At 42.1% G+C, this 72,089-nt stretch overlaps 1 protein-coding gene across 2 annotated transcripts; it reads right to left on the bottom strand.

Annotated features, from left to right (window-relative positions):
• Positions 1-33,830: 33,830 nt before the first annotated feature.
• On the bottom strand, positions 33,831-60,460 carry LOC148040970 (PTI1-like tyrosine-protein kinase At3g15890). Of its 2 annotated transcripts, XM_087675262.1 has the most exons (4): positions 60,238-60,460; positions 50,975-51,134; positions 35,595-35,857; positions 33,836-34,950 (listed from the first exon to the last, which is right to left on the bottom strand). In XM_087675262.1, the coding sequence occupies exons 1-4, from the start codon at positions 60,279-60,281 to the stop codon at positions 34,284-34,286; spliced, it is 1,134 nt and encodes a 377-aa protein (XP_087531388.1). In that variant the 5' UTR covers positions 60,282-60,460; the 3' UTR covers positions 33,836-34,283. The 2 variants fall into 2 exon arrangements, with proteins under 2 accessions (XP_087531391.1, XP_087531388.1); XM_087675265.1 differs by lacking the exon at positions 60,238-60,460 and having other exon boundaries at positions 33,831-34,950; positions 35,595-35,870; positions 50,975-51,117.
• Positions 60,461-72,089: the final 11,629 nt, after the last annotated feature.

Below are 72,089 nucleotides of genomic sequence, written 5' to 3'. Positions count from 1 at the left end.
AGCCTCTCATAGCTCCTAGCGAATGTGGTGAAGGTGTTATCTAATACCTTGATGCATGTCACTACGTCATCTCCCGAGGTCTCAGCAAGATCCTTGGCCTGAAAGGAAAGATCGTCTTTCATACGAAGGCCTAAGACCTGTTGGTAGTGTTGGTGCAATTGGGCTGGACAGTGGTGACTCCATTGATGGCATCACAGATGGGACTTTGCACTCAGAAACACTTTGAGATGTTGCAGGGGGCTCCAGTGGCATAAGAGGTGTGATGCATTCTATCTGAGCTGGCATGGGGTGCTCAATTCCTCTGACTTGGATAATTCCGGGGCATCTAGCTTTGGACGATAAATGTGTTGGGATTCATTAATCACAACCGGTGCTGCTCCAGCTTGCTTTGCAACCTGGGCTCCGTATGTGCAAGCCTCTCTAGTTGGAGTGAGGTTGCTTAGAGTTGAGCCTCTTGAATGTCCACTCTTAGGCACCCATATCCAGGGGTTGCCCTGATAGTATCCTTGTGCTCGCAAGAGATCTTTGGGGATCCATCGCGGCATGGTCGTGCGCTTACGTCGATAGCGTCTGAGCTGCCTCTTAGACTGTGACTAATAGTTTTTGCATTTAGAAGCATGTTTCTGCGGTTTACAAGGAGGTGGCCCTTGTCGTTTTGGCACCCATATGAGCGTGGACTCCTTGGCCTTGTGAATGGACTTGGTGGGCTTGGTTCTAGCAGTTTGAGCATGGGGTGAGATATCGCAGCCCTTCTCCCTAGGCTTGGTCATAGGCATGGTCGTAGAGGTCTCTATCGGTGGCTTTGCAATTGTAGAAGGATCAAGATAACCCTTGCTAAAAGTAGTCACTATGTGCACATTGCCTATAGCAAGATGGATGTGATCTAGGTTATAGTCCACATCGCAGTTCGTCTGCTTTTTAAAAGTGCAACCTAGTAGTGACTTATTATCAGCCCCTTTAGTGTTTGGCAACACATAAAAGAAGACTGGTATACTTTCAGACTCGATAGAGACAGCCACTTTGCATTTTCCTAAGAGTGAGTAAGTGTTGCCCCCAAATGGGCTGAGTTTAGCATTTGTGGGCTGTAATTTAGGTTGACCAATGTGTGTCCAATGATCATGTGTCAAGATATTATAGTCGGCACCTTCGTCGATCAAGGCATCAAAAGAATGCGTTCGTTCTGCAGTGACCATGATTCGTCGGTAGGCGGGTGCCACTACTTCTTCATCTTGATCTGTCAGTTTGGTAATAGTGGCCATGTAGACGTTGACAGGGGCTTCAAGCATAGGTGGCACGTGCAATGGATGGAAAGGAGGATAGTACTTTTTCATGCAATTGCCATTGAAAAAGCCTATTCCTTCACCTTCGAGCATCTCCAATTCAACATTGCTTGTTCTACTAATTGTACGTACTCGGAAAGGTCCTAGTCCTTGAAATTTCATTTTCTGTTTGTGACCCTTCACAGAGTATAGTAGAACAAGGTCCCCCTGATCAAAGTTGCACTGTTTGACATGCTTGTCAAACCACATCTTTCTTCATGCCTTCTCACAAATCAGAGTGTGGGTGGCTAAGAGTTGAGTCTCCGTGAGACGCTCTAACTCCACTAAGCGGTTGGTCCAAGCCTCTCTTCCCTCCCAATGCTCCTGGGCTGCTATCCTTGAGCTAGGGACAAAGACCTCTAAGGGTAGAATGGCCTCCATTCCATAAGTCAACCTAAAGGGCGTCTGTCCTACAGCCGTCTTATAAGATGTATGATAGGCCCATAAGGCCTATTATCCTAGTCACTTCGTGATGTGGATACCATTTTTGTAACCACGTTGACTAGGATTTTATTCGTGGATTCTGCTTGGCCATTTGCTTGAGGGTAGTAGGGTGAGGACCTTCTATGAATGATTAGGAAGGTCAAGAGCATGTGGGATATTACTTCATTAATGAAGTGCATACCCTGATCACTTACTAGTTCAATTGGACAACCAAAACGTGAAAGGACCTGCTCCCACAAGAACTTCACAGTGGTTCTAGCATCGTTCTTCCTAGTGGCTCTTGCCTCTGCCCACTTCGTCAGGTAATCATTTGCCACAATGATGTAGCATACCTGGGAGTACTATGCCGCATGACTGATAGGTCCAATGAAGTCAATGCCCCATTTTTCGAAGGGTTGTCGTGCTATTACGGGGGTCAACTCCATCTTATCCTTGCGCACAAGCACCTTAGTCCTCTGGTACTCATCGCAGTGTTTTACAAATTTAGCAGCATCACATAATAGGGTGGGCCACCATAGTTGGGATTGTAGCATCTTACGGGCTGTTGTACACTAAACTGTCCTCCAGCTATTCCACCATGCGCTTCTCTCAATACATCGTGCATCTCCTGCTCACACACACATCTATGCAACAAACTGTCTTATCCTCGCCTATAGAGTCAGTTGGTATGGCTAGATCTTTAAGATAAGTCTCCTTAGCCTGGCTTTCTCAATAAGTCTCTTAGGTAGACTGTTCTCTAGCACTTGAACTGCATCATCGGCCCAATATGGCATCAGATCGGCTCTAAACAAGTCTCTTTCGCTAGACAGCGGCCAAAGAGATGAGCGTCCGGTAGGTCGTCAAGTATGCCTTGTCCAGCAGCTTCTCCTGTGGGTATGTGGGACATGTGATCAGTCATGTAGTGTTGCTTTCCCTTACGTACAACTGCAGAGAAATTGAATTCCAACAAGAGAAGTAACCATCTAGCTATGTGACATGTAGCGTACGGCTTGTTCACAAGATAAAGCAAGGCTTGATGGTCAACGAAAAAGATGAAGGGGGTGGCCAACAGATAATGCCTAAATTTCTTTACAGCAAACACCATGGCTAACCCTTCCCTTTCTGTAGTGGAATAGTTCATCTCTGTTTCAGTGATCTTCCTGCTGGCAAAACTCACGGGGTAATCTAGGTTATGCTTACCAGGCTGCATAGAACAGCTCTAATAGCAAACTTAGAGGCATCTATGTGTACATGAAAGGTTATGCTCCAATCTGGGGCTCGTAAGATTGGTGCAGTGGTGAGAGCCTTCTTCAACTCTTCATATGCACGCTTGCATTCCTCAGTCCACTCGAATACGATCAACAGCTTGTACAATGGTCTAGAAATCAGTGCGTAATTCAGTACAAAGCATCGATAGTATCCCGTATGGCCTAAGAAACACTGAACACCCTTGTAGTTAATGGGTGGTGGTAGGTCGATAATGACCCTGACTTTTGAGAAGTCAATGGCAATGCCGTTCCTTGACACTACGTGCCCTAGGATACATCTATGCTTCACCTACAGAACTGGCACTTTAAGGGGTTCAATGAGAGGTTGTATAACTGACACCGTTCAAAGATAGCTCTCAACTTTTCTAAGTGTTCAGCCCAACTAGACTGTATGCATAAGTCGTCTACGAATACCTCTAGCTCGCGTCTAAGCATATCCTTGAAGATGGTGCACATTAATCGTTGAAAGGTCGCAGGCACATTCATTAGCCCAAAGGGCATAACGATGTAGGTGAGTACACCCCACTCCGTGGCGAAAGCAATCTTGTGCCTGTTGTCAGGGTGCACTTGCACTTGATTATAGCTAGAGAAGCCATCCAGGAAGCTATAGGCTTCTTTGCCTGCTACCCTCTCCAGCATCTGCTCGGTATACGGTAAGGTGTAGTTGTCCCTGTTCGTAGCGGCATTAACTTTCTTGTAATTCACGCACACTCGAATTTTACCATTCTTTTTCATAACGATCACTATAGGTGATAGCCAATCCATGTGCTCAATCTCATATATAAATCTCGCCTTCAGGAGCTTATCGATTTTCTCCTTCATTGCATAGGCATGTTTGGGATTCATACGGTAAGGTCGTTGCTTTGTTGGCACTGCATCTGGAACCATTGGGATATTATGGGTCACAACCCTAGGATCAACTCCTTTAAGTTCCTCCAAGGACCAGGCAAACATGTCGACATATTCTCGTAGGAGAGCAACAAGTTTAGCCTCCTCATCCTTGGTCAGGTCATCAACAATGAACACAGGTCGAGGCTTCTCGCCTTCCCCTGCCAAGTTGACTTCCTTGACCTTGGCGGGTCTCTCAATTGGCTCATTGGTTTGCCCTTGTCTCTTTGCTCCTAGCAAAATCACCACTCTATCACCCCTCTTAAACTTTGTGAAGCGTTTGGGGAGATCCTGTGGCTTCTTTTGCCTCTCTACTTCTGAGTCCTTAGTTTGCTTCCTGGCCTCCTCCTTTAGCCGTCTGTGCCTTAGGTGGACTGGCAAGTCCCCTTTGGTGTGTCTGACCTTAGAGGGTTGGGTTATTTCGGGATCACTCTCTGTCAAGATTGTGGGAGAGAAGGAAGGAGTCTCACTTGTAGCTTTCTTGCTTGCACAATGGGGGAAGACACACAAGGGTGGAGGCTGAAAACAGTTTTCCTCTTCTTAGTTGTGTAAGCCAAAAGAACTCTAGTACAAAGAAAATAGAAGAACCCTATGTATGGGTCTCAAACCAAACTCAACTAACTAAGGTGGCATACTAACTGAGCCACGAACTAGAGTAGATAAGGATAGCTATCATGTAGCTATTATTCATGGGCGGTCTACCAACCGCGTCTGCAACTGACACGTCGGTGACATAAATACACAACGGTCACCCTGGCGTATCACGAGTGGAGCTCGATATCTCAATACTCCCCCTCGAGCTCAATCCCAATTCCTGCACACCAAGCAGGTCTCTGAACTTGCGCAGCTTCTCTGCACCCAATGCCTTCGTGAATATGTCAGCTACCTAATCCTCTGTGCTGACATAAACTAGATCAATAAGACCTAGTAAAACCCTCTCTCGCACATAGTGATAATGCATCTCAATGTGCTTTGTTCTAGCATGATAGACTGGGTTATTTGCCAAGTGTATACTACTCATGTTGTCACAATAAATGACAACTGGCCCATCTGTAGACTGATGCATATCATAAAGTAGCTTATGCAACCAAGCTACCTCACATGCAGCCATTGCTGCACCCCTGTACTCAGCCTCTGTGCTCGACAAGGCAACTGTAGGTTGTTTCTTGCTGCTCCAAGTGATTGCAGCACTCCCAAAAGAGAACACATATCCACTGGTAGATCGTCTATCAGAAATACTACCAGCCCAATCAGCATCAGTGTATCCATGCAGCTGTATCTGAATCCCAGTCTCATAAAATAGTCCATACTGCAATGTGGACTTCACATACCTGAGTATGCATCTAGCCGCATCCAAATGTGGTTTCCTTGGAGCCTGCATAAACTGACTTACCAATCCAACAGCATAGCTCAAATCTGGCCTGGTAATAGTCATATAAATCAAACTTCCTACTATGCGTCTGTACATAGTAGGGTCTTCCAGAAGCTCATCTGCATCTGCGCTCAGCTTCACATTCTGCTCCAAAGGAACTGAAATAGGCTTACAGCCTGTCATCCCATATTTGGACAGCATGTCCAATCCGTACTGCCTCTGCAAGAGCTGTATCCCACTTGGTGATCTAATCACCTCAATGCCCAAGAAATAACGTAGCTCTCCCAAATCCTTCATCTCAAACTTCTGCTTCAATAGCATTTTCACATGAAGGATATCTTCATCACTGTCACCTGTCATAATCAAATCATCAACATAAATGACAAGTAGCATAATACCTTTCTCTGTTTTTCTCACATAAAGTGAGAAATCTGCCTTGGAAATCTGAAAGCCAATAGTGACAAGATACTGTCCTATCTTGTCAGACCATGCTCTAGGTGCTTGCTTCAAGCCATACAAGGCTTTCTTCAACCTGCAAACAAACTCAGGATGAACATCATGCACATAACCTGGTGGCTGCTCCATATAGACCTCTTCTTGCAAGTCACCATGCAAGAAGGCATTCTTTACATCCATTTGATGTAAAGACCATTCCTTTGATGTAGCCATAGCAATGACTGCTCTTACGGTTGCCATCCTTGCAACCGGACTGAATGTTTCTTCATAGTCAATGCCATATGTTTGTGCATACCCCTTGACTACTAATCTTGCCTTGTATCTGTTCACAGAACCATCTGCATTGTGCTTCACCTTATAAACCCACTTACAGCCAATTGCATTTTTACCTTTAGGCAAAGGTACCAATTCCCATGTAGCATTTGCTTCCAAGGCATCCATTTCTTCATCCATGGCTTTCTCCCATTTTTCTTTTCCCATGGCTTGCTCAAAAGAAGTGGGTTCTGGTTCCTGTATCACCTTGACCATATATGCATAGTGAATGGCTGTAAATCCATCATATTTCAGCCTATCCACAGGATACCTAACTCTGGTAGACCTGCGCAAAGTGGGTTCACTCCCAGGTGCTCTCAAAACATCCCTGGTCTTCCTTACTCCAGGTGTAACAATAGAAGGAATACCCAACTCATCATCAATGCTCAGTTCTGAGCCACTGGATTCACCATCCACATAAGAGTGACCTGCATTCACATCAAACATGGGCTGATCAACCTTCTCTTTTCCTTTTCGTGATACCTGCTTACCACTATCTGCATTACTTTGAGAAGATTCTCCTGATCTCAATCTGCCTGTCCATGGCGAAGAATGCGAACCACTGCTAGAGGACGCTCCAGGTCCACTAATATTTTGTGACTGCTGCTGTGAATTCTGTGCAGCATTACCATTTTGTGCATCTACATCATCAATCACATTTACTGGTTTATACCAGCTACTCATCTCATCAAAAATAACATCTCTGCTCACTGTAAACTTACGAGTAGAAGGGTTATAGCATCTATACCCTTTTTGCTGCAGAGAGTAACCAATAAAGATGCACTTCTCAGCTTTTGGATCCAACTTGGATCTCAACTCATCTGGCACATGTACATAGGCAATGCAACCAAAAATTTTCAAATGAGAAATATCTGGTTTCCTACCAGTATACCTCTCCTCTGGAGTCATTCCATGTATTGCTGCAGTGGGAGTCCTGTTCATTATGTAGACTGCTGTAGCAACTGCTTCAGCCCAATAAAAATCTGGTAGGTCTTTTTCATTAAGCATGGCACGAGATACCTCTCCAATATGCCTGTTTTTTCTTTCTGCAATTCCATTTTGCTGTGGGGTATGACTGCATGAATATTGCTGCTTTATGCCATGCTCCTGTAGGAACCTTGCAAACTCATTTGAGAGGTACTCTCCCCCTCCATCTGACCTTAGGCATTTTACTTGCAGGCCTGTTTCTTTTTCAACCATAGCTTTAAGAGTTTTGAAATGCCCAAAAACTTCACTTTTCTTTTTCATAAAATACACCCAAACTTTTCTGCTATAGTCATCAATAAAACTGACAAAATAATGACAGCCTCCAAGAGATGCAGCTTTAGTAGTCCACACATCAGAGTGGATTAATTCCAATGGCTTCTTGCTCTCTTGAACATGTCTAGGAAATGGTTTCCTTGCCTGTTTTCCAAACTGACAGGCTTCACATACCTTATGCATTTCTGCAACCTTGAATTTAGGCAATCCTGCAACAATATTTTGGGCCTGCATTGATTTAAGTCGCTGTACATTAACATGACCAATGTGTTTATGCCAGATATCAATATCTGCAACTACACCGGTCCCATGTGCAAACATTGCTGCACTCAATTCAGACATGTCTGCATCCAATGTAAACATTCTGCCCTTCTTCTTTCCTTTTGCTATCAAGCGACCTTTATTTTTCATATCCTCAACAAAGCATCCATGAGGATTAAATCTGACCTGCAAGCCCTGCTCAACCATTTGACCAACAGAAACCAGATTCTTGGTGATATTCGGGACATGAAATACATCGGACAGGTATTTCTTTTTCCCATCCTGCATAGACAAAGGAATTTTTCCAATCTGCACAATAGGATGTGCAGTATCATCACCAGTCTCCACAAATCCTGGTTTTTCCATTTTCCTTGCATCCTCCATCCATTCTGCATGACCTGTCATGTGGTTTGATGCACCTGAGTCAACATACCATACATCATTGCTTTCTTCTGCACTTGTCACAGAATTGTTCATGTGCTACACCATGAACAAATGCTCATTTCTGTCATCACCCTGTCTACTAGAAGATGCATAATTCCCTTGTTGCAGTTTTCCATTCATGATGTCATTCTGCTTTTTATAGCAGTCTTTAGCCATATGACCCATTTTACCACAGTAGTAGCATTCAACATTACTGTTTGCATTTTGACCTCTTTGCCATCCACCACGACCTCTCTGGCTCCCCCTGCCTCTAGAGTTACCACGTCCTCCTCCATAGGACTGGTTTTCTTGAGTTTGCTGCATATTCTGATTTCTACCACGGCCTCCAAATCGGCCTCCTCTACCTCTGCCTCTACCTCTTCCAGCATTTGAGTAGAAGACAGCTTCTTTTGAAGTTCCTCCTGAAGAAGATGCACCACCATTTCTCTGTTCCTCAGAAATTAGAAGAGCAATCAACTCCTCAAAATCAGGAAATCTTTCACGAACTGAAATGGATGTCCGAAACTGTGCATAATCCTTTCCTAGACCATTCAAGGTCACAGAAACTAAATCATCATCTTCCACTGGTGACCCAATGGAAGCAAGTGCATCTGCAATCTTCTTCACCTTCATATGGTAGTCATTGATGCTCATATTTTCTCTTTGCACATTGTGCAACTCTTGCTTGAGCTGCATTTTCCTGGCTTGCGTATTTGTGCTATACATTTTTGACAAAGTATCCCATGCCTCCTTTGGCGTACTTGCATCCTGAATATGCACAATCATAGAGTCTGAAATGCTGATAGACAGCCAATACATAACTTTCCTGGCTCTCTCATGCCATGCTTTAAATGCCTGCATTTGCTGTTGATTGGGAACATCAGGAAGAACTGGTTCTTCTTCATTTCCTGCAACAAATTCCCAATATCCTTTTCCCATAAGGAAATTCGTCATTCTAAACTTCCATGCTTGGAAGTTGTTCTTGTCAAGCTTTTCAGTGACAATCTGTGAAAGAGAATCAGATGCCATTCTAGAAGACTGCAAAAAATTCTGTCACTGCAAAAACCACAGCTTCACCCTCACAAGGGAAAATCTGCAAAACTGGCGAAAGTGGTATTTGACCACACAGTCACTTCCTAGTGACGATTTTGCATCAACAGGCAACAAGGATGATTCTGTAACTCCCAATGTCTCTGCGCACAAGCATACAATGCAATTTTTACAGTAACTATTCACCGACCTGTAGAACAGTGGCTGCACAGCATAAAACTGGGCCTTTTCCTGAGTGCGTGCAAAAAACTTCCGCCTCCAAAACAGGCCCCGAAATGGCCTCAAATCAAAAAAATAAGGTCGCCAAGGGCTAAAGCCCTTTCCCGCAGCATATACTACCCTCTTGCTTCACCGCGAAGGGCGTCTCAACCTGAGACAATGCACTCCTGCACTTTCCGGCTGTGCTATCTGCAGAGATCTGCTCCCAAAACAGAAAATGAAAGCAACACTGCTCCTCTTACCAGAACACCGCGAGCTTGGCTTGCTTTCTTGAGCTCCTTACCACGAACAAGGCTCTGATACCATGTCAAGATTGTGGGAGAGAAGGAAGGAGTCTCACTTGTAGCTTTCTTGCTTGCACAATGGGGGAAGACACACAAGGGTGGAGGCTGAAAACAGTTTTCCTCTTCTTAGTTGTGTAAGCCAAAAGAACTCTAGTACAAAGAAAATAGAAGAACCCTATGTATGGGTCTCAAACCAAACTCAACTAACTAAGGTGGCATACTAACTGAGCCACGAACTAGAGTAGATAAGGATAGCTATCATGTAGCTATTATTCATGGGCAGTCTACCAACCGCGTCTGCAACTGACACGTCGGTGACATAAATACACAACGGTCACCCTGGCGTATCACGAGTGGAGCTCGATATCTCAACACTCTCCATACTGACTTCTGACTCTGAGTGAAACTCACATCCCTCGCTTGAGGGAGGAGTTTTGCCAGGGGTTCGTAATTCAGTAGGTGTATGTGTCTTAAGCATTGGAACTACCAATGGTTGTGCCACTCCTGCCTGCTCGTAATCCATGGCTCCTATGTGCTCCAACTAGGATCTATCGCACTCCATCCGCATGACTCCTCTTTCATTCCAGCCTACCCTTTCCCTTCTAGGCCTAGAGTCTACCTTGATCTGTTCGATCGTTCTCCCTTCAATGTCATATTCTATCGTGTCTAACTCTTCTTCACTCTCGTCTCCAATGGAGCAGCAGTCGTCGTACTCCTCATCATCAGTGTCTTGCCCCTCTAACTGCTCATCATCCCCCAGGCTTTCCTCTCCAATCTCCTTTTCGTCAGTGACTAAAGCCCAATTGTATAATAGGTTCAGATCTTGAATTTTGGTCCATTTCCCCTCAGGCTTAGCCAAAAGATCACTTAGGGGTTTTAGATTGGCAGCCATGTTGCCCTTCAGTTTATCGGTCAGGTACTCTATGATTTCCTGAAGCTCGAGCTTGTTGGTGGGGATATGGAATGAGATCGGTTTCCCTGGGTTACGTGAGCTTCCTGCCATCATGTAGAGTGTCACGATGGGCTCCCTTGCTGGCATGCTTGGGGATTTAGTAGCTTGCCTATATAGCTCTTCCTCATCTAAGAACAATAGGTCAATGGTTGTCAAGACGTGCATCCAATCCCGCTCGTCCTCAGGGCAAGGGATGTACTTGGTCAATAACCCATAGGGTTTGCTTGCCTACGCATCACCTTTTAGCATGGTTGATATAGCATCAAGGTCGGCTGGGGTAGTCTTCCAAGTATCCATCTCAACCCTTACTGCTTCTGTTCTATTCCCTAAGAAGATGAGATTGTTACCCCAATCTTCAATAACTCGAGCGTTCCTCATCCAGGGTTGGCCTAGCAGTATGTCATAGTTCACTCCCTTCATGACAATGAAATTCATGGAAAATTGCACCCCTGTGACCTTCACTAGCCAGTTCTTTAGGACCCTGAATGGTCTGACCTTCATTCCATTGGCCAATGTGACATTGAACCTAGCCGTTTCCACGAGTGGGTTTCCCCAGGCCTGTAGAACTGTGTGGCTCAAGACACTGACACTGGTGCCTCTGTCTACGATTCCTTTTCGTGTTACATCCCCCTAAGATAGGTAAGACTGCATGCATCTCAATGCCTTCCCAGAAAGCATTGACATGCAGTGAACTTGGAACTGAGTGTAGCGTTAGGCTTGGAATATGCGTGACTACATCCTGCTCTTGGAAGTCAGTGGCAATGTGCTCCTCTTTTCCCTCCATCCAGTGCTTTAGTTCTTGCCATAAGGAAGGGTGCTACCGAAGCAGATCTCCTAGGCTCAAGGTTACTGGTGTGGTTACTAAAGTGGTGAGGAGGTTGCTGGGTGGTTGCCTTCCTCCTTGGTCAACACTCTTTGGCCATATGTCTTGGTTAGCTTGCTGACATGCTTATTCCTGGTCTTGCCTCTGTGGCATCTCATGTGGTGTGGGTGTGTTCCCTGATTGAGGTCGTGAAGGTGAAACGGGTGTACTCACACTAGATAGATCTTCAATTTGGTCTTCCAATATGGGCTCTACGTCCTTAAGGTGTTCCTGGGCATCCTTGACCCACTCCTTGACTTTGGCTATAGCCTCAAGTTGCCGTTTGGGGTGGGGGTATTCCCCTACCTTGGCACTCCCTAGTTCTGTTGTCTTAGGAGCTGAGGTCTCTGCCTCTGCATCAATGACCCTCTTTCCTGTCACTAGCGTTGTAGCTTCCTCAGTCTTAAGGGTAATCTTTGTGTCTGTTCTCTTTCTCCTTCTCCTCCGGCTTTTCTTTCCCAACGAGGCTGCATCCAGGTTACTTGGCCCAGGCAATGAGATGCCTGCCTGTTTTGTCTGTGCTCGCGTCATGACATGTAGTGGGATGGGTGTATCCTCACTTTCAAAGGTCTCCACACCAAACAGCCCCAAGGGTATTGAGGGCACGTTGGCAAAACTAGTTGATGGCTTCCATCTAGGACAGTCAGGAACTAGGTGTGTGATTCCACACTCGGTGCATCGAAGGTCGGCTTTGTCCTTGTTTGCATGTTCCCTTTCTGGGCAGCATGATGAAATATGGCCTTGATGACCGCAAGTCCAGCATGAGATTGGATCTTGGCTTGGTCCTCCAAAGCCTCTGCCTCTTCCTCTACCTAGCACCATCACTAGTATTGGTCGATAGTCCATCAAGACTGGATTGCCTTCCTCATCATAGGATATGTATGGGTTCACATAGGTCTCCTTTTCACTAAGTTCTTCCACATGGTGAACAGGAGCATCACTCGGTGGATGGGTTACATAGGACGCTGGTGGTCTGGGTATGCCTGTTGGGTTCATCTCTAGCCGGTCTTGCGTCATTTGGTGCCGGAAGTGCCAATTAGGCTCCCTTGCCAAAGAGGTTAGGTGGCCCATTGCCTAAGTATGGAGGGTTGTATTGCTGCACATATGGGAATCTCCTTGGCAGTCTGAAATGTAATGCGTCATGATCGAACCTACCGCAATTCGAGCATGGCCTAGATCTAGGATCTTGGCACTCGGCTGGGAGGTGGTTACCACCACAGTGTATACACTGCACATGCGACCGCATAGGTTTTCTCATTTGGTCTTGCAATCGTGCAAGCTCCATTCTCACCTCAGCCAGCTCCTGGCCTTGGTCAACACTCTTTCCCTTATCCTGTATGCTAGAGTTCTCTCTCTCTCCTGAAACTGTTGACCACTCTAGAGCTCTTTGACTTGTATTGTCCCGACTGGAGTTCCTCATGCTTCGCTCCCTAAGCTGATCGTTCACCCTTATTGCCTCTTCAAAGACTCTAGCTAACACGTCTCAGTGTAGAGTGGAGTTACTAGCCAAAGCCTTGTAGAGCTCCTTGCTTCTTGTTAGGTCGCTCATTTGCAGGGATCCTCTTGAAGAGGCTACGCACATGAGTGACATAGTCACTTACGCCTTCCTTTTTCCTCTGACTGACATTCATCAACCGGACGATGAGATTGTTAGAGTACCCTGCCTCAGAGAATCTCTTGATAAAGAGGTCCTTAAGAAGGGCAAAGTTTGTGTGCTCAGCTGCATCTAGACTAGTGTACCAAATTCTCCCCTTATCACCTAAGCACAGACCGAAAGCTTGAGAGCCTTGTGCAAGGTCCGTGAGACCATTTACTTCGCAAACTTGTTCAAATTGCTCCACAAAGCTATATGGGTCATTGCTAGGTTTTGCTACAATAGGGATTCTAGATTGCCCCTTGCGTGACCCCTAATCCCAAGAGTAATGCAGTGGCTAACGTTGTTGCACTTTGCTCAGCGGACGTATTGTCCATGAGCCGCTTGGCTACGAGTTCACTCAACAATAAGTCAGCCTCTACTGCTCGTTCTCTCTCTGCATTTGGTCCTACTTTGGCTGCACCAGCCAAGGCTAGCACACGTCGAGCCTCGTACATGTCTACATCTTGTTGGAGTTTCCTAGCCTTCTGCTCGTGGTTATAAGCAATAATGCTCTCTAGCGCCTTTCTAATCGCCTTTCTAATCGCCTTTCTTTCCTCTTCTAGGCTTTCTACCACTTCCTCTACTGTTCTGCCCTGAACTACCGTCCTAGTCAATAAGTCGTACTCATTGACTAACTCCTGCATTAATACTGGGAATTCTCCCAAGTCCAGTCGGTCCTCTCCTTGTCCGCCTCGTGATCCTGACATTGCTCCCACTTCCAGCTCCACAAGGTTGTCGATCAATTTGAGTAGCTCCGGCAGTGTCTGATCCTCTATGTTGTCGACTTCTGGATCTTCCTGTCCTCCTAAGGTCCTACTAATGGGGCCCTCAGGCACCCAACTATGTTTTGGGACCTTCTCCTAATAGTGGGTTCCTTGATGTTATTATATCTCCTGATGAGCGCTTTCACAATTAATGGTGCGCCTTTACTCTTTTCTTTTCTCGAGGCGACATTGAGGCCTTCTGGAGAGGTCGTCATTCAAATTTTTCAGGGTCTCACTTCCATCCGGGGTGCTTTTTCCTTCCTTTGTCCTGTGCCCTTTTGGTTATCTCCTTTTTCCATTTTCTCGCTCCTCTGCTCCATTTTCCCGCTCCTCTGTGCTGTGGTAAACAGGGATGCTCACTGGAGGTTTGAATGATCATACTGATGTATTTAGAGATTGTCAAATGCTTCCTTTTGGTTTTTGGAATGCTTTTGAGCTTGGATTAGGCTCCGACTTGGTTGTCCTTCACTGGAATTTGGCTCCAGTTGATATTAGGCTTCTTGCATTTATGCTTTGGTGTTAGATATGAATGCCACTTGGTTTGCCCATGCTTGACAATTACTTGGAGCTTTGTTGTTAGATGTATTTGAGAATTTTGGACCTACTGGGCATTACATTTGGCTGCCAGTTACATGCTCTTTGAATGCTTTTAGGCTTATGCTTTACGGTTCTAAGATAGCTTGGGATTTATGCTCTGGATGTACCCTATTGGGATTTGGTATGTCTGATGCTATGTATTAGAGCATTGCTTGCTCTCTTTGCATCTGACTTTACTTCCAGTGGGAGCCTCTTGGTATATTCGAATGTACACAGAGTCTTACTTACACTTGAGCTTGAGCTTGTGGGATAGTTACATGCATTTGCTCTCTTAAGAGCTTTATGTCTGCAATTACTCTGTAGTTGGCTAATTTGATACACCTATTGGGGCAAGCACCTATCTCTGTCACTTTTTTGTCACTTCCATATGCATCTTGGATGGTTATGTATTAGCTTCTTGCTCTATCAATTGTGCTTGTGCTTGGTCTCTTCTCTTACCTCGAGACCCATTACATGCATGACTTCTAGACCTATGAGATTTCTCTTACCTGTCAGGTTATTGCTTTGATAGTTCTTGGTACCTTCTTGCCCCTTGACACTCACTGCTACCTGGCAGTTGCAATGACATATGTATCAATGATTGCTTCATTTTGGGACAGTTTTACATATTGCTATCATTTATTACAGCAAGCCGAAATCTGCAGATTTTGAGCACTTCTATGAGGGTAATGCTTACTATTTGATGTTATCTTGGTCGTATTTGGTGGGCAGGTGCTTCTCTTGGTGATATCCACTCTTTCAAGCCAATTTTAGCAGTGGTTTTAGTGCATTTTTTGCTAATTACAGCAACCTACAATTTTTTCTTTTTGCTTTGATTTGGGACAGTATGGCTGGTCATCTGAAAGACACAACTCTCTTTAACATTGCCAAGTTGGATGGTACCAACTATGGGTATTGGGAGTCCCGGATATGGCAAGTTTTGGTGCAGAAATTGTAGATTAAACCCTTGTGTTCCAAGGGTGTTAAACTGGAGGATATGGATGATGATGTTTGGATGGAAGTTGATGAGCTATGCCAGTCTACCATTATCTTATCACTGGTCCATCATAATGTTGTTGAAGATGAGAATCAAAGTGCATGGCATTTATGGGAGAAGATTCAGGAGCTATGCACAGCAGAGTCTTACGTCACAGATGTATTGGCTGAAGCAGTTAATGGACCTTCACATGAAGGAGGGGACCTCCCTATCATCTCATTTCAGTCAGTTTCATGCTATCATGAAGAGTCTATTATCACAAGGTATTGAGTTCAAAGACAACTTGCACCCATTGTTTCTGCTTAGCACCTTTCCTGAATCATGGGATGTCTTCCGTACTGCCATATGCACGAACAAGCTTGATGGGCTAAAAATCAAAGATGTTGAGAGTGCTTTATTGACTGAGGAAATCAACAGAAGAAATAATGATGCTTCCTGCTCTTCACATGCATTGACCATTAGAGGTGGCAGACATGGCAGGCATGATAATGATCATAAGGGCAGGGACTCTCAGAAGTCCAGGTCCAAGTCACGTGGTCGTAGTAAGTTCCATGGACGAAAGTCTAATCTTACTCGTCATTATTGTGGAAAAGCAGGACATATTAGACCATAGTGCCATAAAATGTGCGATGATAAGCGCAAGAAAAAGGGAAAAGAGAAAGTGCAGGAAAAGTATTCTGAGTGCAGCATTGTACCTGCAAAGTCTAGTGTGAAGATAGAAGAGGTTAATGTCACATAGGCCACTAATTCAAATGACGATTATATACTTGTAGCTTCTTCATGCGATGCCTTACAGACTTCTGAGATACATTCTATGTATGCACAGTGCTGGCTCTTGGATTCGGGTGCGTCATTTCATGTGACACTCTGTCAAGATTGGTTTCATACCTATCGTACCATCTCTGGTTCTTTGCGTCTTGGTGATGACAGGTCTCTTGACATTGTGGGCATTGGAGATGTTAGGCTACAGTTTTCTTCTGGCAATTCTTTTGTTTTGCATGATGTATGCCATGTACCTGCGTTGACTTGCAGCCTTATGTCAGCTGGACAGCTTAATGATGCAACGTATTTTGTGTCTTTTGGAGACTCTGTATGGAAGATTACTCGTGGCAGGCTTGTGCTTGCAAGAGGTGCCAATTCTGGCAGCCTCTATCCCTTACTTGTATCTGGAGCTAGTATCTTCCGTCTTTTGACTCTTCGCATTTTGATTCTTGTGATCATTGTTTGTATGGCCTGCAGACTAGAAATACGCATAAAAAGTTTGGTAAGAAATGCATGGGTGAGCCCTTTGCTCTTGTGCACTCAGATGTATGTGGACCCATGCCCTATTAGTCACTCGGTGGGGCAAAGTACTTTGTTACTTTCATAGATGATTACTCAAGTAAGGTCTGGGCTTATCCCATAAAGAGAAAGTCTGATGTTTTAGACACATTTCAGCATTGACTTGCATTGGCAGAGAACCAGTCTGGGAAAAGGCTAAACTGCCTAAGGTCAGATAATGGGGGTGAGTATGTATCACGTGCTTTTGAGTAGTTTTGTGATAAGCGGGGTATTAAGCGTCAATTGACCACCCCTTACATCCCTCCCCAGAATGGTATGGCTAAACGCATGAATAGAACCATTCACGACAGGGTTCGTAGCATGCTTAGCCAGGCTAGCTTACTGCAGCACTTTTGGGCTAAGGCAGTTATTACTACAATGCATCTCATTAACAGGTCACCTAGCAGTATCATTGACTTTCAGGTTGAAGAGGAGGTATGGACATGCAAGTCCCCCCTCTTATGATCATTTGCGTGTCTTTGGATGTGAGGCATTTTGCCATGTGCCCAAGGGACAAATGCAATAAGCTTGATCCTATAAGTGTCAAATGCATTTTCATTGGCTATGGAGATGCAGGAGAGATGGGTTACCGTCTATGAGATCCGCAGGCGTGGAAAGTGATCCACAGCCATGATGTCATCTTTCATGAGGACAAAATGCATATGCAACCTGAGAAAGTGGTTGAGGTACGCAGAGTTATCTTTTAGGAGGAGCCACATGCTCTCGTTGAGCCTGTCGCTCCACGACCAGCTAGATAGCGTGCAGCATCACCTGATGCTCATGGCCCAAATGTTAGACATGTTGATGTTAGACTGGATGTCAATCAGGCAATAGAGCCTGGGTTGAGGCATTCTACTAGAGATAGACGACCTCTTGACCGGTTTGTGCCCTCTATGGATTATGTACTAGTTACCGATGCAGGAGAGCCTCTCACTTATGATGAGGCTATGCATAGGGGTGATTATCACTCTTGGGAGATGGCTATGTAGTCTGAGCTTGACTCATTGCATAAGAATTAGACTTGGAATTTGGTTTCCTTGCCTCAGGGAAAGAAGGCTTTGCCATGCAAGTGGGTGTACAAGCTGAAAAGTACCCCTGCACACCCCAAGCCAGCATACAAGGCTCGATTGGTTGCTAAAGGTTTTAAGCAAGAGCATGGTGTTGACTTTGATGAAGTCTTTTCTCCTGTGGTCAAGAAGACTACCCTACGCTTAGTCTTGGCCTTGGTTGCACAGCTTGACCTGGACTTGTACCAAATGGATGTCAATACGATTTTTTTACATGGGGACTTGCATGATGAGATTTACATGGAGCAGCCTAAGGGCTTTGCAGACCCTGGCAGGGAATACCTAGTGTGCAAGCTAAAGAAGAGTCTATATGGCTTGAAGCAGGTACCTAGGGAATGGTACCATAAGTTTCATGCATTCATGTAGTCATAGGGCTACAGCCGCAGTGCTATGGATCCGTGCTTGTACAAGAAGAAAGCCCATGATGGTTCTTTACTGATTTTGGTACTCTATGTGGATGACATGCTTTTAGCAGGGACAGCTCATGAGGAGCTAGATGCTCTTAAGGCTCAACTCAAGAAGAGCTTTGAGATGAAAGATCTGGGACATGCCTCTCATATACTTGGTATGCGCATTACGCACGATAGATCTCAGGGACTCCTCTATCTGTTATAGAGGGAGTACATTCATAAAGTCCTTGAGTGCTTTCGCATGCAGGATGTTAAGCCTATTGGTTGTCCATTACCTTCTCATGTGAAGGTTTCACAGGCCGATTGTCTGCAGACAGATGAGCAGAGGGCCGAGATGGCCAAGATTCCCTATGCATCAGCCGTGGGCAATCTTATGTATGCCATGATAGCCACCCATCCAGATATAGCTTTTGCAGTTGGGGTTGTGGCACGTTATATGGCTACACCTGGTAAGAAACATTGGGATGCCGTGAAGGGTATCATGAGGTATCTGAAGGGCACAGCAGATATGTGCCTTTGCTATGGACACCAGGATACATGAGTCATGGGGTACACTAACTCTAATTATGCAAGACACGTAGATAGTAGGAAGTCCACTTCTGGCTATGTGTTCACTTATGCTTGGAGGGGCTATCTATTGGATGTCTAGGGCGTTGAAGTGTACGGCTCTTTCTACTACAGAGACGGAGTATATTGCAGTCACAGAGGCTTGCAAGGAGGCTATCTGGTTAGGCTGTTTGATTGCACACCTTGGTATGATAGATCCTATGTCTACACTGCATTTGAATTTTATGAGTACCATTCAGTTGGCCAAGAATCCGGTCTTTCATGCGAAGATGAAACATATTGAGGTGAGGTATCACTTCATTCACAAGGTCGTTGAGGACATGTCTATTGACCTTGTCAAGATTTCAACTGAGCAGAATCCTACAAACTTGCTCACGAAGAGCCTCACTACTGAGCGCTTTGCCTTCCTCAAGAGATTGATGAGCATTGGATGAGATGGCGTCTTTTTCCTCATCCTATTGTACATGTGTACATGTTGTACTGTCTTTTGTTTTTTCTCTCTCTCACCAGGCCAGATTCACATTTACGTGGGAGGTTGTTGGGGGTAAAGGTGCCTCCGCCTAGTCACCCGTGTATTACTACACTGACAGTACCCGCCATTGCACATTGTAGGTGGCGGGCGCCCTTCATAGTCACTTATTTTTTATTCTTTTAATGACAGTTTGAATAAAGGAAGGCCCGGCCACACATTGTGGTTGTTGGAGTTCCCACTTTTGACTCTCTCTCTCTCTCTCTCTCTCTCTCTCTCTCTCTCTCTCTCTCTCTCTCTCTCTCTCTCTCTCTCTCTCTCTCTCTCTCTCTCTCTCTCTCTCTCTCTCTCTCTCTCTCTCTCTCTCTCTTTCTCTCTCTCTCTCTCTCTCTCTCTCTCTCTCTCTCTCTGCTCTTGCTCTCCATCCGCCATAGCTCTCACCGCCAAGCCTCTTCCTCCTAGGTTCCACTTCCCTTTCAATTCGTACTCCTCAGTGTGTCTGAGAACGGTAAGTCGATGGTAGCAAGAATATGCACCCAGTCTTGCTCGTCCTCAGGGCATGAGATATACTTAGTAAGGGCCCCATAGGATCCCCTAGTCTGTCCGTCGCACTTCAGCATGGTGGAGATGGCATCTATCTCTCTCTCTCTCTCTCTCTCTCTCTCTCTCTCTCTCTCTCTCTCTCTCTCTCTCTCTCTCTCTCTCTCTCTCTCTCTCTCTCTCTCTCTCTCTCTCTCTCTCTCTCTCTCTCTCTCTCTCTCTCTCTCTCTCTCTCTCTCTCTCTCTCTCTCTGCTCTTGCTCTCCATCCGCCATAGCTCTCACCGCCAAGCCTCTTCCTTCTAGGTTCCACTTCCCTTTCAATTCGTACTCCTCAGTGTGTCTGAGAATGGTAAGTCGATGGTAGCAAGAATATGCATCCAGTCTTGCTCGTCCTCAGGGCATGAGATATACTTAGTAAGGGCCCCATAGGATCCCCTAGTTTGTCCGTCGCACTTCAGCATGGTAGAAATGGCATCTAGGTCGATTGGCATAGTCTTCCAAGTGTCCATCTCTACTCTTACAGCCTCTATTGAATTTCCTAAGAAGATAAGACCGTTTCCCCAGTCTTCTACGACTCTTGCGTTGCGTATCCAAGGTCGACGCCTAGCAAGATGTCGTAGTCCACTCCCTTCATGACTATAAAGTCAACTAAGAATTGGATTCATTCAATATTCACTGGCCAATTTTTCAACACTCCACACAGTTTCACCTTCATTCCATTAGCTAGTGTGACGTTGAACCTAGCAGTCTCAACTGGTGGATTACCCCAAGTTTGGAGTACCGCATGGCTTAGCACACTCACTCCTGCCCCTGTGTCTACAATTCCCTTTCTTGTGACATCTCCCAGAGCTAGGACTGGCAGGACTACATGCATTTTCATGCCTTCCCAAAAAGCATTAATGTGCAAGAATTTAGGCATGGAGTGCATCGTCAGACTCGGTATTTGAGTTTCTGCATCGTGCTCAGGCAAGTCTATGGTAATTGGCTCATTTGGCTCTTCGACCCACTATTTTAGCTCTAGCCATGTGGATGATGCCTAAGCAGGTCACCCAAGCTTAGAGTTACAGGGGTGGTCACTTGTGTATTGAGGAGGCTGCTAGTCACTTTCCTCTCTCCTAAGTCTACGGTTCTCGGCCAATGGCCTTGACTATTTTGCTGGCCCGAAGTATCTAGGCTTTGTCTAGGCCGCCCAACTTGTGGTGACATCTCCTCCCGTGATTTTGGTTGTGGGAGAGAGATTGGCATGCTTATGCTTGAGAGATCATCGATTTCATCTTCTAGTATGGGTTTAGCATCCTTTAGGTGCTCTTGGGCCTCCTTCACCCACTCTTTCACCTTCTTGATGGCTTTGAGTTGGCGCTTCAGGTTGGGGCGTACTACCCAACCTTAGTGATAAGCTTTCAGTCGTCACCATTTTGGCCTGCAAATTTGTCCAGCCTTACTCTTTTTAGTCATCTGTGGGGCTGACATTTCTTCCTCTGCATCAATGACTTTCCCTCCAACCGGCAGTGTTGTGGCACTTTTGGTTTTGAGGGTAACCTTAGTGTCTAGTCTTTTCTTCCTTCGTCTCCGACTCTTCTTTCCAACTGAGGTTGCGTCAAGGTTGTTGGGCCCTGGCAATGATATGCCAGCCTGCTTCGTATATGCGTGGTTCATGACATGCAATGGGATAAGTGTGGCCTCCCCATCAAGTGTCTCAACACCGAACAACCCCAATGGAACCAATGGCTCGTTTGTCGAACTAGAGGATGGCCTCCGTTAAGGGCAATTGACAAAGAGGTGAGTGATTCCACACTCGGCGCATCTTAGGTCAGACATATCTCTATTTGTTTGCTCCCTCTCGGGGCAACGTGAAGAAATGTGTCCTGGGTGACTGCAAGTCCAACACACAATTGTCTCTTGGGTTTGTGCCCCTAGGTCTCTGCCTCTCCCCCTACCTAATGCCATCACAGATATTGGTTGGTAGTCCATAAGGACTACGTTTCCTTCCTCATTATATGACACGGATGGGTTTACATAAGGCTCGTTGCTGTTAGGCTCATCCACATAGTGGACTAGAGTATCACTCGGTGGGTGGGTCATGTAGGGTCCAGGTGGTCTAGGGATACCTATAGGATTTATTTTAATCCTAGGGACGGGCGGCTTAGCATCATTAGGTGTCAGGAGAGTCAGTGGGGCTCCCCTTCCAAGGAAGTTTGGTGGCATGTTCTCAAGGTAGGATTGACTATAAGGTTGCGAGTACGGGAGTCTCCAAGGTAGTCTACAATGCATGGCATCATGGTCGAACCTTCCACAATTAGTGCAAGGTTGTGACCTAGGGTGCTGGCACTCAATTGGCAAGTGGTTCCTGCCACAATGCACGCATTGGACATGTGGGCGCGTTGGTCATCTCATCATCTCCTATAGTTTGGTTATGTCCATCCTAATCTCTGCTAGCTCTTGTCCGAAGTCAGTGCCTTTCCCTTTGTCCTGCATGCTTGGGCCTGCCCTCTCACTTGGCATTGAGGCCCTCTCGGAACTCCTGGTACTGGACTCTTCCTGATTTGAGCACTTGGAGCTTCTTTCCTTGAGCTGGTCATCCACTCTAATAGCTTCCTCAAAGACCCCTACCAGTGCGTCTCGCTGCAAACTCAAGTTCCTATCCAAGGCTTTGTAGAGCTCTTCACTTTGTATTCCGCTAATGAATACCATGGATACCGCTCTTTCGGTTGGTCTCTTGCCCATTGGGATTCTCTTAAAGAGGCTCCTCATCTGGGTCATGTAATCTCGAATATCCTCTTTCTCTCTCTGCTTGGCGCTCATGAGTCGCACTAGCAGGTTGTCAGAGTACCCAGGTTCGGAAAATCTCTTGATGAAGAGAATTTTCAAGCCATTGAAATTGGCATGCTCTGCAGCATCCAAACTCGTGTACCAAGTCCGGTCCTTGTCACCTAAGCACAGTCTAAAAGATTGGGAGCATTGAGCAAGATCAGTAAGGCCATTGGCCTCGCAGACCTACTCAAACTGTTCCACAAAGCTGTACGAATCGTCATTTTCTTGGTATTTTTTGAGCTACTTCGCTACCATAGGGATTTTCCATTGGCTCTTAGAGCCTTGGTTAACAACTAACACTGCTAACAGTGATGTTGCTAATGCTGTAGTGCTTTGCTCTGATGTAGTGTTATCTAGCAGTTGCTTCATCAAAAGCTCACTCAATGTGAGGTCTCCCTCTAGCACTCTCTCGCTATCCAATCAATTTTTTCCTACTAGGGTTAGCACTCTCTAGATCTCTTGCATTTCCAAACTCTAGCGCAAGCACCTAGTTTGCTGGTCTTGGTTGTACGCAACTGGGCCTTGCAAAGCCCTACGAGCCAGCTTCTTCTCTTCCTCAAGGTCTGCTATGGCATCCTCTATAGGTCTACTGCAATGTTCTAGTTGGGTTTGAACATCGTATTTATGCACTAACTGTTGGATAGCCTCTGAAAAAATTCCTAGGTCTAGCTCTTTGTTACTTCTGTGGCCTGTTGAGCTGCCCTCTTCCATCTCCAAAGCTTCCTGCTCTACCAAGTTGTCGATCAAGTCAATAAGGCTGGGTAGATTCACTTCCCCAATAGTGCCTATTATTGTTGTGTCTGGCTTTTTGGTTGTGTTCTTCACTTGGGCCTACTTTTGGGGATTCAATCACCCCTCTATGCCTTTGGGTCTTCTCTTACTGGTGGGTTCCTTCAAAGTTTTATGTTTGTGTGAGTTCCTTGTTAATTGCAACCAATTCTTAACTTATCCTCATTGTGTGAGTGTGTGTGTGTGTGTGTGTATTCTTTTCCATGCATTGTGCACAACCAGGCTTTTTGCTCTCCTCAAGTATGTTTCAAGTACTAGAAGTCAGGGTGAGTGAAAAAACAAAGCGTGTATAGCTCCAATGTCTTTGTCTACAAGTTGGTTTGATGGGGTTGTGTGTTCGGTTTCTAGCTGTTCTCGCGGGCTTCTCAGGTTTTTTTGCTGCGCTATCCCGTTTAGGGTCAAGTCGGGGTCTTGCAATCAGCCCACAACACCAAACATGATTCCAGCCTATTCGGCCACGATTTCTAGGTTTGTAACTACCTGTGAGGCGTTCGGTGGGTTCTTCTAGAATGGATCATGCTTCTCGTTAGCCGGGGTTTTTCAATTTTATGATTTTTTTTCTTCCTCAGACTGTGTCTGATTTACAAGTGTTCGATTCTAAGAATCGAACAGGGTCAAGTCTGATTGTCATAATCAGACAAGGTGTGTTCGATCGAAGAGCTCAAGTTGGTCTAATTGGGATACATCTGATTCTAGGAATTGGATGGGGATGCTTGGTCTGATTGAAAGTATGTCCGATCAGACGGGATACTAGATCCGAGTCTATGGTCCAATTGTGGCAATCGAATGGTTGAGCGTCCGATCGGACGAGGTAGTGTGTCCAATTCTCGAAATCGGACGAAGGTGGTGTGTCCGATTGTCACAATCGGACGAGTAGAGCATCCAATCGGACGAGGTTGTGTCCGATTTGGAGTTGGTCCAATTTTCAAAATCAGGCGAGTATGTCCGATCGGACCGGAGAGGTTTGTCCAAGTCCAATTCTGGGAATCGGACCGATCACTAGGTCCGATTCTAGGAATCGAACACTGTGGAAAACGTCCGATTTCGTCGGCCGAAAATGTGCCGATCGTGTTTTGCCCAAAAATCCTCACTTAAATGTTGCTAGCACCTACAAGGACTTCCAAGAATCAAGGAGAGGTGTAGGCCAAGGGCATTCTATACCTAAATCTCACATCGAAAGCTCCAACGCACTCCAATCGATTTGACATAGTCTTGTGACCTGCAAGCTCTCTCTCTCTCTCTCTCTCTCTCTCTCTCTCTCTCTCTCTCTCTCTCTCTCTCTCTCTCTCTCTCTCTCTCTCTCTAAGCCAGGACTGCAAATGAGGTCTTCCCTAGTCACTCAGGAACTTAAACCCTTGTTGGCTAGCACCTCAGCCTTCCCAATCACTCCATCTGCAACTCTGAGAAATCTGAGCCCTGTTTTTTTTCCATTTTTCCTTGTTATTGCCCTGTTCATGACTGTTTTACAGCAGTGAACTTTAAGCTTCCCACTCTGATTTCTCCTTCCTATCCTACTTTAAATGCGACAAATATCAAAAGCAAAGTACTGAATTGATTTCTCCTACTCAACTGATCATCAAAAATCAAAAATACTTACTTGTAGCACGGATTAAAACCCAAAACCTCATATCTATCTCAACCTATGGTTCAGGGATGAAACCCTTACTGCGATGCTCGATTCGAAGCGCACAAGCGCTCAAGCTTGAATCCGTTGGTCCCGACAATGGAACCAAAATGTAGAGGTGACCGCCAAGACCCATAGACCATTTATTGTTCAAGCGTTTCAAGCGAGCACTAATGGCCACCTCTCACATAGCCGAGTGCTATCCCTCTCTACGAGTGTAGTGAGCTTACCTTGATGCCCAATTGAGTTTCTTCCTCTCTCAAGCACTCCAATAGCTCCATGATTCGTGATGTAAGCTCAAGCATCCTCAAGCCTCTTCCTCCAAGCTCCATCCTCCATAGCCACGTGCAAGACGAGAGAAGAGAAGAGAAGAAGAGAAGAGAGGAGAAGGAGGAGGGCTTCTCCTTCAAGATCCCTCATCCTCACACACTCATTCCCTCACTCACTCACACTCCCTCCCTTACGCACTTACAAGCAAGCAAGAGAAGAGAGGAAGGGAAGAAGAAGAGTCCACTTTGCCACACACCAAAGAATGAGCTCTCATTCACTTTTTGAACTTTTATATACAAAACCCTAAATCCTTTTTGGGCGGTCATCCCCTTATCCCCTTTTTCTTACATGGTCGACCCTTTTTCCCATTGTCCTCCATTCTTTCTAGCTTAGTCCTATCGCCCATTCATCGTTACAAATTGCACAGGAGGGAGCCTCGCGCTCTTTTACAGAGGTTTTGGTTGTGCCTTTATATTTAAAGGTATGTCTTCTTGCTTTTGGCTTCTTGTGGCTTCCATGGTTGTGTCTTGTACTCTTGGTGGGCCCACTCTCTTGTAGGGAGCATTTTCTTTTTTTTCGCCTTGTGCTTTTCCTCTTGATGCCTTGTTTTCTGCTTCCTTCACTTTGCAGTAAACAAATACCTTAAGCACCCAACTCCTAGTTCCACTAGCAAGGACACCATGCACTACACACAGTGAGATAGACACACCCCCAAGTAGTTCCCTTTCTTTTCCTTTTCACGTACATTTTAATATAACCCATGACCAACCACTGACCTCAAAGGCCCTCGTCACCCACTCAATCTCTTCTCGACCTCCACAACCTCACATCCATTTTGGTATGCTTTTTCTCCATGGCCAATCTCCCCAAAGCCCCATCATCGACCCACATGGCAAACCTTCAAACACCTGAACCCTCACCAACAAGTACCATGGGACTAACACTCGGCTAGGAGGGGAGTAATCTTAACCTCGATGCAAAGAAAGCAAAATAAAATCAAAAGACGTAGGGCAAAGCAAAAAAAAGTGACCCAATGAAAAAATATGATAAAAAAGGCCAAAAGTGTAGAAGCAACTTTAAAAGTCCTATGCGAGTGTAAAAAGGGAAAGGTGCATTTTAAATATAAAAGCGCACCCTAAATTTTTGTAAAAGAATGCCAGGCTCCCTCCTATGCAATTTGTAAATGTAGATGAGTATGGGTAAAGAAACAATGTAAATAGGAAAGGAATAGAAAAAGAGGACCTAGGCTAAAATGGCCGATCATGTAAAAAAGGGATGGGCGCCCAAGGAGGAGGTAGGGCATGTATCAAAGGCAAATAAGTGAATGAAAAAGTTCATTTTTATGTGTGGCCAAAACTAGCTCTCTTCTTCTTGTTCTTGCTTGTGCTTATGCTCGAGAGAGGGAGTGTGAGGGAGTGAGGGAGTGAGTGTGTGAGGATGAGGGACCATGGTGGAGAAGCTCTCAATCTTCTCCTCTCTTCTTCTTCTCTTTTCTTCTCTTATCTTGTCTTGTCTTGTGCACGGCAATGGATCTTGGAGCTTGGAGCTTGAGGATCAAGTTTGCTTGAGCTTGCACCTTGGATCGTGGAACTACCGAAGAGCTTGTGGGATGAGGCAACTCAATCAGACATGAAAGTAAGCTCACTATACTCGTAGGTGTGAGAATGTGCATGACTATGTGAGAGGTAGCCATTGCACTTGGCATGAAACACTCGAAACAATAAGCAGTCCATGGGTCTTGGCGGTTGAGCATGAGCTCCCACAGAAGCACATTAAGGTGTGTTACCACTTTATTAGAGAAGTCATTGAGGACAAGAACATTAAGCTTGTCGAGATCTCAATTAACCAAAATCCTATAAGTCTGCTCACTAAAAGCCTCTTAGCGAAGCATTTTTCCTTCCTTAGGAAGTTGATGGGCATTAGATGAGATGATGTCTTTCCTCATCCTATTGTACTTATATACATTTGTACTTTGTCACTTTTTCCTTATTCTTTCCTTACTAGGGGTATATTCGCCTTTAAATGGAAGGTTGTTTAGGGGAAAGGTGCGTATACCAAGCCACACGTATATTAGTTACACTAACAATACCCGCACCCAGTATTATTTATCTACATACTTGTACACTGCAAGTGGCAGGCGCCCATCACTACTGTCACTTTGTTCTTTATTTTTATAGAGACAAGTTAGGACATGGCAGAGACAAGATGGGTGGGTGGTCAAGACAGAAGATGGGGGGAGATGAGTAGGGAATGGGGAAAGGTCAAGGACGAGGCAGGATAGAAGGAGCAAGGTCGAGGGCAGGGTGTTGCAAGTTAGGGCAGGGCAAGGATAGGGCAGGTAGGTACAAATAGCAAGGCAAGGAGAGGGTAGAGGTGGGGACCAGGGCAAGGGTAGGGCACACAGAGAGAGAGAGAGAGAGAGAGAGAGAGAGAGAGAGAGAGAGAGAGAGAGAGAGAGAGAGAGAGAGAGAGAGAGAGAGAGAGAGAGAGAGAGAGAGAGAGAGGCAGTGGTGGTGGTGGTGGTAGTAAGGAATGGAACAAGCAAACTATGTGGAACAAAAGTAAGGGGATTGCCAAAAAAAATAATCGCTTCAAAGGTCACTCAAAAAGCCTGCTCCTTACCCTTCCCCGGAATCCAAACTAGCCTTATGTATTTAAGGTTTCAACCAAGTATCCAAGCAGTGGAATAGACTTAATGAATAGAATATGACATGTTAGGAACCTCCATGATATGTAGGTGTATTTCAATTATGTGTACAAGGTTCGTGGTTGGCTAACTATATCCACTCATGTGTATGATACATACATTCAAGGGCTTCTCGCAATTGCAACATATGAATTCTAGGTTGAGAATGATTCTACTTAAATATCATTCTAAAGGATGGCCAATGCTATGGTGAAAAAGAGAGGCTTCCAAAGCTTGATATTTGAGGGCTTATGGTTGTAGAGGCACAAGCTAATTGAAGCACTATTCATACAATTTACTTTTGAGGGGTAAAGAACACAGTGCCAAAGAAAGAGAGAAGTTGTGTGTTCCATTAGGAACAAAGCATGGTCGTGCATGCAAGGTGATATATCAAACATTCTTCGCAAAAAGATTGTAAAAACATGTATTGAAAATGAAAAAATGCATTATCTCATAATGCAATCGCCATTATGCAAGCACAAGCTTAGTGAAAGGGATGCGGGAGATGCGGGAGAGAAGAGCACACACAATGTAGGTGTTGTCAACAATGTTATGATAGCCTTATTGCACTTTCATATATATATATGAATAAAGAATATGGGCAATCACTATACATGGGCAGGCCCAAGGGCCTTTTACCCCAACAACCTCCCATTAAAAGGCCAATGGGCCAGGGAGTGAAAAAAAAAACAAAAAAAAGAGACAATGTGAGGAATCATGACATCTCACCCAACACCCAATCGGAAAGCGAGATGTGCAATAAGTGTCAAGAATCTCCGAGTCCAAGACATCCAGCAGGCAAGTGATCCCGCAACTCCATACAATGGAGCAATCCAGCACAACTCATGAGTGCAAGGTTGTACATCATCATCATCAGAGTAGCGCATAGCATCAGCATGGCGCATACAAGACAGCGGAGAGCATCCAAACTCTCCAGAGTCAATCACTGAAAGAGGGCCAGCATCCTGGACACAAGTCAGACGGGGTCTCAAGACAGTATGCGGCCTCAGCGAAGCGGAAGACTGACATACGTCTGTAGAATCAGCCATAAAGTGTACTAAGCGCATCAAGAGGCCTAAGAGGTGTCTACGTCTCATAAAAGACAACATGACGACTCCGTAGAACCTACAGGGCATCTAAATCCCAAAACCTGTAAGCTGTAAAGTCACCATCTCCATAACCAAGGAGTATGCATCTGCATGACATAGGCTCATGTGACATACTAACAGATGCCTGGCAGCCAAACATCCTCAAGTGATCATAGGAGGGTCTCATGCCACTCCATGCCTCATGCGGAGTAATAGCATCCAAAGAGAAACACGACATTCGATTAACCAAGTAGACTGCCGTCATAAGGGCCTCAGTCCAAAAGCCATAAGACAACCTAGCTGTGGTAAGCATAGAAGCAACCTTTGCCTGTAAAGTCAGGCACATGCCATGAGCAATCCCATAATACTGTGGGCATAAGAAATCGATGCCATATTGCTGACAAGAGATCCGTAAGCTAGGAGAGATAGCATAACTCTCATAATCCATCTGCAAGCATCTAGGCCTCCTACCATCAGAATCCATAAACCTGTCAAGCATAGTAACAGCATCCTCAATCTGTACCAAAGGGTAAGCCCAAACACGATGGGTAGCATGATCCATAAAGGTCACAAAATATGACGCTCCACCAAGTGACTAGGAAGGCATAGGTCCATATACTGCAACATGGACTAGATCTAGAGGAGTATGCCTCACACGATCACCATAAGCCAAAGAGGCTTTGTATAGACCATGAGTACAGTGAGGGCAAGTAGCATGGGGAAGAGCAGGCAATAAGCTCATATCACATAAAGCATCCAGCTCAATGTGTCGTACATGGCCTAGGCGACAATGCCATAACAATGCATATGGTATCTGTGAAACTGCAACCATAGAATCTCCCACATGAGATACATGCACTACATAATCACTGCCATATCTAGAACCTCTGGCCAATACCAAGCAACCACAACGGATTTTCCATGAAGTATCCCCAAGAGAGACATAATATCTTGCACCATGCAACTGACTGACAAAGATCAGGCTCTTACGAGCATAGGTATATGCAAGACATCACCGATCATAAGAGAAGACCCATTTGGCAAAGCCAAGTGTATATCTCGTGTACCAATAACATGACAATCATGCTCAAGGCCCAAAGAAATATATCCGTCAACCTCCCTGTAAGAAGAGAACCAAGCTCTATGCGGAGTAACTCTCATTAGAGAGAACATGCTCATCAAGAGGACTGTCTACATGACTAGAAGAGCTGGAAGTCGTCATAGCATACTGCAAAGGGGACTCATCCAAACCAGGAGGGGAGAATACAAAGGCATCAACCACGGATGCAAAAGCTCCCACACGGACAAGCCTAGCAGACAAAAGCATGACATATCCAACCACTGTAGCTCACAGCCATAAAAGCATAAGCATGCCTCAGAGCCATAAATGCATAAGCATCCCCGAAACATAGGAGTATACATAACTTTGCAGTGTCCTCTTACCTTGTCTGAATCAGGTTCCAAATGCCCAAGATATAACAAAAAGAGCGATTTTTGAGTCATTTTTGCAAACAGACGCAAATAAAACGTGAGCATACTGCTGTACTTAAGGGGCCAAATCAAGGTGGATAGGGGATAAGCAAGAGCCCAATGAAGGCCTACAATAGGCCTACACAGGCATAGGACAAGTCCAAGCAAGAGGTGAAGAGAACAAGCTTCAATGATGGAAGCTATGGCTGCCTCTTCATGAAACCCTGTTGTTCATGTCAAAGAATGGCTGAGAACTGAGTGAGAAGTAAGCTCTCATACCTCGTGTAGATATCGGGGAAGGCCAGGAAGCACTCGCGAAGGACCTACTCTGATACAAGTTAAAAGGGATGCAAGAGACGCGGGAGAGAATAGCATACACAATGTAGGTGCTATCAACAACGTTATGACAGCCTTATTGTACTTTCACATATATATATATGAATAAAGAATATGGGTGGTCACTGTACACGGGCAGGCCCAAGGGCCTTTTAACCCAACACTTAGAATGTTCTAGACCATAAGGCATGCAATTTACAATGGAATCCTTGTGTTTGGTATTTTTGTGCCACATACAAACCTTGTTGAGGCAAAGCATGCTAGCATGAGGGCTTCTATTGGATACAAAGAGCATCTAACTTTGTTTGAAGCATCAGGCCTGTCCCTAGCATTGTTGCAAAGCATAAGGTATAATGCGTACTCAAAACAAAATAGGTATGGCACTAGTCCCCATATGCAAGACATAGCAAACAAATTTTATGATCAACGTGCTTCTTCTACCTCTAGCAAGTGGCTGGTATATTTAGCCTATACTTCAATGGAGGAAATGGGTGTGGGCTCCCCCTAAGATATAGGAGACAACTATAAGATCGCACAATTTCTACAAATTGCATTCAGAGGAATTGCATCCCTCAATCATTTTGGATGAGGACAATCACAAGCAAGAGTATATTATTATGACAATTAGTAAGCATATATTGTGTACCATGCTTCATCACACACAAGTAAAGAGCTCACCGTTAAGGAGACAAAGTGCCAAAAATTGAGTGTATGCAATTCATAAAACATATCCAAATAGAAAAATGACATGTTTTGGCGAATCGATCGGTCAAACTAGACAGTGTTGATAATATATAGTGATAATGTGAATGGTGGTCATGGCATGCCTACACCTTACTTTTGGGGTCAATGGAAGTACCCTAGTGGTGCCATTAAAGAGTTTATTTGGTTTTGCAATACCTGGAATACACACTTGTGAGTGGTTAACAAGCATCACGTTAGGAAACCACCAAGCTCAAAGCCAAAGGTGTGGCCAATGGGCTGAGGGCACAAGTTTGCTTCTATTAAAGATAACAATGCTTCAAAGCAACTGATTGATCTTGCAAAATGCTAGTCTTTCTACCCATCAAGCTCTATCTGCATCTATTTTTGCAAGTGTTCCTAGTGGATATTGACCTAAATACCAAGATGGTAAGCTAGTTAAATGAATAGTAACAAATAAATTCATGGAAATTTTCAAATGGACAAAACTCCGAATGCAAATATTATTCGTAAGGCCATTGTGTTGTTCAATGAGTCACATGTGTTCTATGTTAGCACAAAGGAAGCATAGCTCTAGGTGTTAATTACTCTGTATCAATCGTCGAGTTTCCTCATTGCACATTCAATGATTTTCAAGAAAGATAAAAAGCATCAAGTTTATGTTCCCTATAACACTTGGACCCCTTGTCATATAAGCTCATTCATTAGTTTGCTTTGATAAGGGTTGTGGACTATTTCAAAATTTGTGAGGACAAAGGATCAATATGCCTTCTCAAAGAGACAATTGGTGCAACAATGATACTTATATCTAGTAATGCATTTGTTAGTACAAAAGGCTTCAATGCTTTTAACTGCTTGCAAAGATATACAATGATGCAACACCAAACTTGCTCAATTAGATATGCAATGCTATGAAGTTGTCAAGATGATTTTCCTCCTTGATATCTACTACATTCTGGTGTGCAAACATTTTGAAGATCAAATCTAGAGGCATGCTTTGCATTCATCCTTGTGTTAATTTTGACAATCGACTCTTAAAAGCATGTATTTTGTTCGTAAAGTTTTAATTCTAGCGTCCTTAAACTTGGCACTCTTTCCTTGAAACTAACCTTATATAGTCATTAAGACAACATGTATATGTCACTCCAACTATGGGAGTGAATACCATGTTGTGCTAATGGACAGACTTAGAGGTCCTACTAGAGGTAGTACTTTAGAGGCGTGTACGCTCATGATGTGTTATCCTTGCATTATTTTGACAATCAACCCTTAAAGCATGCTTGGCACTTTGCTACATGTTAGTTGGTTTTTATTGAGTGCTCAAAATGCTTACTCGAAAAAAGGGATTCCTCCAAAAGTGAGACTCGTTGGTTTATACAATGGCAACCACATGTCCAAAAAGCGACTTTTTGGCATTTGACATATTGATTTGACAAGCCACCACGCCGGACAATGTCCACTCCCATGGTTGCTTATTGTGGTTGTGAACGCGACTGGTTGCAAACCCAAAAGCCATGGGAACCTGTGAATTTAATGAGTTCCCAACCTGGTTGCTAATCAAGGCTTGGTGGGCACAGAACCCTAGCTTCTCTGCCAGACGGCGCAAGATCTCAACTCTTGCATAATAGCGCAGGACATGCTTTCTGACCATTTCACTTTCTTGGCATCCAATCACGTCCTGCCATGTCTACCAGACACTTGGTGACTTTCCCATGAAGTAGAGGCCTGCAAGAGAGAGACCTAGAATCTTCTGCTAAAATCTAGCAGGGAGGATGCCATAGGCACTTTGAGAACCTTCTTGCCCTCAACAAGCCTTACTCTTCCACCTCGTTATGTTGAAGCAGGTGTCAGCTGAGCTGCTGCTCAATCCTAACCATATCCATAGAACCCCAACAAGTACCCTAGCAACTGTCGATCTCCATTTATCATTGCACCTCCATGCCTTTCCCATTGCCCTCTGGTGGCTCTTGCAGCTCAGGACGCCGCCTGGTAGAGGGGCTACCTACATGTAGCCAATGGATTAGCCAGGTGGATGAATTGATAGGAGCACCAATGGCCCTGCCACCTAGCAACGTCTAAATTAGGAGGAAGTAATTGATTTAATTCTGCTAATCAACCAAAGATTATTTATGCTTGGGTCTCACATTGTCATTTTCAGCCAATCTCCCCCCATGTTGAATCGTCCTCCTTAATGCACTTCAAGATCAGCACTCCTAGCAGCCAATCTACAGTTGTCTCATGTTACAGTGCTGAAGCCATGTTGGATATGACTAATGCATGCCATACAATTGAAACAGCCCAAGGAGGAGCCTTTTATGTTTTTGATTCCAGCGAAGATGAATTTGAAAAATAAACATGCAAAACCTGATTAATGAAAAAAATGTAGAATATAAAGAAGAGGAGGATCCAATAGGAATCATTAGGCTGATAGTCAATGCTAGTAGATCAACCACAACAAGTTTTGCTTGCTGATGACATGTCATTTTAGCATGTCTGTGTCGTAGCATTCCCTTTTTTTCCGGATTTTAGTTACAGCAGCAGGACACTCCAATTTTCATGCAGTGATCACAGTCATGAATTATGCATTAGCATTACGTATTCTATACAAAGGAAAAAGTTGTTCATCTGTCGGAACATGAAGGTGTTGTTACTCCTGATGGCTCCAATGAAGTTAAGTTAACTACTATTGTACAGCTTGTGTAGAAGAGTAACTTCTTGTACATGGCTTCATATTGCCACAAGCTTGCAGTTCACTTATGTGCATCTAAAAGTTCAGTTCAATTTAATAAGCTCGAACAAAGCTAATTGTCGTCAAGAGTTAGGGGTTTTGGGAGAATGATCTGATTCTTCTGGAGGGATGTTGGGTTTGTCACCCTCATCAGAGCTGTCATCTTGACCTAAGAATTCGCTTTCATAATTCGCAGGGATCAGCTCAATTTTCTTCTCTTCATGAGCAGGAAGATCAGAAGTAGGTACCATTTCTAGGCCAAAATCACCCTTGAGTAAGTGCAGGACATCCAGCATGGTGGGCCTGTGATCAGCTGCATTTTGAGCACACATTGAAGCTGCCTGCACTAACCTTCTCAGTTCCGAACCAACAAATTTACCTTCAAGCTTGGAGTCTACAAGCTCATCCAACCTACCCTCAAAGACTAGAGGTGCAGCCCATTCCACAATGGTTCTCTTTCGTCCTGTGCCTAGCCTTTCAATGGGCTTCTTACCACTTACAAGCTCTAGAAGTAGAATCCCAAAACTGTAAACATCACAACTTTCAGAGACCTTTCCCCATAATGCATACTCTGGAGCTAGATAGCCCCATGTCCCTTTCACCCTTGTAGTAACATGGCTTACGCCCTCTGGGATTAGTTTTGCAAAGCCAAAATCAGCCACCTGTGCTTCAAAATTAGAATCCAGTAACACATTACTGGCTTTCACGTCTCTGTGTATAATGTGTGGTGTGACATGGTGATGCAAATACCTGTATAACGAAGTAAGAGACAGAAGAACGTTAGTACTTTCAAGGATGATAATTGCAACAATGAGATGAGCATAATGAGGCAGTTAAAAGATTTGACCACTTAAGGAAAACATGTAGAGCTCTTTAACATCTAATCAAAGTGTATCAGCAGAAATAGTGAAGACGGTTACATTTTTCATATAGAAATGTAATTCGAATTTAGAACCTGTTTATAAATAATCCATATAAGTATGATTGAAATCTTGGATGAACTCATGCAGGAAACTTGTCTAAAGGATCCATATGAATGCTCTTCCTCAGGCCAAACATGAACTGATAGGAGCACTACTGCATTTCAAATTGTGCACTTAGAGATCAGCTCGTATGGAAGTTATGCTTTCAAATCGTATGCTTTGAGAACAGCCCATATGGAAGTTATGGTTTGGTTTCCAGAAAACTTCAATCAAGGAAACAGAAAAGAAGTGCCGCTCTCTCACTGTTTACAGCTCTCGAAGCATTTGATTGGACCAGTGTGGAAGTGAAAAGAACTGATTTAAGTTTTGAGGTCATTGCTACTGGAAATTGCACAGCCTTGAAAAACAGCACAATAGAGATGTAAAAAACTCATACATAAATGCATCGCCTCCAACACACTCGGTACTTACGCAAGGCCCTCAGCTGACCCAATAGCTATTCTCATCCTCTTGTTCCAATCTAGGTGGCCTTCAACCGCATGCCGCCCGTGAAGATGAGAAACAAGGCTCAAATTGGGCATGAAATCATATACAATAAGGCGCTCTTGACCCTCTGCACAATATCCACGCAGGCTTAATAAGTTCTTGTGACGCACCCGGCCAAGAATTTCCACCTCCACAGCAAACTCCATCTCCGCTTTGGAGCTCCAAACTTTCAATCTTTTTACTGCAATCTGCCAACACGTACTGAAACAACAGCTTTAGAAGCAGTAAAGCAAGGTTGCTGACATAACCAAAATGATCCCATGTATATTAGCACATGCATGCATGCAGAAACAAGTGCACAACAAATCTCCCTCCCTCACTCTCTTCTCTCTACTTCTCCCACCCTCCCCCCTTACCCCATGGAAAAAAAACACCAACGCTCAAAAAGCATGATGTGACACCCCTCCTCAACGTGGAATGACACCCCCCCACCATGCCAACACCACTCCCTCACACCCCTTTTCTTCTAGGGTGGCCTCCTAAATCAGATATCACAGTAGCCAGGTTCAGGAGGTTATACAGGCTTCCCACACAAAAGAAAAGGTTAAGTAAAGTTCACTATTTAAACAGATCCCTCATCTTGATACCCCAGAACTTCCTAATGGCTTTTTGCACATACTAGGAAGTCTAGACCCCAAACAATTTTACTTAAATATCACAACTATCCCCCATGCTCGCCCCTGCCCCCCCGCCCCCTTCAGCCCTCTTGACCTGCTGCCATCTGTGTTTCCAGTCCTGGACTACATTACTCAGCTGATCATCATGTTTCCTAGCTGTTCCCAGGTTGTCTAAAGCTCCACCCAGGCCTAATCAACCTACATTTTAGTGCTGCCCTGCCTGAAGGTTCATCATCTACAGTTGAGGAGCTGCACTTTGCTGTTTAGGAGTGCTGATGGTTGCGCTTCATCCATTCATGGTGCTGGTTGCTGTCTTTTGTGGTGGATAACCCCTCTATGTAGCCCGAGACCTTGTGTTTCAGTGATGGACATCCCCCCTGATGGCCTGAAGTTGCTGAGTTTGCTGGACAAACACCTGTTCCTTTCAAGTGCCTCATTCTTTGCAGTTCTGAAGGTATTGCTTTGAGTTTTCTGAGCATGGATATCTTTGATGCATCTTTTTCTACCTCCTCTTCTCGGCCTGCTATGGTAATCATTGTGAGAGTGTGCAACAAACAAAGAAATACAAATACGGGGCAAGAAGGGAAGAGAGCGACTGATATGAATGCTAAGAAGAGGAGGAAAAGACTGCACTGATCTGAAAAATGATAGCTGGATACAATCTAGACTGATCAGTCCCTGCACGTTAGTGTGTGGTCTGGACATAAGCAAGTTAATAAGTTATTTCACTACTTCTAGAGTCAGTAACTCCAGTTGAGTTAGGAATAGGTCTACTAACTTACTTTAGACCTATTGTACTTTTGTTCTATCATTCTAGTACTTGCATCTTTTGAGTGTGGGACTGCTGCTGCTGCTGCTTCTCTCTTTTTTTTTTTCCGTAAAAGGTAATTGTATTAATTACGAAAAAAATACAAGATTACTTGATTACAAGATACATGACGACAATCCAAGCCATCATGTGAAGAGGTGCTAAGTACTACAAGTTACAATGTCATGGCAAGGATGCGGAGGAAATTGCCATATGCCAAGGACGGAAGTCCTCCGTAGAGAGCAAATCAGAACGATGGAGAAGAGCTAACTGCCAATACAAGAGGCCCTTAAGCCTCACAATATGCCGCTGAACATTATGGGCGGAGTCAAACAGAAAAGCATTCCGAATGGTCCAGTTATGCCAACAGCCCCAGTATCGAAAAAGTGATACATGAGCTTCATATGTGGCTGTGCGGGAGTAGGGTATTTGGGCTGGCCCAAAACCCAATCAAAGGGGCGCAGTGTGATACCAACCACCCCTCGCCAAACGGCCGACAAAAATAACCAGACTTTCTTAGCAACGGGGCAAGAAATAAATCGGTGGTGGGCGGATTCCATAGTAGTGGTGCAAAAGAAACAGGTGCCATTGGAGATTCGTCGCTTGAAAAGAGCCGAAGCAAGCGGAAGACCCCCAATCATCACTCTCCAAAGAAAGACTTTGTATTTAAAGGGTGTCTTGTTGACCCAGCCCTCCATCACAGTTGCCCTCCACCATGACCGGGATTTACGCAATCCCCATAAAGCATTCGCTTTAGTAACTAGCCATTGATTATCTTTAATCAGAAGATGATACACTTGGTTAGCAGAAGCTTTGCTCAAATGCAGGTAGGTCCCAATCCTGCCAGGGATGATCCGAAGCAAGAGCAGGAAAGGGTTGTCTGCTCTGGAGCACCGTCAAAAGCTGTTCCCATAAAGGCCTATATCCACGAGGGATCCTGAAAAGCCTCCTAGCAGTACGAAACGATATAAGCACATTGCGACTCGCAAGGGTGGCATCCGCAACTGAAGACAAGCCCAAACGTGCTGCTGCTTCTCTCTCTCTCTCTCTCTCTCTCTCTCTCTCTCTCTCTCTCTATATATATATATATATATATATATATATATATATGTTTATTCTCCATTTAATTAGTCATAGCATTAGATGACAACCTTTTGGGAGACAGGAAATTCCCAAACTTCTTAGATGTAACATTTTGGTCTTATAGGCCAATTTGGCCTCTTATAGACATTAATATAGCTCTCTCTCTCTCTCTCTCTCTCTCTCTCTCTCTCTCTCTCTCCAACACTTGGTATCAAAGCTAGACACAGTGCATGCTATCTAGAAATTACAACTTATACACAATGATGTATGTGGTCCCATGCAGACATGTGCTCTTGGGGGTCATCTTTATTTTGTCACATTTATCTATGACTACACTAAAACACCTGGGTGTATAGGTTGAAGGCCAAATCGGATATATTTATGTACTTCAAACATATGGTTGCCAAATCGGAAATTGAAACTAGTTTGGAAGTGCAAACTCTTAACACAAATAGAGGGGGCGAGTGCATGTCTAAAGCCTTTGAGGCTTATTTGTTAGACCATGGCATTGCACATCAATCCACAATGAGGATGACTCCTCAACAAAATGGAGTGGTGGAATGCAAGAACCATAATCTTACAGAAATGACTAGATGCATGTTGAAGAGCAAAGGGCTACCTCATAGATTTTGGCTTGAAGGCCTTACATGTGCAAATCATGTTTTAAATCGTGCTCCTACAAAAGCATTGAAGACCCTAACACCATATAAGGCATGGTATGGCAAAAAGCGTAGCGTGGATTACTTTTGTGTTTTTGGTTGTGTTGCATATGCACATGTACTCAAAGAGCTTCGTGGAAAGCTTGATGACAAGGCAATAAATTACATTTTTACTGGGTATAGCATCGAAAGCAAAGTGTACAAGCATTATGGCAAGGTTTTTGTGGATAGAGATGTCATATCCTCTGAAAATTCAGCACATATGCATGCTGAATTTGATATGCCAACCACATCATACTCTTTGGATGTATTTGAAGGTCTCCTTCCATATGCTATTGGTTCAAGGGGCAATTTTGTGCAGAAAGTCAGGCATTACAGCATGCTCGAGCTGCTCCGCTTGTTAGAGATTTAGTCATCCCCTAGATGGGCACAAGCACAAGGTGCTATGATGATGCAGCAGATGAAGACATCCAAATGGCAGGGTAATGGCTGAAAACAGGCCGCCTATGCTCAATATAGTGATGGGCTACAATCGATGATGGCTGGACAGCAAATGGTAGTTAGTTGATGACTAACACCTGCACAATAGAGTGAGAAACTTGCACAAAAGGATGATGCTGAATGGTGGGCAGCCTATCTATTTGTAGATGTTGAAGTGTGCCCCAAAAAATTAGGGTTTTGGGAAACCATTGAAACTCTCTCGAACTGCACACCAAATATGCGTTTTTTATTAGTTAAGCGTGTTTTGGAGTTGTTTAAAAATGCTAATCAGCTATAAAGGGTGTTTTAGCTCAACATCTCTTTCCTCCAAACTCCATTTTCCTCTTGGACTTCTCTCCTCTCTTCAGAAGACCTTTTCTCGTCCTCTTGCATAAACAAGCAACGTCAAGGAGTTTGGAGGTGTATGCATTGATTGCAGAGTGAGCATACTGCTCTAAGGAACCCCCCGCACCTCGTGCACACACCGTCACGTGACAACCATCCCCTACAACTCATTCCTCCAAGGGAAGTTAAGGTATCGGCATTCCTCTACTAATCCCCACTTATATGTCTACACATCAACCGGAGGACACACATTATCCATGCTTTACATGGATGATCTCATTCTAATAGGTGACCATACCCAAAAGGTCAAAAAGACAAAGGAGGCACTACATGAGATCTTCAAGATGATGGATATGGGAATTCTCCACTTCTTTATAGGTCATGAGATTTGGCAAACTCCAAGGGGGATTTTCATCTCCTAGCAACTGTAAATGCAAGAGCTTTTGACCACTTTTGAGATGGAGTGTAGGTCTATTTCTACTCCCATGGATCCGAGCTTGAAGGTTGTCGTCCATGTAAATTTACCGATGGTAGATGCTACCCACTATAGGCAGCTGATCGGATCGTTGATATGGATCCTAAATACTCGAATTGATTTGTATTTCCCGATCGGTTTGCTTACAGAGTTCATGAGTGAACCCAAGGTGATTCATTGGTAGGTATGATTTTGTGGTTCTTAAGGGGAACCCAGGTATTTATTATTCAGCAGGTACAAGAGATTCAACCTTTGTTCTACAAGATTGGATGGATTCGAACTAGCAATACTGACCACACGCGGTCAACAACTAAATATTGCTTTATGTTGGATGCAAGTGCTATTTCTTGGCATAGTAAGAAGCCACCCAAAGTTTCCCTATCATCTATAGAGATGGAGTAAAGAGCAATATCTTCTACTACATGTAAGACAGTATGGCTTCAGAGGTTGTCATGCGAACTTGGCTGTCCTCATATAGATCCTACTATGGTTCATTGCAACAATGAGAATTGCATTGCTTTGGTACAAAATCCCATATTTCATGCTAGGTCAAAGCACATTGAGATATAGTACCACCACTTCATTCGGGAGAAGATCTTGAATGAGAATATTGATGTGGTGTATTGCAAGATGGAGGATAACTTGACAAACTTGTTTACGAAGACTCTTCCTCCGATCATTCTTTGACAACACTCCAAATTCCTAAGCCTTATGCTACATCCAAGATCTGAGAGGGAATGTTAGAGACTAGTCATCCCATGGACAAGCACACATAGAGTACATTTACTCTCAAGAAAATTTGCAAATTTACGCATTTTCTGATTAGGTCAAACAATTTCATGCAGTCATCAGCTGTTCACAGCAGCTCTGGACAGTCAGGCAGGTGCTACAATAGTCAAGCAATACCACATGGTATGTAGGCAGCATTTTCACTGATTTTATTATTCTTTGTTGCAGAAAAGCAGCTTTTGGCTGCCTGACCTGCATGTTTTATTGCTTTTATTCAGCCTATTTATGGTTGGCCTGCCCCCTGTCATTCTTATTTCAGATTTGCACGTGCAAAGAGATCTTCAGCAAAGATGTACTTGATAGCATATCTCCTTCCTTCATTTCAACATTTGTTCACTACAGATTCCTACATTTTACTATCTCTGTAACCCATGTTCCTTCTCGAAGAGGGTAGTAATGACCCAATTAATCAACAATTATAATATTTGGCTCAAAAACAGTAGCATACCTTAATATATAAGGAGTTACGAGGCTGCCCAATGGAATTCCCATGCCAAGAGGAGAAAAATTAGTTACTTTCCACACTTCATCTATGCTGTAAGCTCATTCCATAGCTAAGATCTGCAATATTTTGCAACAAGAAAGAGAACAATGATTGTCTCCAAACTTGGGTTTTTCCAAATGAGAGAAAAGAAGTCCCAAATAGCCAATACAAGCTTTCCAAATGAATAATCAACTGCTCCTTAATCATATCACATTTTTTATTAAGGGCTAATTAATGACTTAGTCATTAATTATAAGTGAGCTGCTCAGTTAGTAAAACTTTAGCTCAAGGCCTGCTCAATAACTTAAGTACCCTAAGTGAGCTACTTACTAGGCAAAACTTTCAATGTAACTCAATTCTAAAGTGCAAACTTTCAATTTAATCAAAGTTTCACATTGCACTTTGTTTCTTTAGCCCTGGCCATGTACCACATGGCCTGCGCACTTGTCAACTGCATGTCCCAATGTCAAATCTTTCATTGCCTATGCAATGGTCACCATGCCAAGAGCTAGGGGTACCAGAATTAAAGTTCATTTTAATAAAAATCTTCGTGAAGTTTAATTAAATCATTAAGTTCATTTCTCATTCTGGCGACATTAATCCTCTCCTTTGTATTCAACATTCTTTTTCAATCTCTCTCTCTCTCTCTCTCTCTCTCTCTCTCTCTCTCTCTCTCTCTCTCTCTCTCTATATATATATATATATATATATATATCTTCCATTGTATACTCTCACATGGTATCATCGCTAAAGTGAGTACACAGAGTTACCCCTTTGAGAGAAGACTTCCCGGGATGAAAAAGATAGATGTTGAACCATCTACCCTCATTGAAAAACATAGATTTTATGCGTTGTACTGCTCCTAACGACATAGGCGAACCATCTACAATCCTTGTACTACTTCTTACGACATAGGCGGACCATCTACAATCCTATCACAAAGATATAGCTAATTTCCACCATTTGGAACCATCTACAACAAAAATGCAAGTTTTTGTGGCCTTTTGCATGTGTGAAAGATGTCTTATCACACGACTTCAATGGCTTTGAAGACTCTCACAAGATCTCTCATCACTCCTCTAAAAGACAATAGGATCATCAAGAAGATAGGAGGCCTCTAAGCCCTATTGTGCGGTCTCACCATTCAAACCATTCTCCTTCTCGTCCTCCCTCTCTCCATATTTACAACCACTAAGCCCGTTTTCATCCATTTGTTTGAAGTAGAGAATATTGCTCTTGCTACTTCTTCTAAGAAAAAACCTTGGCTTGTGGATAGTGAGGTCTCTTTCCACATGACTTACCACCAAGATTGGCTTTAGGATATGAGATCCGAAGGGGGATCCATCACAATTGGTGACAACCCTTCCGTCCCTATTCATGAAGTTGGAAACATTCCCCTATTGCTAGATCAGCACACTTCTTCAACCAAAGTCCTTAATGTATCAGATTTGGGCTTTAACCTCTTGTCTATTTATGGTCTTACATAGCTAGAGACCCGAGTCATTTTCACCCAGGATGCAATCACCGCAAAGTATGCGTCTAGCAACACTGCTCTTTGAACAGGTGCATAGGAGGGTGGACTTTATACACTCATTGTCCTTGCTGTGCAATCTTCACATGAGCTTGGACTGCTTCGGCAAGCAGTCTTCTCAGAAGAAGATGACAGAGGGACTTCATCCATAGATTGCTACTCGAAGGGCTTCTACACCACTCAAGTTGTTTCACATCAACCTCTGCGAACCTATGGGCATGACCTCCCTTGGGAAGGCCAAATATCTCAGACTGATTATTGACGATTTCAACCATTATGTGTAAACCTCCTTGCAGTACAAAAGCGAGGCATACTCCTACTTCTGCACATGGAAGGTTTTTACGAAAACACAAACGTCTTTCAAGGTTCATGGTGTACAAGCAAACCACGGCAGCAAGTTTTGTTCTACATATTTTCTTAGTTTTGCAAGGATCATAATATTTGGGTGGAATACCCCCATCCAAACACACCATCTAAGAATGGCGTGGTGGAGTACACCCTCGAAATGGCCCAATCAATATTAGAGTATAGGAATCTACCTCGTTTCATTTCGAGTAAGGTAGTGACTCGGTTCATATCTGCAACAGGTTCCCTACTTCGGCATTGACGGATATGACTCTCTATGAGGCTTTCTTTAAAAAGAAGCCTTCCATATCCCAATTTCACATCTTTGGGTGTGATGCATATTGTCATATGGACAAGAAGAAAAGAGAGAGCAAACTTGACCCCGAGTCAAAGAAACTTATCTTCATGGACTACAACACAACCAAGAAGAAAAGAGGGAGTAAACTCAACCCCAAGTCAAAGAAACTTATCTTCATGGACTACAATACGACCACAAAGGACTATCGGCTCTGCAACTTGAAGAAACGGAAGATCGAGGTGAGAAGGAATGTGATCTTTGATGAGGCTATGGCCTTCAAAGATCCAAATGATGGTCCTTCTGTTGCATGTGGTTCTTCATCATCGAGACTGACACCCCCTCCCCCCCCCCCCACACACCCAACCGTCAATCACTCCCCTTCCTTCCAAGTTACCTATCAACACCTCTTCACCTTCTGCAACTCCTCCCTCTCCTTCCTCTTCTACCCCATCTCCCTCTTCTTCTCCCCTTCGATCCTTGATGGCTACTTCTTCTTCTACCTTGTCATCAACTATTTCTACCCCTTCTCTATCTCCTCAAGTTTCTTTTGGGGGAATTGAGCCGTCAAAGGGGCAGCCTTCTTTATCAAATGAGGGGGATTTACCTTTCCTTAGTGATGGGGATCCCTTCCGCAAACAAGTGACAAGTACCAAAGGCTCGTCGTGTCTCCTTTGTAACAGGATGAGCCTCTCACTATTCCTAGGTGGCATCAAAGGCTTGTGCAAGAGTAACGGATTACTCATTTCCCTAAGATACCTCTTGGCCCACATAGATCAGCCAAGATTTAGGCCTAGCGGGATATTTTTCTCTATGTGAACTTTGCCCTTATGTCACAAATTCTTCACAACCATGAGTCTACTACGGTTGATGAGGCTCTTACACAAGAGGTTTGGTGCAGTGCTATGCAGGCTGAGCTCAATCCTATCGAGCAAAACCAAAATTGGGAGTCAGTTCCATGTCCAAAGAAGCGGAAGGTGACTGGTGTAAACTAGGTTATAAGACCCAGTATCTTGCAGATGGATCCTTGGACAAGCAGAAGGCTTGACTTGTTGCCAAGGGATTTTCTTAGTAGGCAAGATTTAATCACTTTGAGACCTTTGCACCCACAACTTAAATGTCCACTATTCGAGCTATCTTGGCTCTTGCCACTCATCACTATTGGTGGATTTATCAAATGGACATGAAGTTTGGCTTTCTAAATGGTGTCTTGGAGGAGGAGATTTATGTCTCACAACCTCCTGGTTTTCTTGTGCAAGGAAAGGAGGACCATGTTTACAGGTTGCGAAAGGCCCTCCATGGCCTAAAGCAAACTCCTCGAGCTTGGTACCAAAGGATTGATTGATTCTTCTTATAGAGTAGCTTCCATTGATCAAATCATGACCCCAACCTTTATTACAAGGTTGAGGGTGACGTGTATCGTGGTCATTTTGTATCTTAATGACAGTATTATCATAGGGAGTGACTCACAAGAGGTTGATCATGTTAGAAGAGCAAAACACGCAGCAGAATAATGAAAGACACAAGATCGATGAAAGAGACAATGAACAATATGTAACCGGAAATAGGAATCCACTATGACAAGAGTATAATGGTTGAGCGCCAACTCACACACTCCACAAGCTCCCTCTCTCCACACCAAGAATCTACAAGTAATACAAGTGTGATGGATAATAGATTGTGGCCACGCTCCCTCCTTTTATAGACAAAAATAAAGGAGTTGTCCTACCACAAAATAGGCTAGCCAATTACTAAATAAAGAACAAAGAGAGTGCCCATAAATAAGGCAATGGGCACCTGTGAACCTGTGATACGACCACTTTTAACAGATCAAACTAAGAAGAGATTGCAACAGGAGTCAGACATGACATATTTTGGGATCCTACACTCTTCCTTGATTTGGAGATTTATCAAATGGCATATGGCATCTTCATATCCTAGCACAAGTATATCTCCGAGTTACTTGCAGAGTTTGGCATGGTTGAGTGTCGACCTATTTCTTGCCCCATGGACCCAGAGTCCAAGTTGTTGGCAACCGGTGATCCCCTTCCAAATGCAACCCGGTACAAGTGCCTTGTTGACTCCTTGATCTGACTTATTCACACTCAACCAAATATTTCCTTTGTGGTGGCATTGTTGTCTTCTTTCATGAAGACTCCTTTTTAGGCTCACTAAAGGGCCACTTTGCATGTTCTGCACTATTTACAGGAAACTCAATCCTATGGGATCATGTATGGAGAGGGGGCCACTCTTTTTAGATGAAGTGACTCAAATTGAGAAGGTGATGTGGATTCGAGACGATCCACTACGGGTTTTGGATTCGAGATAATCCACTATTTACAAGGGACTCAATCCTATGGAATCATGTGAGGGGGTCACTCTTCTTAGATGGAGTGACTCAAATTGAGAAGGTGATGTGGATCCAAGACGATCCACTACAGGGTTTGGTTTCTCCCTTGCATCAAGCACAAGTAGCCTAGTATGGTACTTTCTTCTACGGAGGCTAGGTATCGCGCTCTTTGTTTCATAAATGGATGCAGTTTGGCTCCGCATGTTTGGCAAAGATTGGCTCTCCACAAGGAAGCCCCACTCGGTTGCATGTGGATAACCAAAGTGCCTTAGCATTGGCCAAGAGTCCCCATGTTTCATGCTCGCATGAAGCACATAGAGATTCAGTATCATTATGTACAGGAGCAAATTGTGGATTTTGAGTTAGAGGTGGTCTATTGTCCTACAACAAACAATGTGGCGGACCTCATCACGAAGCCTTTGCCCAAGACTTCTATGCTTCATAATATGCGTTTATTGGGTCTTCAAACTCTCCCAAGATCTAAGAGGGGATGTTACTAGTTAGCCTACCTATTTTATTCTAACACTCTATCATCTCCTGGTTCTGAACTCCATCAAAATATAGTAGAGACATAGGAGCACTGATTGTGTTTTTCCTAGATTTGTCTAGCAGTTTTGAGTTTGTGCGGCCAATGTCCAGCCCTTGCCACCTTCCGACTGCTCCAAGAGTGCCACGTCAGCATTTTCAGCCTGTCCAGCTGCTGCTGACTGCATTTAATGCAATCAGCCAGATTTTGTGGCATCTTTAGGCTGCAGTTGGACAGTTTTTTGAGTTTTCAGCTATATATAGCTGATTGGCTGGCTTGGTAGATCACTCCTTTTTCAAGTGCTCTGTCGGTGGCTACAGTCTCCTCCATCTCCAATGTGGACAGCAGGCTGCATATTCTTCATCTCTATCACCATCACTATCTCCATGTCTCAGGCTACATGCAGGGACTGATCAGTCCTCTCCTTTGTACTCAGCATTCTTCTTCAATCAATGTAGCTCTCTCTCTCTCTCTCTCTCCCCATGTTCATGGTTTTCTTCCATTCCGCACTCTCACATGCCCAGCCACTCAATTTATCCCCTTTTTGCAAGTTGCATTAGTCTTCCACATAGTCTCTAGCTGTTGGCACCTTGTTTCTAGCCCTCAGCCCTCCCCCATCAGCTGCCAGCCCTTGCCGATTGCAGCCACATTCACTCCAGCCCTCCCGGCCACCAGTTCTCCACTAGCGCCCTAATGCCAAGAGTTGTCAAACAGCTGCATTTGCTGCCAGCCTGCCATCGCCAACTACTAACATCACTTTCTCTCTCATGCTGCCTACATTTGCAGCAGCTGTAGGCCACTGCATCAGATCAATCTTCTCCAGCTGTCGCCCAATCTGTAGCTGCTCCCTATGACCAGCTGACGTCATCATCCAAATGGTACACTGCTGCATGTACCAGTTCCAGTCATCCAAACTGCTGCATTTTGGTTTCCAGCTGGCAGCCCTTTCACATTCAGCTCCGACTGTTTGTCACAGATCTCCGGATCCGTCTCCAGTGGACATCATTCTCCAACTACTCCTATTGCTCTGCCTTGAGCATCTTGTATATTCTCTCTTTCATTTACAACATTGATTCATTCACTTTAGAGTTCTCTTTCTTCTCTACTTGTGTTTTATGTCTTTGCCTTTATTGCATTCTTGTCTAAGTTCTTGTGTTTTAGTTGTGTTCATACATTCTATGTTCTCTCAGTGCAAAACCTAGCATCACTTCACATGGTATCAAAACCAATGCTCTTCTAAAGAGTATCCGACAATGACTGATCTGCTAACATCACCCCATGCACACACTTTGCATGCATTCTGAGTCTCCTCTTGCAGTCTTGCCTAGGACCACTTACCAACTTTGACATGAGTTTTTCATTGGTAGAGACCTCTTGATGGCTATGCCCAATGGTGGGCACACACTTAGGCTAGCACCCTTAGGGTTCTAGCACTTTTTTAATTAGCCATCTTTGAGACACAATGTAGAGCAACTTCTTCGCACATGCATTGTGTGTTAGAAAGTAAAGTATGATAGGCAAAAGATGCCATATTTATTACAAGCCCTACCTATACCTAATAGACTATGGCAAAGCATTGCGATGAAATTTATCTTTGGTCTTTCTAGGGCACCTACGTAGAATGATGGGATATGGACTATCATTTGCAAGTTCAATAAGTATACCCATTTCATTTTTAGTGCAGAGGAAGATAAAGACTAATCATATGGCATAATTATTTTTGCAACATGTATTTAAGTATCATGGATTGCTAGAGTTGATCATCAGTAATCTAGATCCATGGATGACCAGCTTATTTTGGAAGGGGTTGTTTTGAGAATATGAGTGCCGCACTGAAATTTTCTTCATTGTTCCATCTATAGACAGTTGGTCAATCCACAAAGACAAAATCCACAATTTTAGATCTCTTGAGGTGTTACGTGTCAAAGCACAAGACACGTGGGAGCAATACTTGCCTTCGATAGAGTCTGCATATAATAATATAATTCATAGTTCCAATGGTAAGGCTCCATTTGAGGTTGTAGAGGATGGCAAGAAAGTGTCTCTTATTTTGCACACGAAGGGTACTATCTTTGAGGCTAATCGTTAAGTGGAGGACATGGATGCAGCCTATAACAAGGTCAAGTATGCACTTGAGAGATTACAAGAAAAGCAAAAGAGGACAGCTAATCACCATAGATGTACTTGGAAATTTGCAAAGGGCAACTATATATTGTTGCCTTTTGAAAAGGCAAGGTTGAAAAAGATGAGAGGTAGAGAGAGATTGTATCCAAAGCTGGGCATGCGCTATTATGGACCCTTCCAAGTATTGATAAGCTAAAATTGCCACCACACTGGTAGATACAAAATGCCTTTCATATGAGCTTGTTGAGGCCTTTCCATGGTGATATGCCAAAGGATGTACCTGCTAATATTTAGCTAGGGGTTGAGGAGCTAGATGAGATACTGGTATCCGAGCAGATATTGGCACATAAAGAAAGAGAGAAAAAATAAAGCTCCCAAGAGATACTTGGTGAAGTTCCAAATTATTCACCAATGGATACTAAATAGATGGAAGATAGTGACTTGGCAAAACATTCTCAGTTATTACAACTTTAACCTACGGGTTTCTGACAACAGTTTTGGATTTTTTGTGAATCTCATGTTTTGATTATACTCATCGGAAAATTTTTAGCAAGTGCATAATAGTAGCATGGTTAAGCAATAGCAATCAATATTGTTTTTACTATGATACCTTATGAAAATTCCAGTACAATATTTTACTTTTAGCACATGGCAATGCAATCGAGGGCGATTACAAGAATTTCAAGGGAGAGGTCTATTTCACAAGGATGTGAAATTTTGATGTTTTGCTTAACATTTGATTAAGTGTTAATCAAATGTGCAAATGTGAGATACACATGTAAGACACAAGTTAGTTATTTCACAATATTAAGCCAAGGACCCCCAGATATTAGTTAATGCCAAAGGCAAAAGTTATAATAAGTTATACACAACATGGACTAGATGATACTTGGTGATACATTTTTTGCCTAGATCATTTTATTAGCCATTGATATCAATTGTGACACTAAAAACTAGGCATTAATTAATTAATTAATGTCAATTTAAGAGCTTTAAAAATAGTTGGGTAACAACTTGGCCTCGCCTATTTAATTATTGATTGATAAAATTATTTTTTTGAGTAAGAACTAATAATTAGATTAATTTTTAAGTTTAATATTTTAAGAATTATTATAGTTAGCTGAAAATTATTTTAAAATACAATTATAAGGCTACCACTTGACAAAACTTGCCCATGCAAGTGACAAGAGACTAATTGGAGGCTAGAAGAGAGAACAGAGAGTCATTCTGAGCTCTATCAGTTAAGGAAAAGGCTATTGGAGTACAACGTCGGAGTAGATCAAGCCCATTTGCAACCACCACGAGCACCACTAGAAACACACAACAATAGCCCAAGGCCCTAGGACAACAAGCAACAACTGAGTAGTGGAGTTTGTGGACAAATGACAATCTCTTGGTTATAGACGATAGCTTTAGGGACTATTCTTGAAAGACAACAACAAAGATCTATCCATTTCACGCAACAAATGTCTCAATGTTGTCTCTCCTCAACATTCTTTCTCATTCTCCAGCCATCTTTCAAGTTATCTCAGTCAATTTTAAAAATTGAATGTGAAGAATTCAAAGATTTGCAACATAAACCCTAATTCACAATATGCATTAGGGTTTGACAACCACCTTAGAAAGCATACTCAAAATTCAAGGCCTAGTACTTGAAATTCAGCAATTGAAATTTGCAAAAATTCCAAAGAATTTCAAGAGGCTAGCCAGCCAATATTAAGTTTGAGCAGAATTTGTCATCAAGGAGCAAATTGAAGGCCAATTGCCAAGCAAACCAAGGGACAAATTGGTTTGAAGGATTATCGCTTTGCTCTAATAAGTGGATAATCATGTCATTATAACCTTTGCCAACAAGGATGACTAGTTTCAATTTGACACCTTGCATGCGCATGCATACATATGCATACACACGCACACATCAATCAATGAGCAAGTGGTGGATGCATGCACACAATGGAATACCACTCCTAATTTTTCAAGACGCTTCGAATCACCCTAACCTTCGGATTTGCTAGGGTGGACAAGTTGAGCTCGAGATTAATCATTGTAAGCTATCTTATTGGTTATTGATAGGCACACAAACCGATTTCAGACACAAGCAACAAAATGCTTATTAGTGGTTTCAGGAGGAAATCACCCACCAAACACCCCAAGGGGTACAAACCTTTGTAGACATGCATACATGCAATGCATGCATCCATCCAAGTACACACGCAGGCGTGCTCGCACACATACAAAATGCATCTTGCATGTGCCCCACCTCACAATGGCAGCAACAAGATGGTCGATGGATCGCACAACGTATAATCCAATCCACTGCGGTTGCTCACAAACATGACAATGTAAGGATTCCTCTCACAGGGCTCAGAATGCAGGCCTGTAGATGGAACATACCTGAGAACCATCCCACAGCTGGCCCCAATAGACTGTGCCAAAGCCGCCTTCGCCAAGCTTGTTGTCGTGGCTGAAATTGCCCGTGGCTGACTGAAGCTCGCTCAGCCCGAAGATCCGCCATGCGTTGCCACGACTCTGTTTCGCCTCTGCAACCAACCACCTGCCACAAGCTCCCTCCAATAAATATCATAATCACCAAAAACGACAAACTTGCAATGCGCGCCTTTTCCCAAATACAAAACAATCTTGCACAAAGCTCATCTTGTAACGAATGAATGAATATGGTCCTGCCTTTGTATTAATCAAGTTATATGAGTTTAATATGGTCCTGCCTTTGTATTCATCAAGTTATACGAGTTTAATATCGTATGTATATCAATTCAATCATAGCTCATTACCATTGCTAGTGTAGGATTACCAACCCGTCCGAACCTCGATATTTACTGGATGCAAATTTTAGTAACGAGCACGTGTTTTGGTAGTTCGTATCATTTTATACATTCTCAATTCCTAAACCATAGTCATCAAAAAGTTAAAAGTGTGCCTAGAAAAACGTATAAATATATTGAAGATGAAATTACATATAAATCATGTGTGTAGTCACATGCTCAACTTCTTCCGAGATAGTAAACTTTTCGTGTGTATATAGGTGGAGACTCACAATAACCACTCTTGAGAAGGAAAATATAGAATAAACATTCTGAAATCAATTTAGAAATTTTAGTCAACTTGACTTTTATTTACAAATTTCGAACAATGCACTTGAAAACTATGGTCCGTCTCTCTAGAGAGCAAGCCTAACAAACCCTTTCTTTAAAATGTATAGAATAAGCCAATTTCCTTATTTGACATGTATAGTTTTAATCAGGGCCGATTCATAGCAATCCCAATGGTCGCTGTACACCTAAAAATTTATCGACACGATAATTGCTTATTAAAAAAGAAAGCACTTTTCTATTTGCCTATTGGCCATTGGTGAGATGGAAAACCACTTTGATGGCTTTAGCATCTCATTAGTTCAAATCTCACATCATCCACCAACATGCTTGCTTGGCTATGCCTTTGGGTTGTGTAGTCACATCGGTCGCTTTTTCTTCTCACTTACACTCTTATCAACTAGTTACCCTTTGGCATGTTAGGATTGCACCCTTAGATGCTTCCTTCATCTAGATGTTTGTGAACCTAGCCTTAAACTTTAACAAGTGTAAACGTTAACAATGGTGCATGTTAGCATAATGCCATTGGCTACTTCCTCTGTCCAGATGTTTGTGAACCCAATCTAAAACCTTTAACACCAATGCACAAGCGTGAAAAAGTAACATTGCCCTTCTGAAGTCCTATTCTTTCTAGTTCTTCACTCAAATTAATTGGGAACTCAAAGTCGACCTCTTAATTCCAGTTAATTAGAGCCATTTATTCAAAGAAGATTCATCATGCCACTATACCATTGCAATGGTATATGCCCTAAATGGGCAATGCTAACAAGAGTACACATTGTGCATTAGAGCATTGCCATGTACTAGTTTTGCATTTTCTCTTATGCTAACTTTGAAGCTTGATAAGGGAAGTGTCAAGCCATTTAGAAAATATGAAAGGAAAGAAACCTACTAGGTGCAAGTTAACTAAGTGTAATATTCCCTGAAGTATAGGCAAGATCCCCCTAACTTTTTTTTGAGAAAGGCTTGAAATTTAAAAGATGCCTCGAAGATGTACCTAGAGTTTGAACTCACACACCCATATACAAACCCACATACTCAAACCACTTGAGCTACAACCCTATTGACAGATCCCCCTAACTATTACTATATCATGCCCTTACTATATGAGAGAGAGAGAGAGAGAGAGAGCATTTTTTTGGCAAATCTATTCAATTTGAATTTTGAATGTCTTCAACAGATTTGCCAAAAAAATGCTCTCTCTCTCTCTCTCTCTCTCTCTCTCTCTCTCTCTCTCTCTCTCTCTCTCTCTCTCTCTCTCTCTCTCTCTCTCTCTCTCTCTCACATGCAAATTTGCTAATCTTTCATACTTTAAGAAAGCATTTTCTTTAAAGAATGTAAATAACTTTAAGAAAACTTTGGTCCATTTGTGTTTGCCTCCTTCTATTAGAGATTCATTAATAAAGAGTTAGAAGCAAACTTGCTTTAGGAGGATCCAATCAACCAAACCACCTTAGTGTGGCCTAGATGACAATTGGCCTAGGAGCTTTAGACTGCATAATTGGTCATGTGTGGCCTAGATGACAATTGGCCTAGGAGCTTTAGACTGCATAATTGGTCATGTGTTTCCAACAACATTTCACCTACCCATCATGGTGCAAAATGTTCTTAGTGGAAACTAGCCCCTCCATTATTCGATCGTTCTAGAGGGCAAGGTTGAACCACAATCATAGATGCATTGGTATGTCATTTCATATAACCTTTTAGCAAAGACATCATCATGTCAATTTTACTTTTCTTAATGGCATATTGCTTGGAGCCATTGTATCTTTTTCATTTAGTCTCCTAAGCCTACTTACCTCCAACTAACATAACTTTCTTCCTTTCCTTTTCAAAGGAATGTCAAAACTCTCTCTCTCTCTCTCTCTCTCTCTCTCTCTCTCTCTCTCTCTCTCTCTCTCTCTCTCTCTCTCTCTCTCTCTCTCTCTCTCTCTCTCTCTCTCTCTCTCTCTATGCACGTGTGTGCATGTGCTCTGTGTGTGTGCATGTGTGCGCGTGCGTGCGTGTGTGTGTGTGTGTAATTTGCATAGCCAACCCTCTCTACAAGGAAGTAAAAAGAATTTGCCCACAATCATTGGCTTGATCACCCCACTAGTAAATAAAAGACCTACACATGTTCTTGAGATTATTGAAGGATTAGTATAAATTCCCTATATTTACTTAACATGAACAAATCCCAATGCAACTTAAAAATGATAATGAAAGAGGAGGGATTGAGTGAGTAAGCGAATGATACACACGCACATTGTGTGTGTGCGTGTGCGTGTGCGTGTGCGTGTGCGTGTGTGTGTGTGTGTGTGTGTGTGTGTGTGTGTGTGTGTGTGTGTGTGTGTGTGTGTGTGTGTGTGTGTGTGTGTGTGTGTTTTAATCAAAATTATGTTGTTAGCCTATCACAACTAGAATGAGTGGGCCATCATTTTTAGTTAAGACTTAAAAGGCATTTCCATGTCTTATTCTAGGCCTTAGGCTTTATTATCATTACAAAAGGGTCTTAAAAGGGTCTTGTATTAATTAAATATCATGGCTTACATATCGATCTATAGTGAAGGGACACCCAAACCTTTACCTGCCAACTCAACATGTGGTCCCATTATAACAGTCATCTTCGTGATTGTGGGAGTCCACCTCAAAAAAGCTAAGTGTACCACACATGATTGATAGAAAAGTCATCTCATTTGAGAAAATTCATTTAAATTTACAAAATTGCATTTATAAAATGAAACTTTTATTGCAATTTGAAAAAACCTCATAAATTCCTTTAAAAATGGGATCATTTTATTACTTTATAACAAGTAAAGGGGATTTTTTTAAAACCCTTTGAATGCATGTGATGTGAATAGTTGCTTATAGGTGCACCCCCAAGCTTGGTTCCCAGCCAAGTGGAGCCAGAATGGCTTTTTACAATATACAAGTTGCCTTTATCAACTAGTCGTGAGAATGGAACCCTTGACCTTGGGTTTAGGACATCATCTTGCTACTACTTGAGCTAATGCATCTTAGTCTTGAGCTTTATTGTTACATTTACTAGAGTGGCATAACTAGATTACATAGAGTTAGGATTATATGTAATCTTGAGGTACTTTCTTGGGTTCTTTATTCTTTTCACTTATATTTGAGACTTTTCTCTTGAATCTTATCAAAAAATGCATTGATATTGTCTTGTTTTTAATTTCCATGTTCTTATTTATATTCTTTTATGTCTTGTTTTAATTTCCATGTTCTTATTTATGTCCTTTTATTTTCAAATATTGTTATCCTTAATATATGGCATTGAGAAATTATCAATGTGCGCTTGCAATTCTAACATAAGTTTGCAACTAGCTAATGGATTTCTCCTCTTCTTCTTTGTCGTCTTCTTCTTTTTCACATGGTTGCTACTCTATTGGCCGCTCCCAATATCACTTTGGTTTATTGCCTCTATGACACATGCTTTTAGTTATTTGGAGCTTTTGGTTCTAGAGAGAAAGGAAAACTTCAAGGAATAGCTCTTCGCGTCATGAAGACTAGTTCATACTTAAAGGACAAAACATGCTATCAAAATTATTTCACTTAAAAATATGAGCTCATGCTTAAAGTTCCATATCAAAATCTAACACATGAGAATGTTGGATCATCTAACAACTTTGCAAACTATATAGCTAGATATTATTTTTAATACTTGGTTCTAATAACCTCAACTTTCTATATATGCTAGAGACATGATGATGACCTCCCATACCAATTATCTAAATGCCAATTTGAGGTGTTATGTCTTCACAAGTTCCTAATCCTTTTAGTAATAGAATTAGTCAAATGTTGTTGATGGGACATCACAAGAATGCATGATACTTAGTCAATGTACACAAACCACTTACAATTCTACAATAAATACCATAAGATGGTGCTTCATAACACATTATACTATTATAGTCACAAAGTGAACATGACCATCCCGAGTTATATTAAATTGAAACAAGTGACCACTTAACAACTTAGAATGAAGTCATGAAATTAGGGATGAAATAAAAGAATCCTTTAAGAAAAGACAAGTTTGAGTTGCAAAAAGATTCTGTCTATGTGTTGTTATCACCCGCTAGTTATTACCACATGTTCCATGTGATACAATCACAAAGTATAGGAATGTGCAAGCCACATGGCCAACCTAGGAGAATTTCTAGCAACCAATTTGGGCAAAGATAAGTATTTAATTATCCCTTATGTCACACACATGTATGTGTGTATGTATGTATAGAGTGAGTGAGTGAGAATGTGAGTGTGCATGTGTGTGCATATTAATTGGTTGAAAGATGAGGACTATAAAATGTTGCTTTTTTCTTGTATAATTTACTCATGATGATAGCTTTTGATAGGAGGACTTCTAGAATCCCTTCAAGAATACAATCTCTTTGTCATGATTTTACATAAACTCCTTTCTTGAGGATCAATATAACATCATCCCTGTAGTTTTTTAAATGAGAATAGTGTGTGATATGCATGTTACTAAAAAGAATTATAACTCTGTAAAGGAAAAAGTAAAAAAGTTTTATGTGGTGACAACGCCCGTAATAGTTACCACCAATTACACTTTCTGAAGAAATAGTATTAAGACTTTAAAAGGACCTCCAAGTATGTAGTATATTTTTCCTAGCCCTTCAAAGACTTCTCTCCACGTTCTTTATGCTCAGCTTTTGAAATCCTACTTCCCAAAGTAATAAAGTAAAGGAACTCCATATGATCAACCTTAACAATGCCAACCTTTTACTATAATTAACGTGTGAGCCATCTAATCCAACTCTTCTCCCTTTGTGACAAAATATTTGAGGTCTTTCAAAGAAAAGGAGTCTTCAATGAAAAATCAGCACATATACCAATAAATATGTTAGGAGAATTTCTTGAAGGCCTCTTTAAATGTATGAATATAAATCGTGGATTCAAGATTCACAATCATGCTTGTGATATCATATCCAATAAAAATATTGTAGTGCATTCTAAGTAGTGAGGTTGATCATTCAAAATATGAAATCTATGTTTATGGTTTGAGCATCACAACAAGTGTTGGTGCTACCTCAAACCATATCGTGAAAGATAATTATTCACTCAAATGAAATGCCTAATGATAATTAAGTTTTGTCAAAATACACTACACAAACAAGCTATATTGTTTGATCAAGCATACAAATAGATTGTCATAATGGCATCACATTTATTTTTAAAAAAGTTTGATCCTACACACCCTTAAGCAAATAAAGGTTAAGTGAAGGTTGACCTCACCCTTAAGAAACAAAGGTCAAGTGACATATGATGCATATTGTTTTAAGTTCCCTTAACATTTGTATTCAATGTAGCATATGTGTGTAGACCCTTCAGACGAGTCTATCATGCTCATGCCCATTTACAAGGAGATTAGGTAAGAGAGGTTTTTATATTGTCTTATTTGGATGGCACAATGAAGTATTGTGAGAAAAGTATATTGTCAACATTGTTGTAGGCTTATGCCTTGAAAGATGGTGCAAAAACATCACACATGCTCTCATGGGAAACTTGCTATTGAAGTTCGATATGTGAAGAGGGTGCAAAAGCATCACATCTACTCTCCAAAGAGGGAGACTTGTCATTTCTTGAAGTATGTATATACAATACTCTTCTAAAATTGCACCAAAGAGAAGGATGTGGAAATTGGCATCACACATGGTCTATCCTCTAAAGTGTGGAGATTAAATAGACAACTCATAGACAATAACCTTATATATTTCTACATAGAGGCATCTCTTTAAAAGCTGAGTTAATTGAAGCAAGGGTAGTTTATAGGCATTTGAAAATGAAAGCATCATAAAATGATACTATATGGATCTCTAAAAACTTGGGTTGGCATGATATCGATAAACAATTTTTTTAGAATTTACTAAAATACCCCTAGTTCTTGTTGAAAATCCCCAAAATAAAACTCAAATTTCCCTAAATGAACATCAATTTTGTAGGAAAGCTCATCATACCTTGTTCAACGCATTATTAACACAACATATTTTGAAACTTTATATGAGCCTAATTATGTTCCATACATGCAATTATTGTCCACTATTGAGATGAAACCATTTATAATCATGATCATGCAAAATTTTGACTACATTCACCTTTTTAAAATCCAATCCAAGTTCCACGTGCTTTATTTGATGACTTGCATCATGATGGAAAGGATTGCATTGTTGTATAACTAATGGCAAATGTTCTTGTATTGATATAAATAGATAAATTGGAGCATCATTTGTGTTAGAATTATACTTTCTGTTGGTTTCTTCAGCATGTTAAACATGCTAATGGAATAATTTAGTTAAAAGTAGTTTATGCATGTGTGCACATGTGTGTGTGTGTGTGTGTGCGCGTTTGTGTGTTTTGAGGAAGAAAAGAGGATATGAATGACAATAGCATTTCAAAATTCTAATCACAAGAAGTTAGTAAGATAGTGCCAATGTTAAGAGAGAAACCCCAAATTTACCTAGCACACATCTAGAGATAACCAAGTCTACAACTTTATTCTTAATACTTTGGTGAATGAAGCACCACCCATAGGCACTATAGTATAGTTGATGACAAATGTTGTTCTATTGATATAAATATATAAATTGGAGCACCATTTGTGTTAGGCTTGTTCTTTGTCTTGGTTTCTTCACTATGTTAAACATGCTAATGGAATAATTTAGTTTAAAGTAGTTTATGCATGCAAGCATACACACATACTTTTGTGTTTTTATGTGTGTGTGTGTGTGTGTGTGTGTGTGTGTGTGTGTGTGTGTGTAGGGAAGAGAATGCATTTTTGAATAAATCCCTAGAGGCTACATATGAGATTGCAATACCTAGTGCAATTAAAAAGTTATTTAAAGTAAACATTTGCAATAATCCATCTAGAAATGCATGACAATGAGATATGGAAGGGGAATAATATCTCGAAATCCTAATCACAAGAAGTTGGCTCGATATTGCCAGACAGAAACCCCAAATCTACCTAGCGCACATCTAGAGATTGCCAAGTGTACAACTTCATTCTTAATACTTCAATTAATGAAGCACCACCCATAGGCTTTCTAACCATATTTATTTTTGCCATGCCATGCTAGCATATAATGGCCTTCAACAATCATAGTAAGTAGGTCATATTTTTCATAATCCAAGATCATCCCCTTTGACTCTCTTACTTTACTATATAGAAACAAATGCAATAAAACAAACATTACCTCATTAAGTCAATCGATCATCTCTAATTTGTCATAGGCAATCTCTCTCTCTCTCTCTCTCTCTCTCTCTCTCTCTCTCTCTCTCTCTCTCTCTCTCTCTCTCTCTCTCTCTCTCTCAACACACACCTTCAAAAAGGCATTCAAGTCAAGGCATACTCAAATGTTATACATTCATTTGGCCTAGGTTGTACTTCATTGTGTCCACCCCCATGTGACCCTCCAACTACTTCAAAGTGTACACCCCCTATGCAAAACATCTATTGCATTTATCAGTGTGTTATAGGCCCATTATAAGTCATTGCTAGGAAGTTGGTGATATAGAAGAGATTGAGGAATCATGTATCATAAATTCACAAGATATTCTCTTTTCTCCTCCTCTTTAAGCTCTCACTCCTTTGGGGGTATGCTCGTACGTAAAGTAGGCATCATTATTGGCTCCAGAGTAAAAAGTTTGGAGAATAATCTTCAAGTTTTCTTGTAAAGCCATTTATGGAGATTTACAATTTCCTCATATATTGTGCTACCTATTTGTGAAACTTCCTAATGAATAGGTTTTATTTACATGATGATTGTGGCTCGCTGGATGCAAAGGTTTTAAAGTGTATGCTTATGGTTTCTAATGTAAGCATGCATATAAGATATAAAAGGCAAGAAGATGAAAGTGTTAGCACTCAAGCCACATATTATGATGTACATTAGTAAGAAGGGTTACCAAAAGAATAATGCCTTCCACATACAAGAAATTGCCACCATCAAAACCGCAATTAGGTGAGGTTTGATATCTAGCTACATCTAACACGATATGCCTTTTGAGTCTTCACACAACTGTCACTCGTCCATACGCACTATGCACTCCAAAAATAACCTGTATAGTGCATGCCTCTCTAGATGGTTGATAAAGATGCAAATCTGTTCAAAAACGTCAAGCGGACTGATGATATAATATACTATTTGTTGTTAAGCTTATTCTTTAGAACCTGCAATGGGAGCGGGGCTTACTGATTCAGTAGGATTTAATATGAATCAACAAGATGAAAAGCTGCTCTCTCTCTCTCTCTCTCTCTCTCTCTCTCTCTCTCTCTCTGTGTCTCTGTTAAAACATAAAAGATGTACACACAATCACTACTTGAACTTCTCTTCATCAGCTTGGGTTTGAGCATTATTCGCATGCCTCGAATAAGGCTCATAAGTAGGCTCTCCTCACATAACGTTTTCTGAGGGAAAACAGAAAGGCAATTACCTGTGTTTGGAGCGTTATGCGTGTTAACATTAATTATCTGTGTTTATGGTGCGCCATACGTCTTAAGGGGGGGAGAGAGAGAGAGAGAGATCGACTTACTCGCTTCCCATGCCGGAGCAACACCATTTGCCAAAGAAAGCCATGTTGATATGATGAGGAGGAGGATGATGGGCGCACGAGAGAATCCAAGTTGTTCGTCGTTAGGAGGGATCGGGAGAAAAGGCCACCTCATCAGAGTTTCTGAGATTACACATGCAGGCGGCTCCCTCTTTCCCACGCAGGCAGCTCGCTCTCTCTCTCTCTCTCTCTCTCTCTCTCTCAGAGAAGGAAACCGGGGAGCCGGGGGGTGGGGGCGCCTTTGCTGCCGGCATCTTAGCAAGCCGTCTCTATATCCCTTCCCATACCATTATTAAAATTTTTAAAACCTTTTTTCTTAGAGTAACCCACGCATTGCATTTTTTAAAATAACCCCATAAATTGGTGTTCAATGTGGTCTTCTTTTCAAGGGAAATTTGACATTCAGAGTGTATGGAGTTGTCTTCTTCCAAGCCAAGCGACAACTTGTTGCTTGACGCTTGCTCCATTCCATGCTCCCATCGTTTTGGGGCCCCATTTATTTATTTATTTTTTAAAAATCGTTTTCAATGGCCTAAGCTCTTATGCTTCATACATGGTTATAGAAACTCCATAAACACCAAGCCCTTGGCATGTAGAGAACATGCCAAAGATTGACTCAATCACTAGATTCTACCTTTAGCAACTTTTTGTTGTCAATCTACATTGTAGAGATTAAGTAAGAAGGACTTGAACAAACATCCATCTTTATCACTCACAAATTGAAATATTGTCAACTAGCATGACTATGCTTTTAACTAGTTAATGCGAATGCTCATAAGAACAATATATCTCAAAGGTGGCTTATTTTGCATCTATGTGCCAAGCATCTTTTGATGTCCTTGATTCTCTCCATCTCCTTATATATGCATTAATTGATTCCCACATGTAATAATTGTCATTATTTTGACATCTTCTTAGTGCATATTCCATGGACTGCAATATTATTCTCACATTTTATGTCACTAAAGACAAAAACAATAGTTTGATTACCTTTAGTGGACAAAGCAAGAAGTTGTACATGAGGGTGTTTATTTTGAAAAAGGTAACCCTTCCTCATCATGAAGTTACAAATATATTTCTCAATTAGGTTGACAATACATAAACTAGCAAAGTAAATCTTTTTCCCTTTTCCTTCAAGAAACTTAGGGATGTTTTCCAAAGTGTAATTTAAAAATCCATTTTGTAAGTAAGATCATATAAGTTTTACTAAATAAAATAACCCTCTATTGATAGCACATGGTATACTTACATATTTTGAGGTGAACCCTCGAGTCTGTGAACCACCCCACAAAACACATTGAGCGCTTCTTGCTAGCCCGCATGAAATTGTTTGTGCTTGGCCTACCCAAAATCATTCACCCTCAATCTTCCACACTTATGTGGTGACACCTACCCACTCTCACTTGTGTGCATACAATGTCAATGTCACTCACACACACACACACACACACACACACACACACCCCCCCCCCCCCCAATATATATGTTACATAATTGTATTATATACATTAATACATATGTAGTATATTTTGACTATAATTTATATAGTGTATAATTAATTATGTCGTGTGTGTATGTATATATACATATACATACTCTAATTATAAAAACATTTGTCAAACATGTAAATCATACGATTCTAAAAAGTGTACCAATTAGAGAGAATAAGATGGAGAGATTAACTTTGTGTGTGTGTGTGCGCGCGCGCATATGTGTGAGCTTTATAAATAATGTATCATGTACATTTTAGTTATACAAGTCTTATACATAACATGTTAAACAAAAGGATAAGAGAGAGAATTTTATTGAGGGAATCAAATTGATTAGAACGTGGAAAGAGATTGGTTTTGTGAGTTAGACTAAGTATTTTGGACCAATTAACACAAGTCGGACCACACTTACTTACTCCTAAGGAAAACTACATGTAATTATGCTTTATTAATAAATCTAATAAAGACCAAAAATCATGTTGTACCTTCTTTCGAATAAAAATTAGAAAGCATTTCATGGTATGGAAATGCTTGATGGGATAGGGCTAGAACAAACTAACCAAAGGCCACATGAAGGTACCATTAACTAGATCAAGCCATAGGAGGGTATGGAAATACCTAATGGGATAGGACAATAGCAATATATAGAGCATATAAAATGTAATGATGGTACTTAAGCATCCTCATGGGAAAAATATCTAATTCTATAAACATATTGCAATTAAATGTCATAGACAATTGTTAGTAAATTTAAAGCATATATGTGGTTTTCTTTCCAATGGTTTATGGATAAACGTGTGTGTGTGTGTGTGTATGTTAACCCTCAAACGAAGAAGGTGGAAAATCCAAAAAATCTAAAGCATAAAACAAGGCCAAGGCAAATGTGAAAAGAAAGACGAAGGCATACCAAGAAGAATCTAGAAATACAAGAAGTGCAAAAATGTCCTAAATCAAGGAGAAATGCACACAAGACAAAACGCAAGTCAATACTTTTGTAAAAGAGCGCAAGGCGCACCATGATTTATTTTAAGAGCACCAAGCTCTCACCCCATGCAAATTGTAAAGATAGATGGGCGATAGGAAGGAAGCTAGGAAGATAGGAGGACAATGGGAAAAAGGGCCGTAAAAAAGGGAATAAGAGGATGATCGTCCAAAAGCGATTTAGGGTTTTATATATAAAGTTGACAAGTGAATGAGAAGCTCATTCTTGTGTGTGGCCAAAAGTAGCTCTCCTCCTCCTCCTCCTCCTCCTCCTCCTCTTCTTCTTCTTCTTGCTTTCTTGAGCCTGTGCTTAAGAGAAGGAGTGTGAGAGTGTGAGGGAGTGAGTGTGTGAGGGTGAGGGATTGCGGTGGAGAATCTCTCCATCTTCTTCTCTTCTCTTCTCTTGGTCGCAGCAATGGAGCTTGGAGTGTGGAGCTTGAGGATCGAGCTCAGTTGAAGCTTACACTTGGATCATGGAGCTACTGGAGTGCTCAAGAGAGGAGTCAACTCAATCAGGCATGGAGGTAAGCTCACTACACTCGTAGAGAGAGATAGTTTGTCGGCTATGTGAGAGGTAGCCATTAGTGCTCGGCTTGAATCACTTGAACAATAAGCGGTCCGTGGGTCTTGGCGGTCAAGTGTGAGCTCCCAACATTTTGGTTCCATAGCCTTGAGTGCTTGCGTGCTCTGAATCAAGCATTGAAGTAGGGTTTTCCCCAAACCAGTGCTTGAGCTAGATATGTAGGAAACGAGGGAGTTTGAAGAGGTATTTGATCACCTTAGCAAGTAAGTTTTTGGTTTTTTAAGTTTGCAAAAGTAGGTTGGAGTAGTATAGGTGTTTGCTTTGTGATTTGGAAGCATTAGAGTAGGAAAAAAAAAAAGAAAAAAAGAAGAAGACAAGCAATAGGGTTTCTGATGTCATAATAGGGCAAGAGGGTTTGATTTGTTTTTCGATTTGCATTTTGGAGTTTATTTGCTATTTTAAGTATATACAACTCCTCTCCTCTATCCATAACTTTGAATCTGGATGTGCGTGCAATATGATGTGACCTAAATCATATGATTTGATCAATTTGTTGTCGCATTTGCCAAAAATGTGCCATGTTCGGCCCGTCCGAGTGACACTGATTTTGAGCTAAGTCCTAGAATCGGCCCTCAGCCCTCTTATGTTTGGCCATTTGGCCCACCACATTCGGGTGCTTAGGACTTGACCCACTAGCCGAATCAACCATTTGGCCCATCTTACGCGAACACTTGAAAATTTGGCCTTCGGCCCAACCCCACTCAGACAACCTGACATTTGGCACAGTTGAATTCACCATTCGGAACAACTTTGCATTCGGCCCACCTGACTCGACTCTCAATCATTCGGCCTGAACCCATTTGGACAAACCACTCGACCCTCGGCCCGATCAATTCGGCCCACTACCATTCGGCCATTTGACCCTCAGACAACCACATTCGAACTGTCCAAATTTGACATTCGAACCAATTGCATTCGGCCCTTTCTCATTCGGCCCTTGGCCATTCGGATGGGCTGAATCGGACATTTGGCCCCTGCAATTCGGATCTACTAGACCGAATTTGGATTTTTTTAAAATTTTAACATGTAGACCTTGAGACCGATCGAGAGACCATATAGAGCCAAAAGCGCATCATAGATCTATCACTGGGCTAAAATCTAAAGCAAGTAGTTCAAAACTTGGCTACTAAGGAACATTCTGACATACCAGGCAAGCCTGGTAATGAGAGCAAGGACTTCTTAAAAGAGTTGATACAAGCGCATGTTGAACAGATAGAACTAGTGAGCAAAGCCATGTTTGAAACTAGAAGATTAGGAGACAATTCCAAGGATAGACTTTGGACTTACAAATATCGTAGAAGACCACAAAAGAAGCCCAAGCCTTATAGACGAAGGTATCAATGGAGAACCAGCACAAAGCCACGATGGATATCCAAAGTGTTGCTACATGCTCAAGGGTATTATGTAGGTAAGCGATGGATTTGGGTACCAAAACCCCTGCTAAACCACCTTTGTCAACTAAAGGCCAGGTCGTATCAAAAGCGAAGAAGCGCAAGAGGAAATCTATATAAAAATCCAAGTCTCTAGTTAGTAACATTGGAGTGACTGAGCCCCTCACGATTGAAATCAACAAACCAAACATGATTGTTCAAAAGGTAGGTCCTCAACCTAGAGTGCTTAAAAAGTGGATATAAGATGTAACCATTGAGTGTGCACAAAGACCACTAGTGCCCAAGGAGCCTTTGACTTCCCAAGAGAATAATGAGCACCACATGCGCCACGCAACGCTGCTCATGATAAGGCTGATTTCTCAACAAAGCAAATGGAAGAATTGTCTAACATCCCATGAGCAAATCTTCCAGCTAGTGCCAAGTCCACCTAGGAGTCCCAAATCTCCTACATCTTCTTTCCCTAAATAGACATAGGAAGCACAATAACATCGTCGAGTGTAGCTTCTCAATCCCAACCTCTATCTCCATTTGAGCTTCCAAATATTCAATATGCGGGACATGACACCACCCTTAATTCTCAGCCTAAGGATATGCCTGTGCAATCCACTGTGACCAGCTCAACTGATGCTCAATTTGCACAACTGAATGCACAAAGGGCAACAAAAGACACGACCACTTGTGATCTACTTAAGGATTTGACACCACAACCTACCAACAGTAGCTAGTCCACTGAACTAGCCGCTACTACTTCCAATCAAAAATCACTGCCAATGCAATCGGATGAGGGGCTAAACAGAGGGGAATTAGTTGGACTCTCCAAAAAGAGAGGCAATTGTATCCTCACAACCTAGTGAGGCTGTTTAGCAGGCCGTAGCTATGTCTCATGAGGACACACCAGAGAAAGAGAAGGTTGAGGCCCAGAAAGAGAAGGCTGAGGTCCACAACTAAGCACACCAACGGCTAACCTAGTTCAAGGTCCTGAGTCTTTAAAGGATACACCTCAATTTCCCAAGAAAAAGAGGAGAAAACAACAAAAACAACAGCAGTTGCAATTAGTTGTAGACGCCAAGAAGATTGAGACCAAGAGTGCTAAAGAGCTGAGAAATAAAGCATTGAGTCCATGAACCCATTTCCATCTCTCCTAACAACAGTGAAATCTCAAACACATTTGTGTGTTCTGATAATTCAAAGCAACCATTGCCATCAACATTTTCTTGCAACACTCAATCCACTGACAACGAAACTTGCATTGACCAATCAAGAGTGGATACAACACTAACACAACATGTTAACAAAACTATACTAGTCACATTTAAGGATAACCATGACACAATAGCAGAAAAGCCTCAAGAGAAACATGAAAACCCCGAGGACATAAGCAATCCTAGGACATAAGCAATCCAATATGAACGCATGTGACTCATCTCTGACCAGGAAGTCAACAAACTACGCTTAATTGTGACATTCAACAAAGTGCTTTGCCAACCAAATCTCTTTGAGATAGAGTAACTAAAGCAATAATCAGAGGGTCAAAGTCAATTTGAAAAATGTTGGTTTGATCGCCCTACAATGGCCAAACTTGGAGCCCAGACTCAGAGGAGTGATTGGCCAAATGGCGGTCTCAAAGAGACCCAACCTATGTGGCACCAACTTCCTTTCGGGTACTGACTGTCATTCAGGGTATGGACTTAGCCGGAACTAGCCAAGAGAACTCTCTGATTGATAAAATTCTCACTAAGGAGGAGCTACATGTTGCAAGTAGACTCGGACAAGGTACCATTCTACTCAATGTTGCAATATATCTATTGTTATTGAGTAGGCTGCCACGATTACTAGATATGTGTGCCACACTCTAGTACAATCATGAGCTCTACAATTGGTTTTTATCCTCATGAAGTGATATGGATTCATAAACGTGTACATAAATAAACAATGAGTTTTGTGACTGTGTATAGATAATACCAAAAAAGCAAAGCTAGCACATACATAAGCAATGATAATCAAGTGTAGGTGATATGCATCGAAGTCAACACCATGCGATTCAGATAAGTGATGTCTCTTTGAGTTGCACCTATTCGTTATGGTTGAAGCATATGACTTGCATGTACTCTCACGAGTTGCCAAGTGAATGCAGGACATCACAAGTCTCTGTATGAAAGCATTCAATGTCCAAGTCACCACAAGACCACCAACCCCACAAAGAACCATTATGGAGAAAGCGACTTAAATACTAAGAATAAAGAGTCATGACAGAAGCCCCGTTGTTGGAAGAGAAAATCACCCCTGCAGAACGCACACATTGCATTTGAACATGGCCAAAAGCATATTCATTGGCTACGCTCTCTTTCTTGGCCAAACTCTACATCCGCCTCACTGCAGTTGCTACCTCAATTGTTCCAATGTCTCACATGTTACAAAGAGATTTGCAAAATCTCAAGTGTATCTCTCCATCTCAACAACCGTTCCTCTAGCATTGAGGCTAGTAACACAATCATCCTTGTAATATCCACTTTTCATAGCCTTTGGATTTCAACATTTCTCAGTCCAAATGAAAGGCTGATAGCCTCAACGTATTGCAATGGTTGTATTCATTTTATCCAAAAGAGAGAGAGAGAGAGAGAGAGAGAGAGAGAGAGAGAGAGAGAGAGATAACAAAAAATAAAGAAAAAAAAGCACCCACAATCATAGCAAAGCACCTAGGGGTCCTCAAACTAGGTACATCCAGTGACCTTGGTCGGGTGGTTCCGTCCCTAGTCCTCTAGCCCTTTACACATCCCTTACAATTGTTCAGAGAACATCAAGGGCGGTTAGACTTGCCACTCTGAACTAGTTGCACGATTATTTTTTGCACTCCACCTTACTACCATCGCAATCAATAGTGGTGAGCAAGGCATGAAAGACCATGGAAAGTACACAGAACTCTTCGGACAATACAAGTATCCACTAGCTACCAAAAGCTAAGGTGTCAACGAGCTCAATTATGCTACATCGTATTATCAAAATCACAAAAAGATGTCTCAAGAAGCCTTCAAGTGTATGTCTCTTCAACATCGACAATTTTTTCCACTCCATTGAACCCTTGCTTCATCCACACATTGCTACGAGGAACCAGACCAGTAGTCTTCTAACTACGTAATATCTAAGTATGCACGTGCACTCACACAATATTTGCACCACAATCTATACATAGTTTGGGTTCTCAAGTGCAGGACATTACTCTCAGCTCATGGACATATATCCCGAACTAATCAAACTACGTCTTTTGCATGATAAGAAGACTAGCACTACCCCCAAGGAGAGACCACATATGAGAGGTTTTCAATTGCAGGTATTGAAGACTCCAACAAAAGTACCGTAAGCTCTTCATCAACACTCAACTTTGAATTCTTATCCTTTATCATCATGCAAGCCCTCCAAAGAATTGTCACCTGTAGAATCCCTAGAACATCAACACCTATGCCAACCCATGAGTGCAACTCCCAAAAAAAACCAACCATATCACCAACTTCAACAACCCTATCACCAACCAATCAGGCCAACAAACTGCCACCAACCACCTTCATCCACACCACCACCAAAACTCATCCAAGGCAAATCACAGTAGTTCCTTCCACCCACGTCTTCGGTGCCTGCCAAAGCCTGCTACCTATAATGGTAAGTGCCATGGGACTGGCACTCATCTAGGAGGGGGGTAATGTTAACCCTCAAATAAACAAGGTGAAAAATCTGAAAAGTCTAAAGTAGAAGACAAGGCCAAGGCAAAAGTGAAAAGGAAGACAAAGGCGCGCCAAGAAGAATTTGGAAACACAAGAAGTGTAGAAAAGTCCTAAATCAAGGAGAAAGGCACATTAAAAAAAGTGCAAGTCAATACTTTTGTAAAAGAGCGCAAGGTGAACCATGATTTATTTTAAGAGTGCCAGGCTCTCACCCCTGCGAATTGTAAAGGTAGATGGGCGGTAGGAAGGAAGCTAGGAAGATATGAAGACAATGGAAAAAAGGGGCGTAAAAAAGGGGGATAACGGGATGACCGCCCAAAAGGGATTTCAGATTTTGTATATAAAGTTAAAAAGTGAATGAGAAGCTCATTCTTGGGTGTGGCCAAAAGTAGCTCTCCTCCTCTTCTTATTCTTATTCTTCTTGCTTACTTGAGCTTATGCTTGAGAGAGGGAGTGTGAGAGTGTGAGGGAGTGAGTGTGTGAGGGTGAGAGACCGCGGTGGAGAATCTCTCCATCTTCTCCTCTCTTCTTCTCTTCTCTTCTCTTCTCTCGTCAGGCTCGCGGCAATGGAGCTTCGAGCGTGGAGCTTGAGGATCGAGCTCATTTGAAGCTTACACTTGGATTGTGGAGCTATCAGAGTACTCGAGAGAGGAGGTAACTTGATCGGGCATGGAGGTAAGCTCACTACACTTGTAGAGAGAGATAGTGCATCGGCTATGTGGGAGATAGCCATTAGTACATTACAAAAAAAAAGAACTCACAAATGGGCCCTTAAAAATAATATAGTTTAAGATGTGGGCCTTTTGGATTGTCCAATATAGGAAGGTTAGATGTTGACATCCATGGAGGGTGAATCTTCTCTCTCCAAATATTGGGTTTTTTTTATTAAAAAGAGGGGTAGTGGGGGATTTAAAAAAAGGGAGAATGAATAGTACACAAATTTTGAGTTTCTCTCACCTTGTATTTTCCCCCCTTTTTTTGGAGAATTTTCAATTTCGATTTTTTTCCCTCTTACAAAATCAGTTTGACCCAAAAGTTGAGCAACATACCACTTTCGCTCTCTTTTCTATACTCGTGAATTTTCGTCTCCATTGAAGCTCCTTGGTGAAATTAATTAGGGTCTTGAGCATTCTGCTTACCTTTGCATTTTCTTCTCCATGCAGCTCCAGATTTTGGGCAAAACACATGTGCCCATCTCTCTTTGCATTTTCTTTTGTTTGCTATTTTTTCAATGAGATTTAATATCATTTCTTACTGTTATTGTTGTTTTATTGCAGAGGTTGTTTTGGGCAAGAGGGAGAGGTGCTCATCTCTCTCTCTCCCCCCTTTCTTTCCCCCTCTCTCTGTGTGTTGTTTCTCTTTTATGTCATGTTTTCAATAGAAATTGATGTTGGTTCTAATTGTTATTTTCTTGCAGAGTTTATTTGGAGCAAGAGACAAAGGTGTTAATTTCTCTCTGTGTTTGTTTTTTTTTTTTGCTCTGCTATCTTTTCAATATAACATGATGTTAGTTCTAACCCTTGTTGTTGTTTTATTGTAGAGATCATTTTGGGTGACATTGCAGAAGTGCTCACCTCTCTCTCCCTCTCTCTTTCTCTCTCTATGTTTCCTATTTTCTACAATTTTCTCAATATACCTTCATGTAAATACTAACTCTTGCTATTGTCTTTTGTAGAGATCAATTTGGGTAAGATTGGATAGGTGCTCATTTATTTCTCTCTCCCATGTACTCACACACTCTCTCTTTCTTCCTCTTTGCATTATTTTTTTTCTACTATCTTTACAATAGGGTTTGATGCTAGTTCTAACTTAAGAATCAATTGTTATTGCACCACTTAACACAAGGTAGAGTAGAGATTCTATAGCTCAATTTACGGGTAAATTTGTCATATTTTGTGGTGTCAAAATTTATTCATTTAATTAGTGACTTTTATATCTAATGGGATTAATGTTTTCTTCTGTCCATCATTTTCAATGGGTTTTGATCAACAATGATTCAATCTTATCTTCAGTAGATCAGCTTATAGGTAAATTGGCCCTATTTTGTTTTGCTTCTATTCATACGGTTATCTAGATATTTTTTGTTAAAAGGGATTCATGCAAGTATTTTTGTTAAAAGGGATTCATGCATATATTTTTTTGTACATGTAGGCATTGTATAAGGTTTAGGTGAAGCACATAATTCTCGATCGACTATTTTGATGTGGCGAGTGATTTCTTTATGCTAGATGATATGGATTTGCTGGAAGTCGATGGTTCAAAAATCCTCTACTTTATTGGTCCTGTATGTCCATTGGATCTCCATGCCAATTGGCAATGATCCAAGAAACTCTCGTATCATATCATCCATATAACACACAATGTGTTGAGTCATAGAATATCTCAGGTGTCAATCCAATGTGCCTATTAAGATTTGCATGCCATGTGCTTGCTATCCTTGTAACAACTACTCTATAATACCCATGTTTAATACAATGTATTGAGTCAAATCAAACTCCTATTCATTATAATAAAATTTCTTTTGGTGAAATTCTCTGAGTATTCTTGTGCTATTCTTTTCATTATATTTCATGTAAATGGTATGATTTAAGTGATGCCTTGAAATAAAATCTATACTTCGCGTTGATATACATATCCATATGCATTTTGATATTGATGTTTGTGTTTGTTTACAAAAGTGTAAACATCTCTTAATGCCATATTGATTTGTATGGCATATTGCTGATTACTAGACAGACTTAAAATGTTTATTATTTAGGGGTTAATACATACTTCTTTACATCTAATGCATAGGTTATAATGCCCAAGAGAAGAACAAGCATTCTCTCGATAGAAGTACATAATAGAAAAGATGAAGAAGGAAATTGGATCACTGATATGTATTATTGCTCGTCTTGGGTACATATGCATCCAAGTATGAAGGGAGCTTTCAGGTTGAAAGCATCTACAATTGTTTGCAGATGTATCAAAGCACTGGAAGGGTAAAATTTTAGCTCTCAGACAAAGAAACATTGATTATCACCTTCTTGTAACACAAAAACATTTATACAACATGTATTCATGCAAAAACAAATACATATTGCGCCCACTGTGCCCTTTCAACGAAACATTGCAAATAGTAAGTATTTGCAACTCATTGAGAATGAGAAAATTCATGATATCTATATAACTACTTGTCTCATATTTACAGAAGTATACCCTTCGGATTGCTGTGAGTGGCAAAATGTTGAGAGTTTCATAGGTTCTTTTAAGTGTTACCACCTCGAAATTGGTAGATTACTCTTTGAGGGGCATACAGCTATGCAGCTCACAAAGAACCTTGTTTTTTTCTATGACTCCAAGTACATATTGCCAAAGGGGGGTCGAGAATATAGAACCCTTGAGTCTATGCACATATCAAATCTCAATAGCATAGAATGACCATTGTGTAGTAGCAACGTTTTGCACATGTGTAGCACAAAAATTTCAGTAGACATATTGAACTCTATGAAGCCAAGCATCGGCTCAAAGAATGTACATCTAAGTTGGTTCATACCGATTGTAATTTTTGCACATATGTTCAAGGAATGTAAGGGTTTGAGACTTACCAGAGGCATATACGTAAAAAAAAGTGCATCGGAGGATTATGTAACAAGGATTCTAGGCAAAACTTGGATATAAAAAATGACTCACA

Source organism: Lygodium microphyllum, chromosome 1 (assembly GCF_053477565.2).
Source record: "Lygodium microphyllum isolate KBCC chromosome 1, Lygodium_microphyllum_v1.1.10, whole genome shotgun sequence".
In the NCBI taxonomy this organism is placed as follows: domain Eukaryota; kingdom Viridiplantae; phylum Streptophyta; class Polypodiopsida; order Schizaeales; family Lygodiaceae; genus Lygodium; species Lygodium microphyllum.
This window is presented reverse-complemented; position numbering and strand designations above follow the sequence as displayed.

What these genes read in the sequence shown, in the direction of transcription:
- LOC148040970 (XM_087675262.1), bottom strand. Translation starts at nt 60,281, where the DNA reads ATGGCTTTCTTTGGCAAATGGTGTTGCTCCGGCATGGGAAGCGA. An exon ending in TGCTCCGGCATGGGAAGCGA is followed by an intron (nt 51,135 to 60,237) that starts GTAAGTCGATCT and finishes AGCTTGTGGCAG; the next exon opens with GTGGTTGGTTGCAGAGGCGA. An exon ending in GGGTCAGCTGAGGGCCTTGC is followed by an intron (nt 34,951 to 35,594) that starts GTAAGTACCGAG and finishes TTCGTTATACAG; the next exon opens with GTATTTGCATCACCATGTCA.